Source organism: Glossina fuscipes, unplaced genomic scaffold, assembly GCF_014805625.2.
Source record: "Glossina fuscipes isolate IAEA_lab_2018 unplaced genomic scaffold, Yale_Gfus_2 150, whole genome shotgun sequence".
Classification (NCBI taxonomy): Eukaryota; Metazoa; Arthropoda; class Insecta; order Diptera; family Glossinidae; genus Glossina; species Glossina fuscipes.
This window is the reverse complement of record NW_023998493.1, coordinates 1525015-1597103: the sequence shown is the minus strand read 5'-3', so window position 1 is coordinate 1597103 and position 72089 is coordinate 1525015. Positions and strand designations below refer to the sequence as shown.

General features: G+C 33.8%; 4 protein-coding genes across 4 annotated transcripts; 2 read left to right on the top strand and 2 right to left on the bottom strand.

Annotated features, from left to right (window-relative positions):
• Positions 1–24867: 24867 nt before the first annotated feature.
• LOC119641448 (probable malate dehydrogenase, mitochondrial) lies at positions 24868–29068 on the bottom strand. The gene is made up of 2 exons (XM_038040138.1): positions 27997–29068; positions 24868–24899 (listed from the first exon to the last, which is right to left on the bottom strand). The coding sequence occupies exons 1-2, from the start codon at positions 29066–29068 to the stop codon at positions 24868–24870; spliced, it is 1104 nt and encodes a 367-aa protein (XP_037896066.1).
• Positions 29069–34775: 5707 nt separating this feature from the next.
• Positions 34776–41334, top strand: LOC119641447 (insulin-like receptor). The gene is made up of 10 exons (XM_038040137.1): positions 34776–35383; positions 35444–35602; positions 36830–37073; positions 37147–37294; positions 37354–37562; positions 37680–37866; positions 37930–38146; positions 38207–38300; positions 40673–40847; positions 40911–41334. Exons 1-10 carry the CDS (start codon positions 34874–34876, stop codon positions 41332–41334), a joined length of 2367 nt encoding a protein of 788 aa, XP_037896065.1. The 5' UTR covers positions 34776–34873.
• A 3971-nt stretch (positions 41335–45305) lies between these two features.
• On the top strand, positions 45306–63116 carry LOC119641446 (transmembrane protein 165). The gene is made up of 6 exons (XM_038040136.1): positions 45306–45854; positions 56006–56407; positions 56482–56925; positions 60066–60743; positions 62420–62602; positions 62760–63116. Exons 2-6 carry the CDS (start codon positions 56219–56221, stop codon positions 62937–62939), a joined length of 1674 nt encoding a protein of 557 aa, XP_037896064.1. The 5' UTR covers positions 45306–45854; positions 56006–56218; the 3' UTR covers positions 62940–63116.
• Positions 63117–63362: 246 nt separating this feature from the next.
• Positions 63363–70042, bottom strand: LOC119641458 (serine protease inhibitor 88Ea). The gene is made up of 3 exons (XM_038040153.1): positions 69843–70042; positions 63920–64884; positions 63363–63861 (listed from the first exon to the last, which is right to left on the bottom strand). Coding segments are annotated over exons 1-3 (1266 nt in total). The 5' UTR covers positions 69844–70042; the 3' UTR covers positions 63363–63561.
• Between the last annotated feature and the right edge of the window lie 2047 nt (positions 70043–72089).

The window sequence follows — 72089 nt, the reverse complement described above, 5'->3', positions numbered from 1 at the left end:
CTTTACTTTATAATTTTTGTATATTGGCTTTATTCGTTTCTTGTGGATTCTTGTGCAAGCACTGACTACCGTAATGCAATAAACGATGTTGACGTTAACGTCAACGTCAACGTCAACGCTAACACTGATGTCAACGCTGACGCAGACGTTAACTTCGATGCAAAGTTATTTCACCTTGAGAGCATCTATCAATAAATAGAAATTGCTTAAAGGAAAGTTTTGTTTTCATTTTCCCCCAAAAATTTGTGGACACAACAGACCACAATTAATTTTGTTTGAGTTCTTTCCTGTTTAGTTTTTATCCAGGTGCCTATTTATTTCAAAAACGAAATATATGACATTACTGGAAAAGCGAACTTTTTGCGGGAAATTTCCATTTATCTCTACTATAGAAACAAATTCTACGATGACATGATAAAGAGAAACTAAGAGTAACAGAGTTCAGAGTAACACTGAAAATAAAGCTTATTTTTTAAAGGTAAACATAAGAGAATGCATATTGAATTTAGTTTAAAACGAATTTTTCATAACCGCTCCGAGCACGTTATGCAAAAAATGTTTGCTTCTAATTCGGAAGAAACGTGGCGAGAAAATTTCTTAAGACGTAACATATTACCATGAAAACCAAACGGCAACACTTTTACTTCATTTCTCTATTAAAATCGCGAATACGAACGTACATGAATGAATTGCTAAAGTTATATGTGTTTCCAGTCATAAACCATACGTCATATTAAAATTGCGGTCCATGTAATGTGTCCGTGGTTCAATATGGACATCAATAAACGAGCATCGGGTATTATGTAAAAAATTACTGTACGAAAGGAGTAAATTAAGTTTTGCTTTCAAATTTTCTTGGGCGATGTAGACATTTGCAAAACAACTCCATATCAAGTATATATGTATTTCTAATGACGACTAATGCGTGAAGTGACACTATTTTTGATCCGATTGTGATAGTCTAATTAAGCGTTCAGTCTTTTATCAACCGCCCTATGTACTCAAATAAGATGTGTAAGACTAGAAATTCCAAGTAATTTACATTTCGACAGATGCTGTAGGGCGACCAATTAGTCTTCGCAATAATTAAAAGCTAAGCAAATTCGTCATTAGTAGACTATAAAATCCCTTGAGGCCTAGTCGGGATGCCGGCTCGATTTGCGTTGGACCTTAAAGAGGTTGACTCAAGCCAAATATAACTCTTCCGTTAACTTCACTTTAAGGTACGACAAAGCTTATTAAAACCATAGCAGTTTTAGAATCTATTCTCGTGGACTTTATATTATTTTCTGTTTCATGAATAACTAACGGAACACCTAATATAATGTAACCATAATTCAATGAAGACCTCATTAATTTCATTAGTCTTCACGAGCTTTGCATAGAAGTAGGTTTTGCGATAATCGTTAGCTTTCCCTTAAATGTGGTAGCGCGAAAAATCGCCAAACTAACATATTCTTCTATTAGTACTACGTGGTACGTAAATTGTTCTCTTAACGAATATTAATTGTCGTACTCTTTGCTCGCAGATGTATATCAGCTCTCAGGCCTTTAAGAAAAAAGCTTCAAAACTCTCATAAATGAAAGATTTTCATTTTCAAACACAACGACTAACCAGGGTAGCAACCAAACAACCAAACGTATACACAACAAGAACAGCAAAGAACACATAGGCACAAACACATAGACACAGAGACACATACCTATATGTACGCATATATATAGGTATTCAGAAAACCACTGAAATTTAAAGAAACTCGAGTAAGTTTGTCTTTTTTTCGGAGAATTTCTCTAACATTTATCTCGCAAGCAATAACTCATGATGCTGAAAGTCTAAGTCAATAATCCAAAGACCAAATTGTGTACATATTCAATAATGTTCATTGCGTGTATACGTCGAATACAACGTAGAGTATAACGTTAATATCTTCCTTTCAGCGTTTCAGTGAGTTTTGAAACGCAATATGAGATTTGATAAATAAAGCTTAAGAAGCACTTGGCATACAATGTTTACTTAGTATTCTGTATTTGTTAAATCCTAACCGATAACAATGACAATTGTAAGTAGCACTTGCAGCTAAAGTCATATAAAGCGAGTAATGTCATCAACAATTTCCGAGTTATCCTTAAAATCAATAAAATTCTACCCAAAGATAATGGTATTGATACAGACAAATATGCTTTCATCGACAGTTGCAAGAACATAACATTGTTAAAATACTATCCGAGTATGGCCCAGAAAAAGATACAAAAACAAGAGTTTTAAGAATCTTACATACGCCAAGTATACGTACGCAAAGTACACTTAACTAATTGTAAAAGTCCTCGTATTGGATGAATTGAAGAAAAGTTTTAGAAAAGTTGAAAAATTCGAATTTTCTATTGTAACCACTGACCAATACACACATAGTATACTAGTATACTAAATTGCTTATGACGACGTAAGCAATAACAGTAAGATGGTAAATAGTATCAAATCGTATAATGAATTCAAAGTATATGATTACTTTATATATAGTTGTTGAAAAAGAAAATGAAAACAAAAACTCTTGCCAAACGACTTGGAATTCTATGGTAACATTGTTTCATTGAAAGTCCGAAATGTTTGCATTTTTATGAAAAAGTATTTACAAAAGTTTCGAAAACAACAGTCAATTTAAGTTATTCACCCCCATCGACCCTCTTCATAACTTGATCCGTACTTTTTACTCACTTGAAAAATGAACAATTGTGCCATAAAATGAAAGATTAAACCGCACACCGAGTGTACACGAAAGTACGAAAAGTTTACGGATTAACAAATTGTGTTCATTGGGTTTATAAAACGGATCATTGTTTGCAATTTTTGTAGGAAAAGACATTTATGAAAAATGAAACAAAATAAAAAATGAAATGAAAAACTAAAAAAAAAAAACAAAAATTAAACATTATTACATTGTCAGATATACTTATTAGGTACAGTTTTAGCTCCGTTTTGCTTACTTAGATATGCTTTTTATGCCAGAGATCAATATATTTCCAAAGTATATTAGTTTTGACGTCACCTTTGTTATAGCGATCGATTTTTGAAAGTTTGTCATCTCAAACAGGCGGCAGCTCAAATGTCGGTGACCCGTTTTATCATAAGATATTGTTGGTGGCTCAAGGTATACGAGCGTGTCCGATATTTGAGGCCACTTATATGTACGGCTCTAATTGTCGGCAAACAATTATTTACTGTATTTTTCTTTTCTTTAGACCATCGGTAGATTGTAGTCAAGGTAAGGGAGATAATGAAAGGCATCTGTGCAATGAATTTGAAACCTTACATTTCTTTAGTTGGCCGAAAAATCGCTCGGAATGGTCGAACACCATCCCGAAAAATACACAATTTGTTCAAAACTGTAAAGAGTTACCGGCAAAGGTTTCTCGAAGTCGTTGGGGCACCCATTGCTAAAGAGTTTTATGCCTTTAAGGGACTAACGCAACGACCTCGTCCACAAGGTCTACGTATTTTGCGCAGAGGAACTTTTATATCCACAAACTCTCGGGAAAAGTCCTTCGCTAATGGAAAAAACTTTGATCAAAACCGAAAAAGCAGTCGGATGCGCTCTAGACGTTTATGTTAACAACTTGTGGGGGCATCGTGGTGCGCGCAGTCAACTTTCCAAATGATATAGTGGCGTTAAGAGCTCTTTTAGCAAGGGCTCCGAGTGAGTGTTCCAATATTTTGAACAGGAATTTTTTTTATTTTCCAACCGCGAAAAGGCTTCTAAAGGACAATTATTTTGCAGCTATAGATCATCTCATTTAAAAAGCTAAGAAATAAATAAAGCCTCAGCGTGTTTGAAAATTTCAACAATAAACGAAAGATGTAGGATTAGACGGACAGATAGACAATAAGCTCACAGTATTTAGCAAATATCAAATATATTTGTAAGCACTTTATGGCGACTAAAATAAAAAGATTAGTATATTTCCAACCCTGTTTGGTGCGGAAGCATTTCACTTCTTACATTTTAAAAAGTTATTAAGAAAAATAAGCAGATTTATAGGAAAGTTTACTGAAGATGGGCAGAAAAGTTCTTTTTGGTTGATATTCATCCGATATACAAATGTATTTTTAAGGGTTAAGAGAATAAGAAAGGAAATACGGTTTTTAAACCTTCCTTGAAAATTGTCTCACAAGAAGAATTTTCATTTAGCCGGTTATACATTATCGATGCCGATTGGCAAATGGTTTTCGTTAGATCCTCACGAAATAATATAGAGTTGGAAAACAAGAAAATGTTAAAGAAAAATGGACTTTTGCTTTCCTCTTAACCGAATGAGAGGACAACCGAAGAGAGGAGGAGAGGTTTGGTTTCTCGAAAGGTAAGCTTACCGAATACATTGCGTTGATTTATTTCGGATTCTTATGTAGTTTTATGAGAAAATATAAGCAAACAACACTTCAAAATTGTGATGCAAATCCATTGTACTTAGCATATTGCGTACGTTATAGATCTTTTTTAACAAATTCACTCTTGCATGCTATTGTGTTTTGAAAAGGACAGGAGGAAAGAAAAATCGAACAACTGACCGAATTACTGTTTGCTTTTTTGAAAACGTAAATTTGCATACTTTCAATAGAAAGTAAAGTAAAAGCATTCAATAGATGTCATTGAAATCATCGAAAGTGTTTTTCAAAAGGATGATTTGACTGCTTTTTTACGGATACGATTTTGTGTACTTTAAAAGGAAAAGTAAAATAAAACTATTCCACAAAGGAACTTTTATTCGATCGATTAAGTCCGAAAAGCGGTATTAAGAAATGTTCTCTAAGCATGCTTTCAATGCTTAAAGTACTGCTCTTGCTTAACGGTACTAAATGCTATGCATACTATGCTCAATACTCGCTTTAATGATTTTATTAAGCAATTCTTTGATTGCGATTTTTTTGATTGATCGCTCATAACATAACATAACATTGTTCGCTTAACTGAGCATTGTATTATTATTTGAAAGAACATGCCGATCTCGCATTTTCTTTTTATCTCTCTGATCTGAACTTTCCCTTTTAAGAAAAGTCCCTTCGTCGTCATAATCAATTCTTTTATCGAGAATACTAAACTCCCGCCAAAGGTCTCTTCTAATGTAAAAAGGCTGTTCAATAGATATCCTACATTTCGAAATTGGTTGAAATTTTCCTAAAATTGATGGTTTAAAACCAGAAGCGTCAAAAACTGCTTGAAATTATATATAAATTTTAATCAAAGTCGATATTGGTTCCGCATCGAAATGCAGACAAAAAAAAAAACTTGTTTAAAAGATTTGAACATACAGCGCCATTGAGTACAGCAAATGAATATAAAAAAAAAATGAGAGTCGTCACCATTGAGTCAGGCACGAGCGAGTACAATAGATGCTTTAGGTCACGGTACGCATTGCCCACACAATTAATAATATAAAAATAGTTTTAAAGTAAAAGTCTCTAATCAAAATAATTCTAACAGTCGACTTTTGGACTAAAAGTTTGATAACTTTGATATGTTAACGACGACTCTGGAGTGCTATTAAAAAGTAATACACAAATGAACGCATTACGTACAAGTAATAAAATTATGTTTACAACATTTAATAGTAAGCAGTAATCCGGCTATTAAATACACTTAAGTTTAAGTAGAATTCTCCTTCCTGTCATGCAATAAATTAGTATTAAATTTTATTCATTTTTTTTTTTTTTTTTTTTTTTGTTTTATCATCATCAGTCATCTACTGCAGTTATACTAACGTGTTTGCTGAGTTGGTGGCATTCCGGAAATGTTAATGAAGATTTCGCACGTACTAGCAGTTTATTCCGCTTCTATAATCTCGAAAGCTATGAGTCATACCAATTTTAACCAAAAATAAGTGAGTCGCTTAGATTAATAATAGACTTAGAAGAATTGCTTATGGCTACGAATGTCTTATATGGAATCTTTCTTCAGCGGTTCAATAATTGGGATCTCTTTGAAGAGAATTTTTACAGGTCTATTTTCAAAAATTCACGTGGAATGTAACTCCAATACGGGTTACAATCAACGACATCTTTATGCCTGTTTTGAAAAATTCTGAAAAAGTATTATCTTTTTAATGGCACACCAAAGTCTACAAGAAATTTTAAATTGTTAAATGGGGAATATTTCAACGATATGCGGAGTTATTAGACGAATTATAATGCATTTCATCTCATTTTTGTTCTTCCATTTCATTTCGAATTATTCAACAGTTATGATCAACATTTATAAACATTTAAATGTGAGCCGATCGATTTATAGTTTATTTTAATTTAATTTTCATTTGCGCATCAAGATAGGTATAACATACTCAACTCTTATTTTACAAAAATGGTGTAAAAGAATACAAGAGACATATGATAAACTTGAGGATATGTTCCACAACTTTAAAAATTCAAGTAAAAAAGTGTATTTGCTCTCATTAGGGAACCGCGTTATTTTGAAATCACCGTATAAAAAAGACCGTATAAAAAAAGACCGTACAAAAAAGACCGTATGAAAAAGACCGTATAAAAAAGTGGGATGTACATAGGTATAGTTGAATTTTGGATAATAGAAAAGATGACAAAAATGGCTAACCTACGTGTTTTCGATGCTATGTTGAAATAATATTTTATTGTTAGTATCAAAGTGCAGTTGTGCTTACAACTTAAAAATTCATATTGGTCATACATTGCATTTTTTACTGTACTGTATCGTCTATAAAGCAGTATTTTTTTTATAAGAAATCATGTAATAAATTGAGTAGAATGTACAAATTTGTTTTTTTTTTTTGTTTTGCTTAACTCAAATGTTGGGTATCAATGATTCGCCCTAGGGCGATTATAGCATTATTTACTCGTTTTGACGTAATATCACAATAATTGATATTTTATATTATTCTATGAACAGAAACGAAAGAAAGAAAAAAGAATCGAGGCCATAAAAATGAAGAAAAATAATAAAAACTTTTCCTTCTTTTGTTTTCTGTTTTGTAAACATGCGATTATTAACTATTTTTCTGTATTGTTATCGTAATTTGCATTAAGTTTCTTTCTTAATTTATGTGAATAAAGTGTATCGACCCAATCCTTGTATGTATTTTGAAGCAAAATATAAGGTTGCATATTGTGCATGAAGTTTTGTGGAGTATACAACTGCCATACATAACGGCCTGCTGCATAAGAACATAAGAAAATTGCCTTTAAGAGACTTATGACGTGTATTCCCATTGGTATTGAAACAATCATCACAATATATCCAGACAACCTTGCAATCGTATACAAACATTTCACATAACTCGTACACACATATATGTACACTCGAACTTAGCATAACTCGTGGAAATCTCTAATGTGTTTTTGACAAATGCCGTTAATACACAACTTTTGACTACTATTGCCGTGTGCCTTTACTTTTCAAATGTACGTATTTACCTACAAAATAGAATACGTTTCTCTTGATAAGTAAAACTACCAACTCGTACTTATATGTGTGTTCATACATATGTTTTATGCATTATAGTTGATTAAAGGTGGTTAGAATTTTTTGTATTTTTCCCTTTTTCTCTCTTCCTATATATATATATATATATTTTTTTTTTTTCTTTTATCAACCGAAGTGTATGTAAATATCGGAATGGAAAAAGTGCTCGCATGTTTATAAGCGCCCATATTTTATGCAATATTTCTTTCGTATGTGTGTGCATGAGTATATGCATAAATGTATGGGCATGTGTTTGTGTGTAGTAAACACGACACATATTTTTTCGCTATTGAGAGAACAAGCGCCAATAAATTTCATAAAATTCAGCCGAAAAAGTCACGTTCAGATTAGAACGAATTATTGATACCCATCAGGTAGTTGACGTGACGCTACATTCTTCTTACAATCTGCGTTTATAATATAAAGAGACTTTGTACGAACTATCATCATTTATCATTACAGATCCACATTATTTTATTGGTGACTACAGTGACGATTGGAACAGATGGTCAGGTTTAATTGGGAGGAAAGTTGGAAAGAGACATGAATTTAGGTGAGGTATTTGTTAAGGAATACGTTTGAAGTTTGGTCTACGGTGGTGGAAAACAAAAAAAATTTATGTGTTTGAGCATCGATGGAGTCCATGAAAGTGGCGCCAAAGGCTAGCTCTTGAAAGATTGTATTTGCATCTCATAGGCATCAAGCAACTTCTGTACATCTGGCAGAAAAAGACAAAACTTCCAGCCAATTTAAAGAACCTCTTGTCGTCTGCTTATGGCTCCATTGTGTCTTTACATTAATCGAATTAAGTGCTGGTTGGTTGTGACAGACGGTTTTGCTGACAACTTAAGGAGAGTGCGAGGAGATGGCGACCGTAACATAACAATGAGTACATTCCAGCGAAATATATATGTACAGTAATGAGTTAACTGTCCTTAGAGAATTAAATTCTTATGATCCTTCATTTGGAACGGCAATTCTCGACTCTATATAACTCTTCTGTTACTTTTCTCGTCGAGGGCTTGCATTATGATGTAAATGTACAAAATGTAAACAGAGTTTGTATGTGTTTTTTGTTGTCCTAAGCTGCTTTATTGCTCAAGCTCATCATCTAGCTAGCAGCTAATGTAGACCTACGCAAATACTCCTTCAATAATTCCAGAGCTAAGTAGTTAACTCTTTTCAATATCTATCCTCTTCACAACTTTTCCCGGAACTACTCGAATCTTATACTAAGTGTTATGCGACGCTTAAAACATTCCTTATATGCTCGATAGCTCGATTTCCATATCAATATCACATGTATGTGAAGTACAATTCTTGAATAGAATTCAAATACAGATCGGCTTGCTCCTGATTGCGCAGTGATGCTTTTTGTTGCAACATACATATAATGGAAGGGCAGCGTCGGTATGTATTTCAGGTAAAGTTGCGGATAGTAAGGCTTAATTAAAATTCGGCAACTTTGCTTAATAGAGAATTAAACGAAAATATTGATATCAACGTTCCCTAACATCACGATTTAATCTCAAAAAAGAACAAAGAATAATTAGATGTCGTCCTGTCCTTACGCAAGACAGCTTAATTAATTTTCTTATTATGTTCCTATACATCAAAGTATTATTGAAAAAAATTTTCTTGCATTTACATTGCATTGCATTTCTTTACTTTGACTTGTTATTACCTGAACTTGTTACAAATTTACCTTTGCACAGTTTTGTATAAACGGTTTGACAATGCTTCTTGAACTTGTCATTGTTGTACAGCTACTTTGTGTCTAGTTATAGCTTTCAGTTGTTAAATAGCATTCCTTATTATCGTTGCATGCTTTCGTGAGCTACCGCAGAAATGTTGAAATTTTAAACAGAACAAAGAAAGAACACCAACATTGCCATTTGACAAGAGTAACAATGACAAGTTGATTCAAATTCAAATGGATAATATTAGGAAGTAAGCTATATAAATAAGATTAAAAGATTTTCTGAAAATTGATTGGATCGCCACAAGACATTGCTTATATATAAATCCCATAGATTAAAACTAAGAAAAACTCGATAGAGAAACTTTAAATTTTAAAGGACTAGGAAGGTATAGTTTTTCAATGTTAAAAGGAGAGCATATGAACCCTAAGCACGACCATTTAACGAGCAGTTAACCTATTTACCTTTTTAGTACGAATTATAGCTATTCTTTCATAGGGCGCATTATATGTAGAGTTGAAAAGGACTCGCTACCAAGAACGGCTCTTTACAGCTGAAATGAGCATCAGCCACGTGACACGATAATTACATATTATTTCCAACGTAAGACAATATCTTGAAATCTATGATTTCGTGCATTTCTTATGCAAGCATACAGCAGTCTTTTGTTGTGCTCAAAACTACGATCAACTTATCGTGACCGAAAGCAAATTTTCACAGTCGTTTTTGAAGGTTTCTCTAGCGAACATCGTTTCATCGAAACATCAAAATGAACTTCACAACTAAACGTCATGGCAGACAAGCTTAAACGGCGCGATTTTTTAAATGAAAATCGTTGCATTAAAGACGGCGGTAAAAAAATATATCCAAAAATATCAGTAAGGACATAGTACTTACCGATTGTGCGCACCACTATTTGGGCTGCTGTCGCTTTCCTATCTTTTCCTCCGAATAGATGTCATACCCTGAATGGTTGGTAAATTATTTCAAAGATACAAAAAATCTGGAAATCATTAAACAATTCAATAAACACATTACAAGGAACGCGAGTACCAGTGTGTGAAAAGGTCGCGGATTTTCAACATGGCTGTAATGATTTTCGGTAAAGGATTTTTTTTTTTTTTTAAATAAAAGTTGGAAAAATGTAATTCTCAATCCTTATAAATTATATATTATTTAATACATATAATATGTTAAGCAAAACTAAGCCATAGCAGACTTTGCTTTTAGTAAACTTCATGATAAGAAAAAGTTTTGGAAACAATTTTTACGACCATCTCTGTACTTACGATAGGCAAGCAGACAGGCATTACTAAGCCGTAGCAGAAGATTAAGCTGATTTCGTATATAAACTTATTTCGAAACATTTTTACCTCACCTACAAACACTGCAACAAACTTATTATACCTTTACGTCTTCGGCGGGATATCTAAAGGAAATAAGGATAAAAAAAAAAAAAGAAAAAATTAATCTAAACCATTCATACTTTGCATTGCCTTATATGCATTTTTGAACAGTATGACTTGTACGTGAGCCCGAGCATAATACACACAGTTTGCATAAAGATATGTGTGTTCAGGCATATGTGTGCATGGTATGCAAAATAGTTGTGTAAAGAAATACTTTAAGGCACTTTTGTAGTTTGTAGCTTGATAAATTTCTTTTTTTCTTCTTAAATCTGAGCTCAGCAAGCAAGCAGTGCACAGTTTGTAATTTACTCTTGTAAATTGTATTTGTTATAAATAGTAAAGGTATATATATATATATATATATGTATATATGTTATATTGCAAAATAACACACACGTTGCCCTAATTTTTGTTTAAATTTTCCTAGAGAAAGAACAAGAAGAAGAAGAAGCGACCATTCAGCTACTAATATTTATATATACACGTAGATATATAAACATTATACAAAATCTTTCATATCTTGGATGCTTGATGAAAGTATGTATTACATAGTAATAGTAGGCGATTGAAATTTTGGGTTATTTGAAGTCAATCAATCAAAGATGTTTGTTCAGCAACAACAACAATCACTAACCGTATATTGAAAAATCAATTATATTTATTTAATTTTTTTTTTTTTTTTTAAATAAATTTTAATATCGTTGGTGGTCACCCATGATGATGAGGTTCGTTTAAAAAGAAATGAAATATAGCTTATACACATAAGTATGTATGGTAATGCCATGTGTGAGTACATACTCATACATGTCTCTATCTCAGTGCTCATGTATAATTTTCATTGTGCTTTACACTTGATTTTATTGCACACGCAAACGTTGGAAAAGCGTGCATACACTTGAGTTACTCTCAAAGTAACCATTGGCATGGAATTCACAAATAAAATATTTGGGAAATTTCATGTATACATGTGTGCGTGTGTGCACGCGTATGAACGTTCAACGTCGTTCAGCGACGATTACTTCTACTGCTTCTACTTAGAGAATGGGTAACAATTTCCCTTTTAGACTTATCCATGCGCTTACATATAAAAGCAACCAGCATGTGGCTGAGTAACACCACTTGTGCGATAGGTCAGTAGGTGACAGTAAACCCCATTTGCACAGTCACACACACCTGCTCTAAACTTATAGTCAATTTTTTTATGTTAACTTGTTAAATTTCTGCGTACTGCTTGGCACAATTTGTTCAAATCACCAAATACTTGATGAAGAACAACAATTAAATGCGCATACATACAGTACTTTATAAGTAAATGCTTTATGTTTAAGAAAAATTTGCATTTATTTGATACAAAGTAAAATATACGTAAATTAAAGGAGAACGATTTTTTCTCATACTATAATGTCAAAAATTCACACCTACACAGAAATTTAAATTTTCCGTAAGAAACCGAAAGATTTTGCGTAATCAGTTTCTCACGACATCGCGTGTTCAAGCTTCAGTAAATAGAAACCTGCATGGGCCTTCCTTTTTAGTCGAAGAAGATGAAGTGTATGCCATATAACTATATGTTGCGTCTTCCGACAACTCATTTCCGAATCAATATATAAAAAAAATTAAATTAAATTGGAAAGGTAAACTCTTGAAATTTACGTAGGAAAAATAACATAACTGAACTCCCATTCTGTTACAAGTCCACATTAGGCTGAGACTGGGCTTGTTCATATGCTACAATCATTTACCAAACGAATCGTTTCAGAATTGCTATAAAATCTTGAAAATTTCTAGTTAAGCCAAATAATTACTTGATTTCAGCAGGTAAAGACATAGCGCCTATCGATTGGGCGTGCAGATCCATTAGGCTACGGGCAGCTCCCTAAATCTTTCCTTTCTTTTCTTTTTTCTTCTTTCTGGCCGTCGACGAATGGAGGACATTCTTTGGATAATAGATCATCAAAAAAAAAAAAAAACAACAACTAAGAAAGTTACATTCGGCGGCGACGGAATCTCGCATACACACCACAATTATAATCATTGTCGTATTCTACACTGCAACTCCTTTCATGTGCTACTCGTATCGGAGGTTCCTTTAAGAAACGTTTATCCACTAGGTCGTGACACTTAGCTTGCCGCATTTCACTCTCCAACTCCTTTTATGTGATACACATGTCACTGCAATTATTAAGAAACAATTAATCCACCACGGTGTCCAGATGTTTACTTCAGAATTAACCCATTTCTAGGCAGATTTTTGTTTGCGGAATATAGTGAAAAGAAGAAAATTTAATCCCTTGTAACCTTGTCGGGGCATAGACGATTTTTCCATTTTTGCACACAAAGGTCAGAGTGTTTCGCAAAATAACTTTTGATAATTTCAGCCTTGTATATCTTATAAGTAGTGAACAAACCCGCAAATTTTTATTCTGAGAAACGGAGATATTCCGCTGCACGCTACTGCTCTGACCAATTTGGACCATTTTTAATACCAACCTGTGTGCAAAAACTTTCAATGTTTCTATCAAATTTGAAGTCGATATCTTCGCCACACAGACGAGCAGACACGGCTTTAAAGAGTCTCTAAAGCTTCCTTTTGGGTGTGACATACATTATAAAAAAAACAAAATGAGTGTACCCCTATCAGACAGTGGTGGATATAAAAACTAAAGTTTTGTCAGTTCGTTCAAAAATGTAAATCGATTATATTAAAATTATTGAAACGAAAATTATCTTTCATATGTGTCTACACTAAAAAAATATTTGTGGAATTTCGTTGTAATTTTAAATGAAATGTGTCAAGAAGACAGATCCACAGACCCATCGTTGAACTTTTTAAGTTCAAATGCTTTTTATGTGTACTCTACGTCAGGTATCGACGCTTATATTCCGAAAAGTTTAGAATTTATGGAGAAACTATGCTGGCAAAGGTATTTTTCTAACTTCTAAAAGGATTATTTTACAAACGCGCATTGTTTAGAACTTTAGAAAAAAAAGTTTCTTATCGCTTGCTGATTAAACGGCAAGAGATTTTCTTTAAGAAGCAGACACTTCATCTTAAAATCAAAGAAAAAAGAAGACATCTATGGGATTGGTTACAGTCTGAGAGATCAACTTTTCCTAGAAGCCAATCTTTCGAACGTACAATCAATGCAATCTAATTTAATCTTTCGCTCTTTCACAATTATCGATGTTAGAAAGACTTTGATAGAGGCTTACGTTCCATAACAACATATATATAACAGTTGCGGAAAGTTTCCATACTAGATGAGATGTAAATTCATCATCAGCAGAAACCTCAGAACCTATATATACTTGACCATTGTAAGTCCATTATATGTAGCCATGTTCGCCTTGTTGATATTAGTCAAAAATTCCAGACGACTTTATTTTTAATAAATAAGAAATTTATGTTCACCTTAAACTAAATTATTTATGACCTCCGCCACAAGCCAATAAAGGCTGTAAAGTGTTTCTTTAGTCCTAGACGTGTCAATTCGATTGAAATTTTTTTTTACACTGAAACAATTTTGACTATAAATTAATGTTATTTTGACTGGAATAGTCTCCTATGGGGCAAAATGCAGGAATGTCTATGTTTTGTTTACTCTTCTTTTGAACAATGTAAGTTAAATAGGTCAACTAAGCGAAAACGTATTGATGACTGACTCAGTTAAATGAGTTGTACTGTAGTTAAATTTGCCTGATTACTCTTCATCGGTAATTGTAAGTTAGAAATTTGCAATTATCGCACTCTCTCTCTTCACTCCTTCCCGTTCTCTTGCCATCTCTTTCTACGTTGTTTTCATTCAATCCAATTAGAAAATCGATTTACTCAACTAGAGTATAAAATATCTTCATTTCCCTGTAGTGCATTGAAAGCTTTCTACGTACATTAAGTGCAACTGTTAAGGTTTTTATCTTTTTGTTTTTGCTCCCGTTTATTCTTTTTTTTTTTTTATATTAATATTTAATATATTGTTGTGTTGAAACGACTTCTCATTTAAGTATTTATGCATGGAGAGAATTGTATGTTGTGTGTGTGCACGTTTGTATGTGTGTGTGTGTGTGTGTGTGTGTGCGTATGTGTGTATACGCCTCCGTAAACGTACACACATTTATAAACAATTATGTTTCATACTTAAATCATTTGCAGATGTCTTGGCATAAAACCCAATTTCCTCTTTTTACGGAATATCTCAGTTAGAGGAGGACAGAGGAAACCGTAGAGAATAGGGCAGAGTACAAAATGAACATAAAAATGAATATTGCACACAAATTTGCACACAAAGTAGACAGGCGTATATATATACATATATATATACATATATATGTACATAAAGAAGAAGAGGAAGCCATGGGGAAATTCACGTACCCGTAAATGTTATTATTGTAACATTAAAATTTAGTTTTCATAACACAATATTTGTTGAAATTTCTACATCACCTCATTTAAAAGCGTATATATATGTGCAATCCCATCTACCTATTTACCTAACAACCCGTAGCTAACCTATTCTATCCACCAATCTAAGACGTATTCAATTAAAATTCAGACGTTTTTGCATAACCATCTAAAAAGCAATTTGGTATGTTTATGCCATTGGGGGGAGGTGCCGCATATGGTGCAGATAATGATGATGCCTACATAAGCAATTTTATAGAAAATCTTGGAGTATATGCATGTGCATCACCACAACAAGTACAAGACCTTGTTGTTTTATTGAATATGGTTGCAGATGTTTTGCAAGCACGCATGCACTTGTTTCACACTTTTCTTTTGTGTGCTCTTTGTCTATAGTTTTGTTTTTCCTATTTTTTTTTAGTCTTACTAAGCAAAGTTGTGGAAATTTTTGCAAATTTGTTGAGAACTTAAATTGTGTGAATAAATGTACTTAATAAGTTTTTTTTTTTTTTCAGTGTGTTTTCAATTAACAGGAAATTTAATGATAAATCCAGGTAAGTGATACAATATCTTACGGAGTTAAAAATTGAGTAAATAATAAGTTTAAAAAAAAATATTAAGTTACGTCATGATGGCCGCTTATACTATAGCTCAATTCACTCATAGTTTTCAAGTTCGCTTTGATGGCGGGTCACTGGGTCCAATCAAGCAAATTCTATTTACAATGTGAAAATTAGATTATAATTCTGCATTACATAGCATCACATGACCTGTAGTTAAGTGCTATAGTATATCACTGACAGCACCTGCCACTGCTCATTACTTATGGGGTTTTTATCCCGCCATCAACTGTCTTTCATCGTCAACATGCACTCAACTTGAAGTCTTTGATTAAAGTGACGTATGCGTAGTAACGGCAAACAGTGCGTAATTGATAAATTTTCCTGATTTTCTGTGGTTTACGTCGACGAAAAATTTTTCAGTTCTTGGCCTATTGCCGATAAGTCAACTGGGAGTCTCCAGCACTTATCAAGTCATAGTCAAGTTATCGAGTTACCACATATTAGGTTGTGTCACGATAGTAGGTAATATTACTTTGGTTTCTTTAAAAGGAGCCTCACCTGGTCTTTCCTTCCTTTGTTCAGATTTACTACAAAGATAAAAATGACACGTGGCCGTTTTCGAAACTTAATTTTCATTCCGGTGCTGTACTTGTAATAGCTGCTTATATGTATTCTGATCGCTTTTTTACTTAAAAAAGCATTTACTGAGAAATATTGGTAAAATATATATATATTCATGAATCTGTTTTCCATCATATTTTATAACTTTTTCGGATATTTCTGGCAGGATGGCGATACCTGTCGAAAGAATCACGTTACTTTGGCAGCGATTCAATCACCAGCCCATTATCGCCCGTCTTCAACATTTCGAAATCGCGCGCCAGCCAATCCATGCCGCATCGACCTGAACAAGTGGTAAGCAAAGGACGTTATGTCTGGTGAGTACGATGGGCACGGCAGAGCTTGCCATTCAAGCTGCAAAAATCCTGCAAGTATCCTTTACTACTATTCAACTATTTCAACGTGTGCATTGTCAGGCATGAGCATGTCTTTTTTGCAACAATACATCGTTCAGTTTGCTCAATTGACGGCAGTAGACATCTGCAGTAACAGTTTCATAGCAATTCGTAATACATCACACGGTGCTGATCTCACCATATGCCCGCCAAAACGTTGGCTTTCCTGGGCTAACTTATCCCAACCGTTGGATCGCATGTAAACGTTGAAACAGTTGATTCATTAACTGCTAAGCTGTTCGATGGCTTCACTATTACGACCAGAAGACAGACGAACAAAGGGACAGCTTAAATCGATTTAGAATTTTATGCTGCTGACGAATATATATACTTTGTAGGGTTTCTGATGGTACTTTCTTTGCGTTGCAAACGTTTTGACAAATGAATATACTCCTCATCTATCGGTGATGGGTATAAAAAAAAATCGTTGAAGTTAGGTTGCTTGGAGCTTTAAAACATCGCGTTTTAAAAAAACGCACCTATAGTGTCAAATATGCGTAAAATTACTTTATTCGGAAAATTAAATTACATATATATATATAAATAAATAAAGAGATCATTTAATCCAATAGAATCCGATCGATCGTTTGAAAAATTTTAATACCTACACATTTTAAGATAATAAAGGTGCAACTGAAAGAATAGTTTTTTTTTCCACATTTAGCAAATATAACGGAGAACCCTCGCAAAAAGCAAACGACGAAATTTTGCCCAGTAGAAACTAGGCCAAATGCGTGAGTATTACTTTATCCAGGATGCAGATCCTAGAAATAGTAATATACAGTTTTTAATAACGTTTAAAGAATTGAATGAACGAAACTAAAGGAACTGTTGAAGCTTCAACAATATTTGCCGCACTTGGTTCTTTTGAAGTCAATTCATACTGAAAGGGTTAAGAAAAGTATTACTATTTTTAAACAAATGTAAATTTTAAATAAATGTATTAACTATCGATGACTATTTTGTGGAGCTTCCAAAATGTCATTTTAGTGATGATTTAAATCAACTTGAAGAACGCTGAAAAATTGCATTGCATTTAAGATTGTAAGCGAACGTAATAAGGACTTAATTATCATCGACATCTTAGATCAATTTTCACTTCATTTTCATGCTAAGCATAAGAATAGTTATGTAAATTAGTTCTCATTAATCCGGGAAAATGATTAAGAGTTCTATTCGTTCAATTGCTTAAAGATAGTTAATGAAATGAAATTAACATTTGAGGTAATTTAATGAAGATTTGCGCAAATACGACTTCAGATGTAGCGCAATTACACCACAAGTAGACCAGAACGAAGCATTTCTTTAAAAATTTTTAACTCCTCTGATTATATCCGCTACCGAAAGATGGAGGTACATTCATTTTATCAAAGCGTTTGCAAGACCAAACAGAACGTTCCTATGGAGTATAGGTATGCACATTCTTGATTATTCTTTGTGTCCATCTGCCCAACTGGGTAATGTATGTAATAAGCAACGTCCTTGCTGCAAAATTAACATATCATGCTCAAACTTGGTGAAAAGTCTTGCAAATTGGTGTTGAAAATGCTTCAAATCGGTCGCGTACACTGAGATCGTTTCTGCTTTCACAAAAAACAATAACATACGCGATAAAAATTTCCACCTGATTCTGCAGAACGTAAGTTTTTAAAGTTTTTTTTTTTTTAAATGAATATTGGGGTGTAAGAGTTTCGATCATAGCTGATTATAATTTTCTTACTTGTTTTAACTTAATTTCGTTTAATATTCAAAAAGTGTTATATTATGCTCATATACGTACGTATACATATGCAAATACGTTTAATAAAATGGGAAGAAGAAAGTGTACGAAAGAGATTGTTTATTACCACTAAATTGAAATCTGCGGTAAACATGAAATGAAGTAAAACTAAAAGCGATTTGTTCCAATTTCCTTTTGTGCATGCAAATGAACAACAAACATCAACAACTGCAACAGAAAACAGCTCGATATTGCAGCAGCAGATAAAGCTACGTTAAAGATTTTCTCAGTTTTATACGCTTACGTACACACTTATACTAGTAAACTTTTTCCGCAAACAAATTATACTTGGCAATAAGCACAAATGGAAAATGTTTTTCATTTTAGAGCGAAGGAAGGTAGAAAGAAAAAAGGAAAGAAATATTGAGACGAAGAAGTAGATAGAAATAGAAAAAATAAAAGTACTTAAGATAAGTTTCTTGAGCAAAATATTAAATATTCATTAAGTTAATCTATATTCGGCAAACACGTTTCCAACAGTACAACACAGACGCACCATATGCTGGGGTTAAGCAAACACACACATCTGAACAATTAATAGAATAGAAAGCATTAGCAACGAATGTCTTCGAAAATGATGGTAAAAGGTAAGCAGGACGAAGTGAAAGGACATTTTTCAATATTAAATATTGAAAACGATATAAAATAATTGCAAACTAAAGCGCTTAACTCAACTCAAAAATCAAAAAAACTAGAAAATAAAAAAAAATGTTAGACATGTATATTTGGCTGTGTTCGAATCTTCTATACCCGCCACCTTTATCTTATGCACCTTATCTATGCAAATTTTTATTGTTGTAATTTATTTGTGGTGGCCAAGAATCCACATTTTTTTTGCTTCTGTTTCAAATTTACACCTTTTATGGGTGTGTCTTTTGATCGACTTGTTCCGTTTTCAATGTTAATCTGCTTACAAGAACTTCCGATGTCTTCAATTTCATAACTTTACCAAAGATATTACGCATGCGGACTTCCTTAAATCGATTCAAAATGTTATGCTAATCAAGAGCGGGTACACTACATCTTACTTGCTGGGTGTTACAAACGTTTTGACGAAAAGAATATACTCCCATCCTTAGGGGGTGAATATAGAAAAATATGTAAGAAAATTACGAAAAGAATGTTTTTCTATGACGGACGTACTTCTTGGCGGAGTGTGTTCATTTATTTACAACTGTTTTAGGTGGACTTTTTAGATGTATTTTAGGCTAACACCTAGTAAGCATTGTCAGCTTTAGGATTTTCAACAACCTGAAAAAAAAGTTAAACTTGGTTTTCTAAGAGAAGTGGAAAAATATCTTATTCACTGTGTTGCCTATCGGTAAGTATATGATTTTTCCGTCATTGTCGTCCGTAGTTTTCGAAAGAATCGATGTCTATCGAGAATAAAAAGTAATTGGCGGATTTAAAGCACCGCGAAAACTATACAAAGTCTTCCGGTTAAAGTCGCGATATTGATATTAATGTAACCTTTGTCAGGGAAACCACCAATGAATTTCCCTATGTTTCGAAAATTATTCAAAATTCAATTTTTATCTTGGAGAGGTTTTAAAGTTTTCCTAAAATATTTTTTTATTAACACTGGAACTACCGGGCATATCATTTTGATCGACGTTAATATTCGATCTATAAAAAAATTTTTACAGGGCATGTAACACTTCAACAATTTTGAACGAGTTTTATTTGTGTGAGACGACATTCGTACGTCTAGACTCAGCTTTTTTTACTCTTACGCTAATTTCATTCAAGAGGATCATCTTGATCTCCCTTTTAGATAGAAAGGTGAAATTCGGCACAAACAATGATAAATGGCTTGACTCGCGAGGGCCTGCCAAAAAGGATGTCTTACCACCATCCGTAGGGATCTATTTGAAATTATATAATCCTGTAAAGTGATCGCGCGTTTATTTTTTATTAGTTAACGTTATAAATAACGTTATAAATAATAAATTTACTTATGCTATTTAGCACTTCGCTTGATTCGTGGCAACTAATTTCATTAATCCAGCTGCATAATGCTCACAATACATCACTCTGGATATAATTCATCAGATAATAGTATATTAATATCAATTCAATTTAAGGTTATACAATCGGACTTAATCTTTATTACCAACTGGATTGGAATATATGTATAATCATGGACTCCATATTACATCTTCTGCCTCGACTTAAGCACTTTTAGCTGGTTTGATAAATCATTATTAGAAGAATGAAACAGAAGGCTGAACTTGTCTTTTTTTTCTTCACAAAGGCCAGACATTTCAATTTAGGTGAACTCCCGTATCTCTGTTTGAGGTCAGCTAGTGCTGACATCGAAGAGTATTACTACTGTACGTTCCCCAAAGTAATTGGGGACTCTGAGATTATTGCAATGTGTCACATAATGGACTTATACCCACGAAACTATGTAAAATACTAACACTAGTTTACACTAGCGCACATGCACGCCCACAATAAAGAAGACACTGAAACAAACTCGAAGAAACAAAGGAAATTTTTTATATGTTTTCCTTTGTAACTGTCAATTCCGTGGCGTTCGTTAGGACCACCTTCACGTTCGCCCCGAAAATGGTTCCGCTCGGTTTACTAACACATTCAGAATTAATGATAAAACTGTTCTTTGAATTTGTTTCCAATTTAATTAAACACATATAGGTTTACAATAAATTGGGATCAAATTGAAATTAAACTTTCTTCGTTAATTGTGGACGTGTAAATAAAACTGAGCTGGATCATTTGTGAACCGAATGCCAATGTGCTTTTGACAATCACTTGAGTAGCAAGTTTTCTAAAACATCTTCAAACAAGCAAAAGTTGCGACGAAAATATGGAAAACTTGTCGGCCTTTTTTCAAAATTCTCTGGGTTTCTAATCTTTTGTGGGCGAGTATGTGTGCAGATCGGAACTTTCAATTCTTAATCGAGCACGGAGCCCTTGTAGTAAATGTTTCATCTTTTTACGACTCTGTCCATCAAAACCAAATGATTTTCACAGGATTTTTTTTGAGGCGGGTTTAGAATGTTAAGAGTAACTTGTACAGAAAGCGAAAATAGTCACGATCAAGCGGATAAAAAGTTCCGAGACAAACCTTCTTAAATTTTGTGCAGTCGTTAGTTACAGCTTTGCCTGATCTGGCTTCAACGTTATATACGACGACGCCTTCCTTATTGATCAATTTTGGGCACTTCACTTTGATTCCACCCTTAATCACCTTAGGTATTAGACACTGGTATGTATTTTAAAGGCTTTTGTTGAGAAAACTTGGCACAATATGTATTCATCAATCTATTTTTCATAATTTTCTATGAAGTTTTCCGACCTTTTTGACGGCATAGCAATACATATAGTGTCGAAAGAACGATATTCGTTTGGTAGCGATCCAATTATCGCACTTCTTCAACATTTCGAAACTGCGTGTTAGCTAAGCCATTCCTGACCTGAACAAGTGGTAATCGGAAAGCGCTATGTCTGGTGAGTACAATGGGTCCGACAGAGCTTGCCATTCGAGCTAGAACAGTGTATCCTTGACAACTCTTGCAACATGTGTCCGAGCGTTGTCATTCAAGAGGATGGCTTTGCATCTGTTAATCACCATTACTGGTCTTTTTGCAACCAACTATCGTTCCATTTAATCATCGTTTAACCAAAATCATCGATTTTAAGTATTGTGTGCATTGATATTTTACGCTACTGTATCATTTTCACCATTAGATACAGCTGATCAAAATACGTGCAAGGAGCTATTATTAACTGCAGAGAAACAATCGTATAGCCAGACTGCAGCAGTATATGATAAACAATTCTCTTTCAATCTCAGCGAAGACAAAGCATCACCTTACATGAAGCAACATGGGACTTTACTATCAGAGGATAATTTTTTAACCACATTGTAATGACTTGTGTAAAGAAAATATCATCGAATCGTAGTGGAGGCAAATGTAAAGTTCTCGAAGGTTGGTGGAAAGGCGAATGTCCTACCAAGGAGAAAATCAGTAAGAAAAGCCCCGCAGCAAAATCATATTGGACTTACTGAGAGAGCGTTTTCCATGGCGTACAGTACAAAGAAAACAATTCACGCACCGGAACTACGAGCCAAGTTCGAAGAAATAAAAAAAAAACACCGCAAAGAGACGAACGGAGCGTACTTTAGTGTCATAGAAACTATTAAAGAAATTAACCGAAAATTCTACTGGGTAGGATGCCGAAAATGAATAGCAGCAGATTCATAGCTGTAAGCAATGACTGACAGACTTATAACTTATGAAAATGACGCGCTCAATTTAGGTACTGGTGACTTGCTTGTAAAGTCGAGTCAAGCGAGTTGAACCGTAATGTTGAAATGGTGAAGACGAGAAGAAGAATTGCACATAAAACCTATACTACTCTAAAAAGTACAATTCAGTGATATGAATGTAATGCTAAAAGTAGTCGGATGAAAAAGTAGAAGCATAAGGAGCATCTTACCTTACAGCACATATATATATATATACATATATATACATATATATATATAACACGTATTTGTGTAAATGGTCTCGCTTTGTAACCATTTGGTACAGTGTGACTTCATAGCGAGAAATCTTTGATAGAGTACTTACGCAAACAAATACTGAGAATGAAAGTTCACACAGTCAAATGGTTGCTAAGGTAGCAACACTACACTTGTTACGTTAGCACAAACATCAAATGACGCTCGTTTGCCATCTAAGTCTCTCAGGTAGAGTATCATCCAATAGCAACATATTTATCATCTCAACAATGAAAGAGTATGGAATGTGTGTATTCCGTGATTTCATTGAGCGATATTATTCTATAGACGGTCAGAATGAGATTAAAAACTGTAGGAAGTTACGATTCTATTGTTAATCAATGGAAAAATACTCGTAGGGTTTTTGAAACAATCTCATTTTTTTAATCGATCAACATTATGATCGATGGACATTTTAATTCGTTTGTCGAATAAAGCAACCCGACCCCATATGGATATATCGCTCGCCAAATAAGCTTATGAAACGGCATATAGATGCGGCCGCTTTTGACGTACTCGTATGGCTTTTTAGGTAATACTAACTTTCAAGCGGCCTGTGTCAAAACTTCATGACAGTCCAACCATTGCTTTACAAGTTACAGTTGTTTTAGTAACATTCCCTTTGGAATTTTCAGAACAATTTTTAAAAAAGGCATTGCAATCAATGTTGTGGTCTTAAAAGAGATTATGTTAACGAATAAAGTCGAAAGTTTTGTCTAAAGCTTGTTGTTTTATTAGTGATCCCCCGAACTGACTTAGTGAATTGTTATAAATGTGCCGCAGGAATTGAAAATTGCATTTATAGAGAAGCAGGCGCCGAGATGAAAGCCTGTTGAATAATCATGTGGATACACAAGAATAATATATTGTTACGGAAGTCCCAAATCCAGTTCCTGCCAATTAATTGATTTTTCCACATAATAAATTCCCTAGAGGGGGAGAACTCAAGTGCATATTCGTGGCACGTCATGCAGCTGCCGGTCAAGGAAAACGATTAGTGGAAAAGCAGTTTAGCAGGTTAAAGATAAAGCTATGAACTTAGCTAATAGTAATATGCTTGTAAAAATGTATGTAAATACACTTGCAAAAGGCAGAGTCAGTCGGACAAGAACGTTTGAGTCGAAAAAGAATATTAGTGTTGAGAAGTCGAGAGTATTGCCAAAGTAAAATGTTAACAGTCCTACCCTTAAACAAATTGACTATAAATAAAGCAGTCTTGTAGTGAAAACGTACAAGTGTATTATTCTCTTAAAAAGTATATCCACGATCTAGTGACACGAACTGTATCCGAGAAAAGCGAATTTCGCAACAATACTATATGAATAATGGAAAACGTGTCATTAATCATTGAACACGAAATTTACATGTTTGGCGTCACTGAATAAGCATGTTCGATTGCCGAATGTTGTTAGATTTATGAAACGGATGCTTCAATGCATTCTTTGCTCTAATCCATCACCTAAGTAACTGATTTAGGAAAGCCCCAGTTCTCTTTATAGCAAAAAGTTTGCGAGTGCGACAGAAAATAAATAAAATGTATTTCTACTATAGTAGAGTCTTTTAGATTTAACTTCTTGCCTTGAGTGTTTAATCCATGCGGCAGAGACTTTCAAGCATCAATTTTCACAACAAAAAATAATTGTTTCTGTTTAAGAGAAGCTTGTTCTACGCTTTTCTTTCGCGTAGCATCCCACTATTGTAATTACTATTAACAAAATTTGTGACGGCATAGCTGGCGTCTACTGCGAACAGCATTTACATTTCCCAAGAAGTCTAGACGTATTTTTGGTACAATTATTGGCGAAATTGGAACACATTAATTTGCTCCATAACGCGTTACCAATATTTGGTTGATCCAATCTGCTTGCCGTGATTGGCAAAAAAAAAAAAACGCTGCTCCAGGTGAAAAAACACATACAGTGAGTCACATTAATATTGGATTTTTTCCATCGACAAAAAGTAAACGCTTGCTAAACTTAGTCCATTGTTTAACCATAAAAACGTTGTTTACTATTTTGTACTGGAATCCATATTAAAATATAAAAGAAACAAAAACAAAACATTATTTCAACAGATAAGAAAATTCAATAACGCGAACGACTCAAAAAACATAACGTTACTAATATTGGCTTTGTTTTATTTAAGGAAGGATACGAAAATAAAAAACGGCATATTATTGAATTAACATTCATTGGGATACCATTTTTGCTTATTAAAGTCATTTAAAAGTTTTAACATATTTTGTATAATTTTTCTTGTGTAGGAAACAGGGATCTTGCTCCATTTTTCTTGTACGGAAGTTTCACAGCTTGCACGGAAGAGATTGAGTGGTTTCGCAAACTATAACATAACAATTGCCATGCTCACTAGCCATGTAGCCATGTCCTTTTACGGATTTGGTCAAGTTTTAATACCAACCTACGTGCAAGGACTTCCTATGTTTGTGCCAAATTTAAAGTAGTATCTTTACAAGAGACCGGCAGACGGAGAGACGGACACTCTGAAGCTCTCTCCTGGGCGTTGCAAACGTTTCAATAAAATTAATATACTCCCTATTCTTCGGTGATTGGTATAAAGAAGATATTTTTTTACTTTTTTTCAAAAGTAGAGCTTCCTATGCAACGCTTGGTGTTCTAATGTTGTTTACCAGAAAATATTAGTGATATTCCTCATTGAAAGAGAGAGGAGGGTGAAAGATAAGTTAATTCGATCGCACCCCTATTTATTTATTTTTTTTTTATTTTATAAACAGTCTCTGGTTTTGTAAAGAAAATACATATTATGCGGACAGAAGATAACTTTCGTAAAGCATTGATCGCACACGTGATTTTGTGGTGTGGGAAACATCAATATAAGAAGACGTATGAAACTAAAAAATGCGTGATAAATATCTGCATTTGCACTTATTTCGCATATTAACTGCACACGACCAACGTCAAAATCAGTTCTCAATACCCCTGTTGAGGTAGGCTGTTAGAGTTTATCGTATCTTAGAAATAGAAACATATGTTAAAGTACTCACCGTGCATAAACTGTTAAGAAAAGAAACGAAAACAATTATGCCTTTTAATGTTCTATCCAGTACATGTTGTCAAATTTTTGCAATGTTCGATTTAATAGAATTTTTCAAAAATCATGCTGTCATGAGCTAACATCTGCTTTTCTTTCGATGGTTTGAAGGGACTTACCAGCAGTAATTGATTTTTTTCGCTGAACAGCTAACAAATATGAAATGAGTTATCGGATGATGTTGCAAACTTACTTCCATTTGAAATTTCATCAGGTTTCGAGAGAAAATTTCTCTTTTCTCTTACAATAAGTTATTTATTAAGATAAACAAACGCTCATTAAAAAAAGAGAACAAATCGAGAAATTCATTAAAGTATTTGAAAACAACTAATGGAATATCTATACGTGTTATTCTCAATAACTTTAGAAGAGTAAAAAAGAGATTCGATGATCAATTTTTCCTCAACCCTTTGAGTTATTAAATGAGTCGGAGACGGACTGCACTCAATTGACGCTTGGGACAATCATTGTTTATTCGTATATTGCCGTAATTACATGTAAGAAATAAGTCGATTTAAAACGGGTAAGGACAAACGATATATGTGCTACACTACTTCTCCGCGTAAAATTCTTCAACTTCTTCTTGGTTATTTATAATAAAATGGAAAATTGTACTTTGTCGTCATAGGCTTATCTTTCATGAGTAAATCTTGTAAATGAAGACGTCCAGAAATAAGCGCATGATGTGCACCCTTATCGTAGTGAAGTTATTTACAGATCATTATCTCGTATTAATTTTCATGTTAAGAGTTCAAAAATTTAATCTGGTCCAATCCCTTTCGTTGCTATAGTCTCCAGGCAGGTTTATTGCACCAAAGCGGACGGAAAATGAAAAATGGAACTTATTTTCATTATTCCGACTTTTTCAAAACAAGTCTTTGCATGGGGTTGTCTTAAAAAAAATACAATCACGTGTTCAATAGAATTCGTCCTTAGTCCAAAACTCATCGCCCTATTAAACTTAATTAAAATATATCGACAATTGCGTTCTATGAGTTGAGGACATAAATAGGCGGGCGGACATCAGACGAAGAGATGCATTTAAATCGATTCCAAAATAGATTTCATATCGATCGGTATAAATTTAAATGAATCTCAAGTTCTCGTGGGATACAACTATATTCCCTTTGGAATCATAATCACATTTTCGTCTTCTTGTTTTTATGCCCTAAATAAGCATGAGTACGTATGTATTCATATTAACAAAACATTTTCAAAACGCCAATGAAATAAATATATAATTATGGCCACTGTCAAGCTCTGAACATACCTAAGCAAGCCCATCTGCTCGCCTGTCCATCAGCCAATCTCTATGATACCTGTGATAAACATTCCCCGGAAATTCTTGCAAACAGGCTAGTATTGGAAATGGCCCAAATCGATCAAGACATTCCTTTCTGAGTTTTTATTCATTGTTCATTAGCTTTAAGATATACATGGTAAAAATATCCAGCCAACAATATTATAGAATATGGAAATTTAGTTTTTGTTTCCTTTATTTAATTTCTTTTTACATGGGGAATTTTTATACATAATTTAAGGCTGTAATTTAAGAGTAAACACAGCCCATTAAATACAAAAAAAAAGTGTTGTTCCCTGCAATCAAGAAAAAGAGGAAGTTGATATTTCTTCCGTAATGGTCGGCCCATTCTTTCGTTATGATTATGACGACTTTCAAAGAGCGTTAAAAAAACGTCATCGACTCTTTTTCTAAATAAAGTTTTGAGATGATACGTCCTATTTTAACAGTGCGACTTAAGGAATCAACTTATATTTTTGTATCTTTTCTCAAAAGTCGTTCATACCGATACTCGTCTTACATTGGGATTTACACATGATGCTTGAGAAATAAAACACCAAGATTTTATAAGAGAAATATCTGTTCATGTTTAATTAGTTGTGATATGTTTTTCAAAATATATACATTTCAATAATAAACCGACGAGCGATACCGAAATATTATTTCTTCTTTCCTGTTTTTTTTTCCTTTTTCTGTTCTTTCTTCTCTTCTTTTCCGGTTTTTTTCTCTTCTTTCCCAGCTTTCTTACTATCCTTTTCTTCCTGACAATCTTCCTTTTTGACTTCACCTTTTCCATGCTTTGCATAGTAATCCTTAGCCATTTTACAAGCCGCTTCAATCTCCTTAATGGCTATTTCAAGTAACGCTTCCTCCTCCCCATCAATATTAGGCAACGGATATATTTCTTGAACCCCGTTTTCTTCCAACAGAAATCTTGTAGAAAAATAATCGACATCTTCACGTATTTCTTTACATGGTATAAACGCCACATCCTTGACACTTTTCCTGCGGATGGCCTCGACAACAGAATAGCAGAATCTTGATGCGGCAACAGCCACCGACAATTGAGCGGAAGCCTCACCACATTTCGCATTCATAACATCCATGTCAGCCGTCCGTAAACGTTTCAAAAATTTGTCACGTTCTTCTTTCGTCATATTTTCCGAGGGTTGACGTACGCTTAACAAAGGTATAATAGTTTTTTCAGAGCGACCACCTATAACGGGCAATTGCACTTTGTATGGGTCCACATGCAAAAACTCGGCGTACATCAAGCGAGCCCGCATTAAATCTATGGACGTGCTGCCAGATAATTTGCGTTCATCGTATTGTTCATATTTTTGCAAAGCCAATGCGGCCAAAGGAACTAAAGTATTTACCGGTTCCGTAATAATGTGAATGAAAGGCTGTTTCTGATTAGTTTCCATAATGGCCTCCATAATTTTCATAACAATAGGAGCGTTAGCTTCAAATAATTTGTGATCGTCCACGTCTTCTTGTTTACGACAACCACATACCACAATCACAAATTCGCTGCAACTTACAGCATTATGCAATTCTTTATCACCGCTGTGAGCGAATACCCAGGGATTGTAATCTATATGCGATATGTCTTCACGTATACCTTCGATCTCTTCAGTATCATAAAGGGTCAAATTTACAACTCCTGAGTTCATTTTCATATACGTAGCCAAATGACGTCCGATTACCCCATTTGCACCAACAACGCAGACTTTGCATGGTAGACGAGCTGTATGCCGATATCGTTTCGCAAAGTGCACCAAACTAATCGGTTTTAAAAATTTTAACACGTTCTTCATTTCTTCTAGTATCTGCCTAGTATCGCTCGAGAATTTTTCAATAGAAGTTTTCTGTCAAAAAATTCGATGAAAATATTATTGATATACAGACTTTTTTCTTTTTGTATTATTCTGGTTTCCTTTTAAAATCTTCTTTTTATTCTATTTTATAATAAAAAACGAATGACATAAAAAAGTTAGAGTGCATTACATTCCATAGCCATTATCGAAGAGCGTTAAGACATTTGCATCACTCAGAAGGCAGAAATCACATATAAAATATAAATTTTTTTATAAGTATCAAATTCTAATTCAATCAATGTACATCTGTCTGTCCATCCCTATAAGGTCTGCGGCAAATAATCTTCTGATCAAAAGATTGAACAATCGCTTTAAAATTTGACAGAAACGTAAAATCACTTCTGCTTTCGAAAACATAGTGGGCTTTATTCGTTCCTTATAAACTACACAGATACAGCGACAAAAAAATGGCCGAACCTGCAGCAATACATATAAATTGCACAAGCAAAAGGAAGCTCCACTGATGCTTCAAAGTATATTTATTACTAGCCAAATACGGAGCCCACTCATTTGTCAGTGGCTTGGTGGTTTTGTGAGTTAAATTTGGCAAAAACATTGAAACTTATTGCGAGCGATTTGATATTGAAAATGTTCGAAATCGGTCAAAAGACCTGCTCAAAATACAATGTAAACTGAGTACGCCTACTTTTTCAAAAGATAAAAAATGTATTTAAACAGGTGACGGTAAACATTTCCATCTATTTTATTCTGTAGGTCGTCCCACAGTGTTTGTGAAAAATTTTACAAAACTGGCCACACCCACGCAATGTTAGAGAGTATCGAAATTTTATTTTCTGTGTGTATGTTTTTCTTAATAGAAAGCTGGTGGATATGAACGATTCGCCTACGTCTAATGTGATTGCCTTACCTTTTATTAATTGCTCCCATAAATCGAAAATATTAATATGGAAAAAAATTCCAGTTTACCTATATGTTAAGCTTTACGGCAGATCGATTTCTTTATGTAATTTCAAAATTCGATTTTTCAACTTAAATCACTCCTTAAATTTCTTTAAAAGTTAACTACTGGAAACTAATATATTCATTATCCTGAATGCTATAGCATTCAAATTTTAAAGCCAATTACAATTTATTTAACATTATATAACATTAACACAATAGTAATTATTTGAAAAATGTTATCTGTGTTGTCCTGAATGTTACAGCGTTTATTGTATGTATACATTTTATATTCTGAGCGCGCTTGCAAAGATTTCGGGTAGATCAGCCAATTTTAAAAAGAACGGCCTATTGTTGCAGCTCACTGAAATTTTTGGAATCCGTGAACGCGTTAATCGCGTGGTCGTTCCAATGACATTCTCTAGCTAAGCGCATAGTATTTTTTTGATTTGCTTAATTTAACATTTTTTTAAATTTTTAATTCAAATCGACTCCATTTGAGTGTACGGCCTAAAAAGCGTTATAAAAGAAATAATTGTTTTTAAAAAATTATTTAAAAAAATAATTTTATGACTCACAGTTATCAAATATTTAAGAAAAATAGGAGAAAAGTTAAAAAACCGGGAAATTGTTTATTATTTTTAGCTCCTTCCAACAAATGCTTCTTGAGAGGAGAGAGGAAACAAATTCGGATTCCCTTATTTTTAATAGGAACCCCTTTAACCTCCCTTATATGTCCTCTGTTAGATCTTTTACATATATTCAACAAAAAATATGAAAACTTACACCTTTTATCATCCGAAGGCTTATTTTCGTTACATGAGAGAAAGTTCCAAAATTGCTCCATCTGATGCAAATTTTTTACAATAATTTAGTCCGTGAAAATGCTATTACTGAACGATCTTCAGAAATTTTGAAAATTCCAAGTGTTTTTCATATAAATGTGTTCTTTAAAACAAGGTAACGCCCGTATTCACATCCAAGGAGCAAATAGATGTGCAAGCAATAAAAGGTCGATTTATCCATAATTCTATCGGCTGATATAAACATTCGCGCAAACTTAATGTACATTATATCGTAGATATATAAAAAATGTATAAAAAAAATATACTTCAATTAGTTTTACCTATATTCAGGAAACAATTATATGTGATTTCCTTTTACTTATACGCGTACGCGTAGACTAATCAATTAATTCACAGCATACTTTTCATTTCAGTGTATACATTTTTTCACCTGAATGTCCATTAGAAACAAGTAAGAAACCTACATGCGGTTGCGGTTATATCTTTTATATCCATCACTGTTATCATGAAAAAGAGCCAAAAAAGAAAAAAGAAAGGCACTTATATACTCTATGTCATTGGCTGTGCAAGATTAACTTTCTTTTTTTTTTTGTAGAATACAAGTGAAAAGTAAATTTGTTCTCACTTTTTGCTACATTGTAGCCGTGCCATTTGGCCGATCTGGCCCATTCTCCGACTCTCCTGCACATGCAAAGATGATGTCTTCATTTTTGCGAAGGCAATAATATTTGCCAAACATATACTACACAGCAGAACAGACGGACGTGTTTAAGTACATTTCAAATTTGATGGTGGTCAAGAATGTTTGCTTTTCTGAGGGTTGGTTCTGCCCATTAAAAATGTTTTCACAAAAAAACTGAAATTTTGTTATTCTCTAATATTAACTTTTTCAATTTTTGCACAAGAACTATAGTATCTCTCAAATTTTTATAAGTTTGTGGGTAATGAGCAAAAGACAAATGTCTTCCTTTTAGGAAATAGTCGAGTTCTCAGTGTACATGGTGTTTTTAGCCTATTGGTTTTACCAGCTGCAAGCGAGAACTTGAAATGTTTCTGCGTATTTGAAGCCGGTAGCTTCATTTTTGCAACTACAAGAATGTTCATAACAGACAAATGGACAGACGTCCATACACAGGCGATCCTGTAAAAAAATGTGAAACAAGGTAGTACCCATATAATAAACAAATTTTTATCAAATTCGAAATGCACGTAAACGTGTCTGTCTGTTCGTGTATCCATCTGCCCGCCTGCTTATCTACGTAGTGTTTATGATATGTATTCGCCAGCTAGAGGAAACGAAGATATTGCTTACAAATTTGTAAAAGAATTTGGAAGTACCTTAAACTTCATGGCGATCTTATAACGCCCACAGGGCTTTGCGATAACCACTTTTATTTTGAAAGTAATAAAATCAGCTTCGCCTATTCCATATTATAGACCATTAAATCCTAGTACTTGCACTAGTTTTGCCTTTTCAGGATAATGGTGAATGGCTATAAAGGATGCGGTCACGCCTGAAAAAAATTATACCTTACACCACTTGTGGTACAGGGTATATTAAGCTCGTGCGGACGTATATAACACCCAAAAGGTCTTCAGACAGTCCCACCGTTTATTACATTATATACGATCGGTTATAAATCATTTTCTTAATCGATCTAAGCTGTCTGTCCGTCTGTCCATCTGATATCCGTTCCTGCATTTTTGTGTTCAAGCTATAGGCCGCAACTTTTGAGATATTTTGATGAAATTTGGTACACAGACATACCAAGGCCCTAGGAGGAACGCTGTTGAAAATGGTTCAGACCGGTCCATTTTTTCGACTACTCCCCACATACCGCCCTATTCTGAAAATTGACCCATAATAGTAAATCGACAAAGAAATGTGTTTTAGTGAATAGGGACCACATAGGTCTATTTTTTGAATGCCACTGCATACAAGCATTCTCATGAAACGTAAATTCCAAAAAAGCCTAATTGTTAATTTTGTTGTTGTTCATGATAGCAATTAAATAGCACAATTAAGTGAACCTAATTTGAACCACGCGGGCCTATTTTTTGTACACACTCCATATAAGATGTTTAATGAAAAAAGTTTTTATTATTTTATGATGAAAATTAATTCATAGTAGCGTTTCAACAAAAAAATTAACGATAGGGAATCTGGATCACATAGGTCTATTTTTTTGGACCCCAACGACGCTATCACAAAACGCAAGCCTTCATATAGAAAAACAACGTAGTCTTCCAATATGCGGGGTTTCATGAAAAACGTGGCTTTGCATGAAAATAATCTGTACTTTTTGGTTTACTATTACTAAGACGAGCGAACTGTACTAACTTCACTTTTCAATTCGATTTTGCAATTTAACTACATGACTACCACCACATACATAAAACACTTCCATGTGTCCTAGTGAAGGATTAAAATATTCTATGGAAATAGCATTTTGCAAAGAAGTCCATCTTTGCTAAACCCATCTGAAAGAAGACTAGTTGGTTGCTTAAGTATACACGAATAATTACACTTTAATTTTTCTTTAATACTGTGCTTCTGTCTATGGACGGCAATTTCGCCCATTATTTTCGAACTATTGCAGCCGTAAAATTCTCTAAGTGACGTAAAATCCAAAAAACCAAAAAATCGTTGTTATGTGCGCTGCTTAGAAAACGATTTAGTATTACGACCTAGGAACACTGTGTTCAATTTCTCTTTGTTATATGAACGTTACTAAGATTTTAAAAACTTTGAAAAACCATTAGCTTTGCTTTAGTTATTTCTCCTTCATGCCACATATCGATGGGTTCATTAAATTGTAAACTTCGAGAAATCTAAAGTCTTTGGTTTCTTTTGGCTGACCAACTACACATCTGATGATACGTGCTGCTTTAAAAAGATGAAGCGTTCTCAATCATATTGACGCGTCCAATACATACAACTATACTTTGGCTAACATAACACTATCGATTAGATATTACATAAAAGTCCCGCTGTTGTCTGTTCGATTTCTGCAATTTACGTTAACCGAAGGATCAGCTTTCGTTGACGGTTCGCATCGCGCCACTATCTGTGATAAAAATTGTTATCACTTATACAGTCATGGTATGGCTACGTATTCAGCATTATTCTCTTACAATAAAAGCTCAATAACTATTTCAACGAGACCACTATAACCCAAAAAATAAAATTTTAATGTTTCGTGTGGCTTATCGTGACGGTTAAAAGGCAAGCGGATATCATTGGAGCAAAAGATAGAAAAAAAACAAATTATTTTTTTCTTCTTTGAAAACTAAAAATTAAATTATCTTAAGACGTGCGTCGTAATAAAAGAACGATTTCCTTTTACATATCAATGAGCACAAAACATCAAAGACAATATCCAAAAAGAATGCAATAAATAATTAAATCGTTATTTATTATAAATAAATGAATTGACACAGTAAGTCCTGGAAATCAACTAACTTACTTTTAATCGCAACCGTGACCGTAACTGCTTTTTTGCTTTTTCCTTTTTTGAACGTTATTAGATAGCATGATTGCAGAGCGGCTGGAAAATGTATGAAACATGAATGATGCAACGGAATAAAATAAATCCTTCCGATTGTCATAACCCAAGTTTATAGTGAAAGGTGAATCGGTAAATTTGTGGGTTAGCTTAACGGGAAGATATGCACGTACACACAAACAACGCTCAGAGGGATACAAGCATGACATTCAATTCGCTTTATATAAGCAATATTCTCATGAGTCGCCTCAACATATATGATGAGTACATGCTTGCAACTTGAAATTAGTTCTCAGTCGAATGTATGGGTTTGAGTGACTATACGAACATTTCACCGGTGGTCAGTGCGTAACAAACTTTGCCAGAGTGAATAACAATACGCTTTTCACCAGAATACCGGACAATAGTGAATTTAGAAAATAAAGCGCAAAAGTCTAAAAAGGCAAACAGCAAACTCATCGATGCCATTGAATTTCGCTTATTGATGAAAGCTTAAGATCAACGGGTCAAAAGTTAATTGATATTGTCTTTAAATGAAAAAAATGAATTCATTGCTTCGCTGGCTTCTAATGCTAGCCATACACTTTTTCATGATTACGGTTACTGCTAACATGGCAACAGAAAACATCTGCAAAGCAATAACCATAAGATCGATAGAGGATTTTAACAGAATGCAAAATTGCACGATAGTAGTGGGTCATGTAAGCATAGTCGAATTGTATTTCACAAAGGATATGTTAAAAACGTTGACGGCAGCGAATGTGGAAGAAATCACTGATTATCTGTTAATCTATCGAGTAAATGGTTTGGATACTTTGGAAAGACTATTACCAAAATTAGAAATAATACGAGGAGCCGATTTATTATTTGACCGCTACGCTTTGGTTTTATATGAAAATCGAGAATTACAAAATATTGGTCTAATATCCTTAAAACAAGTTCTGGATGGATCAGTACGTATAGCATCAAATCCGAATCTTTGCTTCACAGATACGATAGATTGGATATCAATAACTGGGAGCGCTACCTCATTTGTGTTGAAGGTAACTTTTTAGAATAACTTCAATCTATTTATAATATATAATTTTGTAAAAATTTTATAGAACAATAAATCGCCAAATTATTGTCCCACTTGTTCGAAAATTAAGCATTGTTGGTCCATTGGAAAACCCCAGCAGCAGCTCCTTCCATCAGCTCAGAAGAAATGCCGAAACCTTCTTGGAGACCGAAACTGTAAGGATACCTGTATTTTTAACGTCAAGGTAAGTTGAGATTTTTTGCTTTTAGAAAATGTTTAGCACGTTGAGTCTCAACAATTGCTTGGTATTTCATCTTTCGAGTCAGCGTTGTCATCTGTGGTTCGTTACGTTACCGCCATCAATTGAGTCAGTGAAGAAAAAGAGAACCCTTACCATATTCGGTTTAAGTGTTATATTTATGATTTGGGACGTTGGGGAAAATGAATTTCTGTAATCCTTTGAGCGATCTCTTCGATCCTTTCGACTGGCTTCGATAGCATGGCCATTTTAAGATAGTTTTGCTATTTTATTAGACTTCAGATGATAGTGGCTGCGCGCATCTCATATCCTTATCTAGGGTTTAGGCCAAGGTTTAAATACAAATTTTAAGAGAAATCTGATAAACATTGTAAAAAAACTTCTCGTCACCTAAAGGGGAAAAGAAAAAACCCAGTCTTTCGGCCTATAAAAACCCTTTTACAAACTATCAAGATTCGGATGAGTGTTGCTTTACCTTCGCCCTCTCCATAGTTCATGTTAAAAATTGAGAATAAAAAAAATTTTAGAACAGAATACGAAAGCATTTGCAAGTTACAATCTTACCATGTATTTTCACCTTACAAATCAAATTATCTGGCAGGAACAGCCAAGACTTCTCAAGTGTGCGAACAGTAACATAATGGTCCAAGATTGCAATTAATGCAAATGTTTATTCTCTCATATACCGTTATGCGTCAAAAAATCAATATTCGCGGGAAGAGTTTTTTTTTCTTATTTAATAGCAAGAAGTGTGTTTCTGAATCGTAATGAGTGATAAAAAAAACTAATAATATACGGCAATCATAGTTGCGACCATTTTCGTGCAAAGCGGGCGAGCCGTTTACATCGACGCAGAAGCGAACACTTGTGGCGCTAAATTCATGCTTTTTCTCCCTTCAATCATCCAACTCTCACTTACTGTCACATCGCTAAAAAAAATCACCGGCATGGCAGCACTGCTGACAAACCCCTATGAATATTTTGTAGCGCCAACCTTCAAAAATTTCACGGCAAGCTGCGATTGCTTTAGTGACCCTGCAATTTTGGTCGCTTTAGACGGTTTTCGCCTGACCGCCGATTTGACACCAAAGTTTAGTGACGAATCCATGTTTCAATTATAGTCAAAAATTGAATAAATCTAAGTTTGCAGTTCCCGATATTGAAAGTGTTCGTTAATATTAAACCAGTCACCTTATTGAACATGTACTTTAGCTAAATAAACGTGAATGTATCACTCCTCGGAGATGCCATGAACTGGGTCTAATACCATTTGAAGGAGTGTGTAGAGAGACTTGTCCCCCTAATCATCAAGAAGAGAACGATTCACAAGGTTTCCGAACGTGCAAAATAAATTGTACTGGAAATTTCATAGTTAATAATGAAAGCGATTTAAAAAGCTTAACTGATTGCGAAATAATTAACGGCTCACTAACCCTTGAACTGTTTGATAAAAAAAGTAAGTCTAACTGCTATAACCAATGCAAGTGTCGTTAATAGTAGTGTTCTTAATATCAATAAATCGTTTCTAGCAAAATTGATAACGCAATTGGAAAAGTTTTTAGGCAACATAAAAGAAATATCCGGATATTTGAAAATTCTTCGTTCACCTCAAGTGTTGTCGTTAAATTTTCTGAAGAAATTACACATCATAGGCGGCCAACAATTAATTGACAAGAAGTGCGTAATTCTTAAGTACAAATTGAACATTCATCATAAATGGCTAATTTTTTATCTAGATATTCTCTTTATGTGGTGGATAATTATCACTTGGAAGACTTATGGCAACAGAAGGTTGCCATTTTAAAGGGCCGTGTGTTCTTTCATCTGAATTCACGATTGTGTTATGAAAAGATATTGCAACTGCAACCTCAACTAAAAGATACATCCGTTGGTAATATAACAATAAGCGACGCGTCCCGCCATTCAAACGGTGAACGTGTTATCTGTAAGCAGTAATCCCTGTGGCTAATTTGCTAGATACTCAAATTGATTTTCCGTTTTTTTTTTTTTCCTTCTCATTTCTTTTTCTCCTTTCTGCTTCCTTTTCATAACTATGCCCAAGGCGGTAATAATGTTCATGAACTGAATGCTACGGTAGAAGATTACAATTCCAATTCAGTGCGCATCAAAGTAAATCCTATGCCAGCTGAGGACAAGGATGTACTGATTGGTTATATTTATTATTACAAGATTGCACCGGTACGCAACGTAACCATGTACGACGGTCGGCATGGCTGTGGCTACGATAAGTAATATCATAAAATTACCTACTTACTTAAAACAATTAAATAAATATTTGAAAACACTTTAAGCTGGCATATGGACTTTTCGGCCGGTAAGAATGTAAGACACATTTTAACTGATTTACGTCCATACACGCAATATGCTTACTTTGTAAAAACTCTTACTATTACGGATTATCATAATCAAGTGGACGCATATTCTAAAGTTCAATATTTTTCTACGTTGCCAACCAAACCTAGCCCGCCTGCCAAAATTTTTCATCGTCCTTTAAACGCTCAAGAAATTGTAAGTTATTAGAGAAATTAAATAAATGATATAATAAAAATACTATTATATTTACTGCAGGAAGTATATTGGTGGCCTCCCCGTTATCCCAATGGAGCCATAAAACATTATATACTAACGTTCGAAGCAGTGAACGAAAACGGCTATGGTTCAAGTAATTAACAATAGCTATAACATTCGAAACCTACTTTTTACAAACACATTTACTTATTTAAAAAATTTAAGAAAACTATCAAAAAATTTAGTGTGTGCGTGAGCTTTCCCTGCTTTCTGACAGGTAAATCAAGACAGTGGGTTACTGTCTGTCGACTTGACAAGATCCATAGACTTGTTTTTCTATGGTGTTTCAAACAATTTATGAAAATCAAGTTTTTCCACCGTCGTATAATTCCGTTAGATAGTAATAACAACTGACGACTGCTACGATTTATCAAACGATTAATGATCACAGCACCGTGAAATTCTTTGTTACTTTCCAGCTTCAGATCATTAAAATAACTTTCGTTAGTTTACCCTTAAACGCTTACAGCTTTTCAAGCAGTGGACTGATAAACAGGTTGATAGATAGGGAGGATGACGAGGGAGAAGAAATATAAACATATTGCTACATATTTTCCGCTGTTACGAATGCAATGGTTAACTTAGTATCTTTGAAATACAGTCCGTTGATCAGTACTAAAATTAATTTTGCTCTTCTTGAGCATCCGTCAAATCCCTGAAACGGGCCGAGTTTCACTAATCCAGTTTCTGTGTAATATTTTTGTACCTATCACCGAAGGATGGGGGGTATGTTCATTTTGCCAACACGCTTGCAATGCCCAAAGGGGTACTTGAGAGACCACATAAGGTATACATATTCTTGGTCAACATCAAATTGCGGATCAACTTAAGCATGTATGTTTGTCCATCTTTGTGATGTCTGTTGCAAACGTTCTCCCGGCCACAAACATGAAGCTGTCGACTTCAAATCTGGCAGAAACAATGGAAGCTCTTGCGCGCAGCTTGAAAATGGGCGAAATTGCTCAAAATCGACGCCTACAGCACCATATAAACAATGAACGCCTTCAGCTTTTATAAGGCAAAAATTGGTTTTGTGCTTATTACCCACAAACCATAGCAGATGGACTTATAAAAATGTGAACTTATATTCTACGGTCGATGCTGTAGTAGCTGTAAAAAATTGGAAAAGTTGACCACGCATACCAAACATTTTCAGAAACCGCGAAAGTGTATAAATTTTTGCCTAATTGCAGATTGGGAATATACCTGAGCATGTTAGTCTGCTTATCTGTCCGTCTGCCCGTCTGCAAACCATTTTCAAAAGAAATTGCAAATGATCCAAATCGGTCAAAGGATATATCTACAGCGCTCACGCTGTTAAGCAACAAAAAGTGTGAACATCTTTACTTTCCGTCCTTTTTGCTTGCTACGCAAAAGGAAAACACGTATAAATATTATTTTTATTTTGAAAGTGGAAAAAGCAACCGCCTCCTCCAATATCATAGAACACAAAAATTTATATTTTTGCCTTTGTTCATCTTTTTTAGGATAACGATGATATGAAGAACGGTAATCGGTATAAAAGATTCGGTTACAATCGAATATATGTATAATTTTCCTAATTGCTAATTCTTAAGTCTGTTTATCGAGTCCATTGAACCAAGAATACGACTAGATTTTTCCCTTCATTGCTGCTTGCCGCGCTCGCTTGTCAGATCTCGTATTTTCAACTTAATAAGATCTTGCGCATTTTTTCTAAGCAATGATCTTAAGTAAAAGATCCATACTAATGAAGTATAAAACACTTTACGAGCTATATGTACATCAGCTCACCCGACTGTAAAGATTACACTTTCGTTATTCGAACTTCTTTGTGTTCTTAAAATCAATTTTTTTTATTTTTCGAATAAGATCAACTGTAACTGGAAGCTTTTCAAAAGAATGTTGATGTCTAAAATAAGTAACAGATAAATAGTTTTATCTAATTTGCATTAAAGTTTCTTATAACCGAAGGTAGATCTATCCTGCAATCTACAAACCGTGCTAGCAAAATTAAACTTAAAACGATTATTATCAGAGATTGTCTGTCGGTAGTAAAAGATTTCCGAAGCGTCGTCATTTCATTTGGAACACATTTAATTAAATAAAGAAAACCATTTCAACTTACGGAGATGAGATAAAAATTTTGTGGATACCGATATACGTTGCTCTCTTGGGAGCACTTGAACGAGCACTATATCTATTTAAGGTCGAAAGAATCAAGATCAAAACATTTGCAAGAATTCGCCTTGGTCATGCTATTGCAACACACCAACAGTTACTTAAGAAATCTACAATTAAATAGTATCTTACAAATAAGCATACATAATACATTCGGAATGCCAAAACCCTAAAGAATTGTCAAACGTTTTTAAAAAAAGAGCCGATAGACTTAGTTGCTAGTGCTTATCATACCTTTAGGACTGGAATTTCTCTCTTCAATTTAAATAAACTATGATAATAATAATAATTATAAAATTTTCTCAGATTTCACATTGAAAAATTTCATTCCAACTGTACAGAAGGAGGACAGTGCTTCGGAAGTCTGTCAATGTTCAAATGTGCTTCCCGAAGAAAGCGGGCCCACTCCCACCGACGAAGGTTACTATAATAAAGAGCAGTTAATTTATGACGAAGCTCTATCAAATTTCATTTATGTACCGTAAGTTTGAATTTAATGGCTCAATTCATATTTGTTTGACATCACTTCACAAGATCACTTCAGGGCACCAGTTGAGGAACTCGAGAGTCGAGCAAAAGAACGCAACTCGACCGAACTAGTTAAAGAAAAAGAAAATTTTCAAAAATACCAACATCGAAAAGAAGAAGAGTCTCTACGAGAACAAGATACCGGCTCAGATCAGTTTCTCATACCAAAGCCGAAACCGATATGTCAGAACCCTAAAGCCACAGTACAATTTCAAAAGGAAAATCAATGTCAGGCTCGCGAATACTACGAGGGCAAAAAAATAGCTGGCAATAAACATTCGTACAAAATTACTGGCTTACAAGAGGAAGTACTTTATCGGATCACTTTAAGAGCTTGCGTTGATGGTCTCGAAAATAACTGTGGACCTACCATATCAATATTGGCGAAAACGTTTACTAAAGGAGTTGAACGATTTTTGCAAAGTATTAAGCAGTATTGATTATATTGCTTTTTACTTTTACCCACCGCGAAGCGGCATCAATATTTTGCAAAACATATTTAAATTGAAATAAAATATTTAATGGCAAAACATATTTAAATTGAAATAAAATATTTAATGGCAAAACAATTGAAAAAGCTACACTTACGAGGCGATTCTTTCAAGTGCCTTTCTTTTAATGCAATTAAATCAGTGGATAAATTGTGATATGGTTTGCATCTTCTGACATGTCAAACAAATATCTAAACAACATGTCAAACCGTTATCTGTGACGTTGATAGAGTTTTAAAGAAAGAATAAAGCTTGAATGAAAATTCAGAAGATAGGATGAGCCGATTGGAATTTTTGGAATTCTTTTTTGACAGAATGGTTTCACTTGTTAAAAATTACATTAGTCAGTTGCGTCTTCAATATATCAATAGGCACGATCTCATCTTTGTGCCAGAGCACAGTAATCTTGTCCTCATTCATTTCGGCTCGCTCGACTTCTGGCTTCGCTTGACCAAGCAACCGTCGTTCGGACTCTGAAGCTCGGATCTGTGATGATCCAAGTCGCATTGGTAGTTGGTAACTTGTTCATTCCACATTGGAAACTATTCTCCTTCCATTTTCTGCCAAATAACAATCCAGACATCCATTGTACCAAAAGCTTTTTGAATTTAAGGACTAATGCCATTGTAGCAATCTAAAAGTGTGTTTTTTTGACAACTTTTTTGGGAGGGAAAGAAAAGCAACGCGATAATAAGATGGCCATTACCCATATTTGTGTTATTTATATTGAAAAATGAAGATATCCGATTTTTGCTTGCGAGGCATCTTTTACTTAAGGCTTTCTGCTGAACGTAAGGTAGCTAGTCCAAATTTGACTTCGAAAAAGGAAAAATCACCTAATTTACTGTTTCTAGCTATAGATGTACATGGGGGATCTTGAAAGCATTGATTTTTGTGTAATTGGAGAGTATTCGAATTTAAATTTTTGACCAAGGATGAGGTAATCATTTGTTAAAAACAAATTGATTTATCGAAAGTCCTCTACATATATCACCATTTTAAAAATAGTGGAAAAAATTCAAACTTGTGTTTAAAGAAAAAATCGTAAAGCGTTTCGAGTATCCACTTACTTCTACACAAACATATTTAAGGCACCGTTATTGAATTTCAAAAAATGTTTTTTAGAAAAATTCGTGATAAAGTCACACCTTAGCCCGCCTATTGACGTTGTAAATAGCTTTTTAAACAGTCGAGTTCAGCAGAAATTAGTGAAAGTGATCTTTCTCTAGGATGAAGAAGTGAGGTTTCCCTGGGAAGACGGAAATAGGATTAACTAGATTTACGTTTATACTGCAGATGCGATACTATCTTGTTCGAAATAATGATAAGGTGTGAGGACAATGTTAATATGGATCCTTTCACCGTCTTGCGTGTCGTTTGGGTTGGTTTTTTAATTAGTCTAATGCAGAACCGAACTTTAGCACAAATTTTTTAAGAGTTATCCTATTTCGAAACAATTTTTGAATTGAGTACAGATATTTTGTTGCAAACTTTCATAAAAGGCAGCAAGAAAATAAATACCGCTCTATTCGGTAAAATCATGTTTAATTCAAATTTATTCCGCTGCAGGCACTGCATTTTGCAGATCATTGAAATTTTTATTTAAATTTTAGTTGTTTTCCTCAAAATTGCTTTTCAAAAAGCCCTATTGCACCGATCATCTCTGGATCTGTGAAGTTGAATCAAAAGCAAATATGGTTAATTATTTGTTTCCATTTAAATAGTTAAAGTAATTCGCTTCTATACTTATAAGAGCTGATTGATTTGATTCGTTTATTTGCGCGTGTTGAGCAAGAATGTTAATCGATTAACATAAGCCAGCTATGTAGCGGCCCTGTCAATGTGAAGTTAATATCCATTAAAGTACTAGATGGAGACAATTACGTGAACGCTATTCTTCTTGTGCCTACCCTATTATCGGTCCTACTGCTTAGCATTTTTACGCAACATAAATTTTCAAGACAAACGACGGGGGTCGCAAAACAGTAAGTCCAGGATCTATAATTGCAATGGTTTATACTACAAGAATTTTGGCGACGTTCTTTCCTGAAAATATATATGAAAATATATATATAAATATATGTATATATATATGGCGTAAGAGAGCGCCATTTAGATTCCCTCTTTTTAATATTTTGTATTTTTTCTAACTTGTCACATAACTTCACATAAATTTCGGCTCATCGGAGAAATTCTCTTTCTACTGCTAATGATAATTAATGAAGTTTATATTCATCTAATCGAGATACACACTCGATAATATTCCCACGCGAATAAAATGAGCCTACATTGATTTGGTGATAACTTGAACTGATTAACTGCAGATCTCAAAAGCTTTGCACCTGGCAAAGAAACGGTGACGTTTGTTAGGAAAACATTTCAATTTTAATACGTTTGCTTTGTTTGAAGAAGCGAAGCCGCACAATCACCTTGCGTGATGTAAACCTTGTCTGATTGGGTTATGATTTTGTTCGAAAACTCATTCGTAGTGAAAGAACCCACCACTATTCACTTTGTGGATAATTCGAATTTTGTAGCATAACATGAAAAGCGGACGTAGCTATTGCTCGTTTGATTTGTAGGATATGTTGCAGGCGATACTTTCACGAACAAAAATTCGCCTGAGACAGTAGCTGTCATGTCACCGTTGCCACGCTTTGCTGAACGTTTATCTATGCGGTAAAAAAACCTGAATGTCATTCTAATTTCAAGACGGCGAAACAATATGCGGAAACGGCATATATGCAGAGAAAGAATTGAATTATTGAATTGAATGAATTTTCTATGTACGTTCTCGACGTATGAAAACGTAGCTAAGACTTTCTAATGAATAGTAACGTCAATGTAATGCAATGAAAGACAACTGTGCAAATAACCTTGATGTGCGTCGATACGGACTTTTTTATGAAGATTTCATTCCAATAATTCTTAGACTACAACGTTCAGTAGTCTGTTTAAGACCACAATTCACAAGCAAAGTTATAACATTAGTTTTCTGTTTCTGTTTCTTTTTTATTTTTAATACAGAAAAGATAAAATCATGAACTTCGTATTAGACATGGTATTTTAAGTTTTATTATTAAATTGTAAAAACTACATGTAGATATATATAATAAATACATTCCCCTATGATTGCTCAGAGAGACGAAGCGTTCAATATACTTTTGAACTCCTTCTTTCACTTTTTTTTTTTTTTTAATATTATCACGTATTAAAGTGCAAAGCTTGCCAGCGAGCAAAGATCAGTGTATCTCAGCTTATGGTTATGACAGCGCTTACGATTTGAAGCAATTATATAAAAAACTGTGTTTTCAATATTTCATAAAAACATTTCGTATTCCCTCGCAATATGTTGAGTTACATTTAATTGTTGTCGTCTGCTCTTGTACTCAATTACCTATTCCCAATTTCGGAGTCCCAGCATTGTTCTCGCTTGCACTTAACTGAATTTGCGGCGATGAATTATTCATATCGTATTCACATCACGTCAATGTCATATTTGCCTCAACAATCACCTTCGACCTACTGACATGACCGCAAATAATAGAAAAATAGAATTAAGTTAAGGTTATGCGTATCTGAAATTCGCTTCAAGCCAAAAATAACTTTCTTGTTAGTTTAGTTTTTCTACTTCAAATGACGTTTTTCATATTTACTCTTATGAATTTCAAGCATTGTTCAAAAAGCACAAGGGGCATGTGCTTGTTTGCGAAGCTACTCTATTTGGCCGTGGGTTGCGTAGAAAAACAAAAGCGAAAAATGTAAAGAATATGTTTTGCTGTATAATTCCATGTTTCTCCAGAAGGTCTGTCAATTTAAATTATTATTATTATATATATATATAAATATGTAGATATATATGTACATATTTATTGATTGAATCATTTGTACCGAATAAGCAACTAACGGTGTATATCCAATACAGTTAAGTGGTTCTGTAATGTCGACAAAAAATTCAAAGAACTAACTGTGTACAAAAATATCACGGATAATTCCTTCTAAAAAATTTTCCAAGTTCCCTAAAATAAAAATATATAAAAATTGAATAGCTTATTTTCCCAATGGTCGCTCAGTGATACAATGCCGGCTAAGATGAAAATTTATCTGGAGCTTAATTGAAACTTAATTGAATTTAAAGCAAATAACGTATTAATCATAACTAGTAAAGGCGAGAATGGTGCTAAAAAGAACTTGTACGGGAAGAGTCGTTTAATTGTTGATATACATTCATATTGAGTGTTTGTTCGCTATGAGGGCTTAGAACTAAAGAGAAAAAGTAGATCTTCTCATCAAGCGTGCGCCTTGTAGCATAGTTCTTCGTTTATGAAAAATATTGAAATAAAAACCGAGAAAAGGAAGCAAATAGTGAAATTTTTTACATACGAAGATAAAACAATAACACAATGCCTTATTAATATGACGCTAAACCAGATCTCGATCACTACCACAAAATTTGCTAAATGTTTCTGGTAAGTATGTGGCAACATTTTTTTAACGTTGGCCATTGGATATCATATATTAGTGAAAAAGTTTCAGGTTTTGAGCTATTGGCTCATGTGTATCCATTACGTGCATATTTGAACATTAAAATTAGAGGAGGTGCTGGTTAAATTCCGACTTCATTTTTACCATTTTTGAAATACTAACAACGACTAATTAAAAGTTAAAGCAATAAAATTCATTTACGCACAAAATGACGGTCAACGGCTTAAAACGGCGAAAAAGATACTTCCTTAACTTTTCGTATATTTAAGCGACCTCTGTCAAGCAAAGTAGCCACATGCCCGTAGAGAGGAATGTTGAATCAACAACAACATGTTGTTGCGATATTGCAATTCTGCAACTTGCTCTTTACTGTTTGTGTTTGTGCGTTTAATCCACAGAAAATACATTTACATCTAAATTCAAACTTTTTCAGAAAACACTTATTTCTCCGCTTGTCAGAACGACTTATAATGATAGCCCACTGACACCACTTTCAGTTAGTGGAAATAAACTGTAGTTACAAATTTGAACAATTCCCACTCCCATGACGGTTTCGAAAAGGCAACCTCAAAACGTTGCATATACAGTCTTGAATCGATTAAGGCTAATAACGCCTTTGTCCAATTTATCTCAAAAATGTATTTCTCCTTCAGATAAAGTAACAAACAAATTAAATTATATCCTATTATAACATAATAGGAACCTTTAAAGTTATACCTTCTTTTGAGAACTTACGTAATAAGACAAGTAAAATCATTATAGTGCGCCGTGCCCTACCTTTAAAAGCCTTACACTACTTTCCTGAATACAGTTATACTTATAGCGACCTTTGCAAATAAGGCGTTGTATCGCAAGTGATCTCAAAATTGATTCGATCCGTAGGATTTTCAACAGCGTTCGCCCTTGGGCCAAAATATCTAAGCGTACCATCAGCATCAAATAGAATACAACACCGATAAACGGACAATCAAGCTTTGATCGATTTAAAATCACTTTGTATAAAAAAGAGATGAATCTACCTCAAGTAAGCCTTCTTAGTGTTCCTTACATCCGCAAAAATTTAATGTACTTGGTACCACTAGTGAAAGCTTCGCGTAAAATTATAGATGACATTACGGAAATAATAGGAACATTTTTATTTAATGAATCAATGATTTTTAAAATTTAGAATTAACTAAGAATCAATCAGATACCCTCGTGTTGAAGCTGAGTTGTGTCAAGTGTTGTGTTTCCATGGCCTACTGCTCTAATAATATCAGAGAATTACTTTGTCCCCGGGTCAGTTACGATGATCTTAACGGTACAAATATAGTATTTAAATCTAGCAATAATAAAACCTTATCATCTACATTATATGGACTTGCCATTGTAGGGATGGCCTGGTTGTGGTATATTACGAGTTTCTCGTGGGTACAAATATACAACAGAAAAGCTTCACAATTTGAGAAAACACACAGTAAGAATAAGAGAATTTTCGGACGTGAAGTACATATATGTGCTCTCCTAAGCCGCTTCCAAGTTCTATCTTACTGGCTCCACCACACTCTCCCTACACTTTAATCACAACAGCATACTTTGGTTGAAATTCGCAAATTTTTCTACCGAGATGCCGCTTCAACACTTCGTAAGAAAGGACACAGAAGTGTTTGTTTTGCTTATTATACGATATATCAAGTGAATGAATCTTCACTCTATCTTAATACCAAATATCTATTGCATAAACCAATGAATTGATGAGAACGATATTAAATTGGTTAAATAAAAAAACAATTGGGAAACTGCGTCGAAAGTTGGTATGAAGAAGAATGAAGATAAAGTTGCCAAGTTGATGGAAGATCGCGATTTCGACCGCATTGATAAGAAGAGGAAGATCATATTAGGTATTTGGAAATTTTTTGAACGAACTGTGAAAGCGATTTAGGGAGAGCATCAAAGATCTTAAATATTTTAATGGCGTTAATGATTCACTCAGTAAGTTGCTCCCTCGAAATAATCAAATAAATAACACTTGAAAACTGGTATTCAGCTGAGCTGATCACTGGGTAGCAAGCCAAACAATATAATTAAGAAAGCTAATGGAAATGTACAGCCAAAGCTAACTATATTCATGGATGTTATTAAGATTCCAGTGATCAAAATCGAAACTCCTTTAAAAACGAAGCCAAGAAATTAGCGGGAAAGTGACAAAAGAAAGCCTGACCTAAATGAAACGTTTAATCCCAAGCTTTGAAAATTTCTAAAGCTCACTGTGGGAATAATGGTTGCCATGATCATGATGGGAGGAGAAAGGATAACGAAATTATTGAAGGAAAACGAACTTAGCCCTTAGCTTAGTTGATTGGGAGATTAACCCAATATACAACGGTGCGGAGGTTGTTGTGTGCTACAGGTATAGAGGATGTAACCATTATGTTAAGGACTGCAAAAATCAAGATATATGTTTCAAGTGTCATAGTAACTACAAGCTAAGAGGATGCGATGAAGAACTCGTTGCTAAGTGTATTAATTGTGTTACGTCAAGTGATCAGTTTATTCTACATATTGATATTAATCACCCTACAATGAGCAAACGATGGTCAAATTTTTTTGACAATTTAAATCTGGTTAAACAGGCGGTTGAATGTGATGGATGATCGAAACGAATATACATGTAGTGTTAACATAAAGATAGTCTTGAAGACTTTTAGTGGAACGCGTAAAGAATTTCAACTATGTCATATTAATGTGCGTAGCTTAAATAAGACCAGATTTGATTATTCTAATTATCTATTGCATGCTTTACTAATTGGCGTTGTTTGTATAACTGCTACCCGCTTCAAGTTGCACAGCGAGAGAAAGTTTTCTCAAATTAGTTTCAATATTTTCCGAACGAGTTTCAGAACTTATAAAGACAAAGGCGGGGGTATCGCTTTTTATATTACATAATGTTTAAACTATAAGGCTATATTACAGTCCGGGAACGAAAGGATAGTTCAATAGCAATTTCGTAGAAACACGTAATGCTTTGTGATGTTTTCAATATTGACTTGTAACTTTGCGTGCCATGCAGTTGCGTGACTCGATATCAACTACTGATTCGAAATGGGTAGACACCTGGCCTACAAGTTACGCCCCACACTTTTAGATCTGATTTGTGTTCCCGACAGTTCCCTAGCCATACGTTATAACTAATTATGACTAATTTTTAAAAATTTGAAGCAAATTAACATATCAACGATTAACAAATTTATAGTTACGTTCACTTCACGTTTTACTGCGGGCGTGTGCCTTCACCAATTTGGCCCATTGTCAATACCAATATGCGTGCAGATACTTCCACGGTTTTACGAAAATTATATTCATTTTAGCGACGAGAAGAGTCAACAACACACACCACACCCTCGCAAAGGCGGACGACATGGCTTAAACCGTTCAGAATTTCACGCTGATCAAAAATATGTACACTGAAGTGTCTTTCAAGCTTTTTTTCGGTGTTGCAAATATTGTGACAAAATGACTATACCGCCTTCGTGATGGGTATAAAATTGAAAATCTGTCCTATTAATACCGGAAGAATACGCTATTGTCTTGGATTATAACATGCCGTATATATATATAAGACAAAATTAGAATAAAAATCAATACGTCCTATGCCGGTATCCATAGACGGATTCGGCACAAGTTTAATCTGACTTCGTTTTTGATTTAATTTGTTGTTGGATGAAAAGAAAGTAACTGCGTAGAAAAAAAACTGCATCATTCAATACTTTGCTTTCTATTTTTAATAGTATCAATGTGTATCATATAAATCATCCCTTGAATGCATTTTTAGTTTTTCTTTTTTCAACTGCACATTGAATCTTACGCTGATCAAAAATATGCTTTCCCCAGAGAGTGCCAAGTCGTATCTGACTCCTTAACCACATGCGCCAGTAACCCTCGTCCTGGATTTTAAAATAAATGTTTGTTTACATAAGGAGAAGGTTGTGTTATTGAGATTAGCAAAAGGAATCTTGAGATACCATCGTCTGATTGTCACTTAAAATATAACTCTTAAGTATATCTATATAAATCCAAAAGAAACGCGAATTGCCGCTGATACACATCTCTTTAATTGTGATAATTTTATGCTTCCTTTTAACCCTAATTGCGGAGTTCCGTTACTTCAGTATTTTTATATACTCAATAAAGTTGGCGGTAATGGCATATTTAGTGATTTCCTTGACATTAGCAGAAGAGTATTGACAGGTTTGGATACCACCATGGTTTGGATACCACCATGGTGGAGGCGACCTTGCTCCGGCGTTGCTTATCGCTTTTAAGGTAAACATCTCAGAATTCTTAAGGTAATAAGAGAATAAAAGGTCTGAAGATATGTTTATATGTTTGCCTTCAGCGTTTTCTCAAGTTTCGACAAGACTAAAATCGCACAACATTCAGGATTTGAAATACCTTTAGCAACTAAGTCAGAAACGTTCTTACCAAGCTAGCTATTGAGCTAACTCCGCACCAATCCCGGCGACCCTCTACCGCCTACTGTTTTCGGTAATATTTAAAAAATAATTTTTAAATCATTTTCATCAACGATAATTGGATCAGATCCAGTCCCTATTGAGAGACAGACTAAATTTTGTGACAAAAATCCAAAAATAAAAAAATTAAAAATTTTTTTGTTAAAATAAAAATATTCCCCCAAATTCGGATATCTCCATATATAAGAAAAAGGTCTCCCTGTTGGATAATTTGCGTCAACTCACTTGGTGTTACAGTGATACCACTGGCTGTTTGATTCATACTTCAACATCTGATAGAGCTGTTATGTTCTTTAACGAATTATCTGATCATAATGTAGTTCAATACAACCGTACTTCTAATTGTAATGGTAGACTTCTTGATCTTTGCCAATTTCTCCGAGATTAGTGTAAATCGTTGTCCACCTTTTAGTTTACCTGAGGATTATTATCCTATTTCCTTTGATCATAAGCATTATAGTTCGGTGAACTGCTCTAACGTTCCAAATCCAACTCTTTCAAATAAATATTATCGTTTTCATAAAATCAATATTTTACTGCTAAAATCTCATCTGTCACTTGATGCTTGACTTCTCAGCTGGAAGTATTGAAAGCTTACTGGCATCTTTCCACAATATTTTAAATCTGGCTATTTTTGCACCCCTTCCGATTAAGCAGTCCCGACCTCGCAGATGTCCCCTGTGAGTTAATAAGACAATTAAGTATTACAAGAGTAGAAAAAACCAACTTTTCAAAAAATTGTCGAAAAGTGGCTCTAGTAGCGACTATTTCGTTTATTCAGCTGCAAGGCATAGATTTAATTTTCTCCACCATTAATATTATTGCATTTACTTTCAGTTTATAAAATCCTCTCTGCTTGCTAATCGTAAATACATTTTTAAGTTTGTAACTCCAAAAGAAAAATCTCCATATATCCCTCGCATGTTTCTTTCAATGCCTCTGAGTCCTCGGATGATATTGAAACTTCAAATCTCTTTGCTGAATACATCCGACGAAATTTTGCGACTGCTAATTCCGATCTACCTACATCCGATAACTAATTCGGTTTCAATTCCTAATTTGGTCGTTTTAGAAAATGACGTTTTAGAGGGGCGAACTCTCTAAAGTATAGTCGTGCGCCTCGACCTGATGGAATTCCACCATGCTTTGTCGAGCTATGTCGTGTTATTTCAGAGATTTACAGTCCATAAATATAGGTTGTTTCTTTTGTGTTGGAAGACTCGTCTCCTTATTCCTATTCACAAAAGTGAAAGTAGACAACTCGTTGAGAACTACAGAGGTATTGCCAAATTGAATGTTTTATCTAAACTGCTCGAGCGAATTATTACTCAGCATTTGGCCTTCACCATCAAATCGTATATTTTTCCATTTCGGCATGCTTTCGAAAAGAAAGTTCTACGGTCACCAATCTGTTGGAGTTTACTTGTCATGTTTCCAAGGCCTTTTCTAGTAGATGTCGTATACACTGATGTCATATACACTGATTTTAGTAAAACGTTTGATTTGGTTAACCATAACTTACTGATCTTCAAACTCGAAGCCTCTGGCTTCCCTTTCCATTTAGTGAAATGGATAAGCTCTTATCTGGACAATAGATCATTCAGGGTTTTGTTTAACTCCATCACCTCGGATGAATTCCCCGCGACGTCTGGCGTACCTCAAGGCAGCCACTTAGGACCCATTTTATTTAATTTGTACATTAATGACCTGCCTCATCAGCCTGCCAGTTTCACATGACCAGCTCGGTGATTAAATCCAGCCAGATCTTAATGTATGCCGATGATGTGAAACAGTTTTCTTCCTTCTCCTTGGAATGGCAATTGTTTCAGCTTCAAATTGGCTTAAATTATTTGGTTGCATGGTGCTCGTTGAAATTAAATCTAGGTAAATGTAAGAAGCTTTCTTTCTCAAAAAGAAAGTCATTCATGACTCAGTATTTCATCGACTCGCACAAATTTGATGACGTCGATTCGTTCACAGATTTAGGCGTTCTATTTGACCAAACGTTACGTTTTAACTTGCATGTTGAGCTCTCGTTACGCAAAGCTACGTCCGCGCCTGGTTTTATAATGAGGTGGTCTAAAGAGCTTGATGATCCCTACATTACGAAAAGGCTGTATATGTGTTTGGTTAAACCAATACTTGAGTAAAGCTCTATTGTGTCCTTCCTATAAATGCTATGTAGATTGAATCTGTTGAAAAGCAATTTCTGCTGTTTGCCCGAAGGAATTTGGGTTGGGACCCGATTGCCTGTCTTCCCTCCTATGAAAATGGGGCTTGCTTCTGTTATCCTTACCGTCACTTGAGAAACGTAGATGTATCCTTGACGTTTCCTTCTTAATCAAAGTAATAAATGGTAGTATAAACTCCCTCGCATTACTTGGTGAGATAAGCTTTAATGTCCCTAACTCGTTCTCTAGGCACTTTATCCTTATTAAGCTTAATCAATGTAAGCACACTTACGAGCTGTTTAGCCTGCTTAGAGTTGTTTGCAGGAGCCTAAATGATGTCTATCACTTGTTCTCAATATCGGATTCTTTAGTCTATTGAAGCAACTTTGCTTAATACGCGCGATATACCTATGTCGTACTTAAACTAACTCGCTTTCTTAAATTCTAATTTTTTTTATTTCGAAAACTAAATGGTGTTGTAACGTTGTCGCCTGCCAAGCTTATGCATGTTTGCAAAGGTTTAGGGATTCACTTCCAACCTTGATCTGTTCCTTTTGTGGGTGTGCTTCTGTACTAGCGGTGTACATGCCTTTTTTTTTTTTTTATTTATTTATACGTGAATTATTATTTTAAGTTACTGTGTTTTTATTATTCTTTTTTCACATCTTCCTATATATTATATATTAGAGTTTAAAATAAATATAATAAAAAAAAAGTGAATTTGATTGTTAATTTAGCTTAGTTGAATTTCATGTATAATAAAATAAATTAAATAAAGAAAATTAGCAAGACTAATAATTCAATATATACTCAATCTATTTTTCACCTAAAATTGTAGTCACTAAAGATTTTGTACTTTTTTTTTTAATACCTTTAATTTAAAACAAGTGAAATTTTTTTTTAAACAACTTAACTAATACAGAAAAGACACGTCACAAAAAAAAGAAATTTTCAGCTGTTCTTTGCTCTAAAATGTTGTGCCAGCGTGGAGTGTTGGTTTGCAATTTATTAAAGTTGTTCCCATCCCTAGAGCAGGTTAAGGCTTTTAAGCAACTTTAGACCTATTTCGTTAATTTCCGTGCTCATTAAAATAATTAATGTCATGGTTAAGGCGAGGCTGATACATTTCTTGTACTCTGAGATCATTATTCCAACTTCTTCTTATGCCTTTCAAAAACGCAACTCTGTAAAGACTTACGTCAATGAATCGTCTTTTCCCATAGCGTGTTTGAAAAATGCTGACAATATGCTTGAACGCCTATGAATGTGTTAACTTGACAGAGCTTGATAGAAATCATTTAAACTCTTTCTTTCTTTCTTTTAAGCTCGTATCTGAAAGGACTACTGAGGAACTAATAAAGGTTAAAGAAATAAATCTGTCCTTCTCTTTTAGAAAGTTATATCTCTCAGCGACACCAAAGTTTTTTTAAATGAAAATTTAAGCTCGTCTCTGAAAGGACTGCTGAGGAACTAATAAAGGTTAAAGAAATAAATCCGTCCTTCTCTTTTAGAAAGTTATATCTCTCAGCGACACCAAAGTTTTTTTAAACGAAAACTCCAACTCTCATCCAAAGAAAACTTAATTTGATGGTACAAATTCGTCCAAAGAGTAGACTCTGAATGAACCAATACGGGTATTTCGAAAACACTACTTTCACCAACTACTTTCAGCAACTGTTGATGACAACTAATCGGCTTTTTTATATTTATATTTGTATAAATCCCCCCTTTAACATTAAGCCCACATCGAAGGCGTCGTTTTAATTCCTGGGAGATCGAAATACTTTACAGACTCATGAGTGGCCACACTTATGACAAAGTATATTTAAAAATTATAAGCCTTTTCAATTTGTGATGGCCCACTTGATCTTTTTACAGCAAAAACTACATTCTTCTTGGAGAACTAACTTGTCTTTTTACAAAAGCGAATTTGTCTGTTTAACTTACGATAACTTTTCACTAGTCCTAATGTTCACTTTAAATCGAAATTATCTTGTCTTCGACGTTTACCTGTTTAAGGATCATAAAATCTAAAAATATTTCAAACTAATTGGCTGATAGTTTTCTTTGCCTTTTTGCCCATTTTGTAATATTTTGAAGAAAAGAAATAAAGAAACTCACTTCAATTGATAAATTATTATTAAAATTTACGAAAACAAGAGAACATGCAAGAACCATTAACCAAATATGCTTTCTTTTCGAACATTCTAGCGGTGTGTTTCGTTTTTATGGAATGAAAGTACATTTTTTGCTTTTAAGTTTTTTAGTATCGTAGGTTTTTGTTTCTTAAGGGATATATTTTGTGAGCCTTAGCCCATATTTGCAGTTTTTAATAAAAGAAATCTTAATTTTCGGTACTATATCGATCATCACATTCTATTATCTAGATATATAAGACCGAAAAAAAGAAGGACGAGGAGGATTAGTAAAAAAAGAGAAAAAACCAAAGGAAATTAATTCAAATTATAATTAAATCAAAACAATTTCATAGAAGTAAAAAAGAAATTATTTTCAAATATCTATATAAGCGTATTCCTAATCTTATCCCGAATATCTTTTTTTTATTATCGTAACAAATGCAACCACTTGTTGCTTATAATAGCAATGTAAACTCTGTGTTTCAATTCACAATAGTAATATGCAATAACAATGTAACAAACAACCATTGTGAATATAAAACTGTTAAGAAGAAGCGTCGCAACTAATTTTAAGCAAAAAAGAATTATTTATAAAAACACCGAAAAAATGTAAGATGCATAATTCTTTTCTATATTAAATATTCTTACGGTGTTCGTATAGGCGTAACTAAAACAAAAGAGAAGAAAAGCGAATCAACAAAAGAAATTGTATGTAAATAATACAACAAAATTGTGTGTTTGTCCTTCAATTTTTGTATACGTTGTAATCTATTAGAAACAAGTGTTTAGCGTTAAGGCTTTCTTTTATTGATTTAGAGAATTTTGTTAAATGTGCTTTTTCAAGAGTAGCCATAATAATAAAGTTTTTCTATTAATACAGTTGCCTCTTTGTTCCTATGTCAAATTTCCTTGCGACTAGAGTTAGTTTATGCAATATAAGTAAATAACAGCAATGTTATGCATGTATGCGGCCATTTACCAACTTGGACAGAAAAGAAATTGTTTTTCGTTAGAAAAACTCAAAAACCGGTATATTTACTATACGCCACTCACTGTTGAGCGTCTTCAGTTAGAAAAATTGTTTGATAAGATTAAATGAACAAATGTAGAAATGTTTTCGTAAACCACGATTTTTGTAATAACAAATAATATTGTAGAGAATGTACAAAGGCTTGATTGAAAGCTAATAACAGTTTGCCTCAGCAACATTTCTATAATCGAAAAATTAAAAATAAGTGCTTACTAATTATACATTTAAGTGTGTTGAAATTATTGTCGTTTCCCATTTTTCCTCTATTACATATTTAATCCAAAGAAATTCAATGCAGTGACAGTAGCGCAGAGTACCTTCTATTGATAATTGTAAGAATAAAGATTCATCTGATCTTGTAAATGCAAAGAATATATGTGTTGTTGAGACGGACGACGAGCAGTTAATTTTGGCCGTGCTGTGATATACCTTTACTATACAACGTCACAAACAGATTATTTATTCATTTTACCTAAGTGAAAACCTGCATTCAGAAATATGCCTCTAAGCCAATGGTTTGGACGGACAAGCAAGTCGCTAAAGGCTCATAGAAGGCATTCAGCAAAACTTTATACAATACTCTACGCGGTGTTAAGTTGTATATTTTTAATTATTCCCGCTGGCTTCACAGCGGAAGTTGAATCCAACATAAATTTGAACTCTCAAGCCTCTGTAAGACCACCCACAGTAAGTCGAATAGTGTGTAAAACATATCTATTTTAATAGAAGACTTAACTTAAAACAAGAAAATTTTTTTACAGAAAGCGTCCATGAATATTAAAGTTGAACCTCGCAATGAAAATGAAAACTTCGTATTGCCTGATCATTTGCTTGAAAATGACGAAAGCAAAGAACAGAAAGGCAAGACAGGGTTTATTGATGCCTTCACAGCCTCGGTTTGTGTTATATTATTTACAGAACTGGGTGATAAAACATTTTTTATAGCGGCAATAATGGCTATGCGGCACCCTCGTTTAATTATTTTCGCTGGAGCGATATCAGCGTTAGCCTTGATGACGATACTTTCCGTGGTATTTGGAATGGCTGCCACTATTATCCCGAAGATCTACACTTATTATATTTCGACAGCACTGTTCGCTATTTTTGGCTTAAAGATGATATACGAAGGTTATTTTATGAAGAATACTGATACCCAAGATGAATTAGAAGAAGTCCAGTCAGATTTGCGAAAACGTGAAGATGAGGTAAGTCCTTTAAGGTTTTTGAGTTAACAATAGTTTATATTATAATATTGCATTATCTGCAAATTATTAATTTCGAACTACGCACGTTGGTTTTACGAATATATGAAACGAATATATTTTTTCTACTTATTTCATATTTTTAACATTTTATAGCGAATGCATTCTTGTAATTTAGCAGCAGTTTCCGTAATACATTATAATTTTAATTTCCATGCTATACATGTCTACCTACATAGGTTACTTGATTGTTTTATTTCCATTTCCACCTTTTTTTGTTATTCGTCTGTTTTTCTTCAAAGTATTGAATTCTTTTTGTAGTCATTATTCATAAATTTTGTCAACATTTTTCGTTTTTATTGTAAATTCAAAATCATTGCAATTTCTTTAGGTAGTTCGTCGCCCTACTTACTCTTATCTTATAAATTACGTAACTTACAAAAATACGAGGGCCACATGATAAGCGTGCCCATAGCCATACATATCGCTCTAGCCATCTTTACGAAAAACGTGAAGACATTGCAATAAATTTGATTGCTGTAAATAAATACTATCGGCCGTTGATATATGTCACCTCGTTTTTTCTTGAATACCCCCGCTTTGCTTTTTCTAGACGTGGTATACCTATTTTTATTGAAATCCGTCAACTTTTATCAATCGCCATTCTCGCAAAAATGAAGATAGATAACTGAAATGAATGAAGGCACACGTCTTCCTTGGTCGATTAGAAATGTCAGTTTAAAAAGTAGACATGATTTGTTCGCACATACGCCCGCAATGTGGAAAAACGCAAAACAACTTCGAAAAACAGCGACATTTTTTTCATATTATTCTCTATAACTTTCGATCTCGTGAATCCATTTCCGAAAAAGACAATTATTCGCCGGAGCCACCTGCATATTCGGTACAAAAATGGTCTCGATCGGTTCAGTAAAGCGTCCACGATTAACGTTTAAATAGGTGCGTTACCATTTATATACCATTTTTTGCTCATTGGGTTCTTTGCGGTACTATATGGTACTATTTGCTTTTACTAGATTTGCTTTGATTTTTGCAATAAGGACCAGATTTATTCAAAATAGTCAGCTTGTTAAAAGACTGGCGCGAGTCTTACAAACAATTATTACCAAGGGAAAAGTTGTTTTACATAGTGTAGATCAAATAAGTCAGGTAAACTCAGCACAAAGTGTAGTCTGCAAACAAATACATGCCCGACCTTATTTAGGGAAAGACGAACACCGATCATTAGGTACTATTGGGCAAATACGTCGTGCCCAAGCTTGCAAGACCGTATTTATTATGTGGCCAACATATATCCACTGTTAACTTCACAAATATTCCCCATCCAGAAAAGTTGCTTGGCAAAAGAAGAACTGTCTTGGGAACTTTACGAATAAAAAGGATAATGATCCGTTATTTTACAAAACTGTTTAAATCAGATGGGAACGTTCTCACGATTTTCAAGTAAAACCAAATAAAAGATGTTGGCTTCCGTTTATTGTCCCATGTACCAAATATAAATAGTAAACAAGCAGTTTGTATGCGGAAAAAGCAGATGCTGTATGCAAAACATGTATTGAAGAAGACTCTTAATAAAAATGTATAAATAGTTTATATAAAAATTCCTTCGTAATATTTTCGTCAAAAAGATGAATTCCAGTAAAAAAAATACATATATTGTCAATGACCGCTAATCCAGTCATATCAAATAGAAGCAGATGGTACCAAATAGAACTCAATGACCACAAAATGGTTCCTAAAGCTTACCCATCAAATTGACGGGTTTTAGTGAAAATTATGATAAACAGAACGTCCATAAATTTGTGGTTGTATAACGTAACATAATAACAAAGTAAATTAAGGGAACAACTGTACGCAAGTAAGGTTTATTAGGAAATTAGCAAAATCAAAATGAATTGCTGAATACAAAGTGTCTAACTGAGGATATACTTTATCGATCCTTATTCGCAATAATTGCTTGCTACCATTTCTGCTATTGAGACCATATGCCGAAAAAATCCAATTTGTCTCAAAGATTGGTCGCAGAGGTTCCCATTTTCTAAGGTATAAAATGTGAATTTTCACCAACATCCTCATAAAAAGACACATAACCTTATCTCCATTATTTACATATCCATATTTTATTGGCGTAGAAATTTTAACAAGTGGTTATTACAATTTTTTTATTAAGCCATACAATTGCTCGCTTATCGAAAATAATGTAATAATGGTAGTAATTTGACGCGAGAATACATAAATAATCGAAACACCTCCCATTTTTCCATCATTAACAAATGCTATACGCAATGTAATGTGTCTGTATTTCAGTACTATCTCAAAAATGAAAATAGAAAAAATTTCTTGAATATACATAATATGATCGAAACGTAATAATAAAACTTTTTCAGACTTTAATCATGGGTAACTTAATTGACACCTATGTCTAATTTCATGTCAATGTCTTGTGCAATTAATGATAATGATCTGAAAATGAGAATATTACGCGTCGTCGCGCCGTCTACGACGAGAAGATGGATTATCGTGATACGAGAACAAAGAGTTATTAGTAAAGAGTCAATAGTATCCCTTGCGAATAGTTTGGTCGGACGCAGACCATTCATAATGGAACACACCACGAGGTTTTAATGGTAAAAACATTAATATAATCAAATTACAAAACACAGAGCGTTATCTAGCGCTGGAACTTTATTCCTCTTTCATAAGCTTGCCATAAAAGATCTGGTCTTTAAAAACAGTATCGATTCAAATAAGCTTCCTTTCAAAAATATTGAAAACTAAGTGTACTGGATATTTGGAGCTTTGACTAAAGTCGATTTATATACAGCTTTCTCACTTATCACTGCACCTAAAGTAAGAGTTCTTGTGAAATCTAGCCATCTATATATACATATATATATATGTATAATAAATATATATTATAAAAAATATAATAAATTTATTTTTTGACACTGAATCGTTTATTAGCGATCTCATTGTGTTTTGTGTATTTTTCTCTACTTTCCGAATATTGAATGTGCTCTAAAAACTATTTCTACTTCGACTTCTCTATGACTAAATTCTATTCTATATGTTTGTCTCAAACAAAAACAATTGGCTATAATGTTTATCCGGCCGGGAGAAAGCTTTTTCGCCGTGCCCGTCAACGGGAAGAAATAAGTAAACGTAAAAATAGCAACAAATCATATAAGAAAAAGACTGAAGTCACAGAACTATCAGTATATCCCAGCTATGTCACTGCCACATGTTGCCAACATTATCAACAACGCGATTTATTGACGACTAGTAGTAATATATCCGAACTTAAAATGAACAACGATACTGCCAACAACCAAGGTAAAAGCATTGAAAGTGCCTTTACCCTTAACGTAATTACCGGTGATCATCATTATAATAATCATCATTGTCATCTTCAAAAAGCCACATTTTATAGTAGCCCAACGTTATCAACTCCTGACGATCAAGCTAGCGTTTATGAAGATCAAAAAAGTCGTTCTAAACAGCAAAAATTATATGCCAGTAGTGACAATAATCACAAATTTGTTACGTTAGTGCACCTGACAAGGGCAGGTGCTGGCAATCCATATCGAACAAACGGTAAGATGGCCATAAGTATTAGCAGCATAAGTAGCATGGCTATCAATTCTGCTGCAACTGCCTGTACGTGCCAAGATGATTTAAAAGAAACTGGTGGTGGTGGCAGCAATGAACGGGTTAGAAACAAACAACGAAAACTGATTATAATTAATTCTAAAAAAAATTTATGTCGCTTTACTAATTGTACTTACAATTCTTCTTACTCTTCATTTCACTAACATTTAGTTTTTAAGTGTGAGTGAGTCAAACTCAGAAGAAAGTGAGAAAGCTATTTTCGGTTAAGATCGAATCTTGAATATCCACCACCTAGATTGCTAAATGCTAGTTAGCTTTACAAGTCATTCAAGTCATCTGTATCTGGCGACAAAGCTTGAAGTCATTTCAACTTCAATTTAAAAATGTTTTAAAATTAGTACAATATTATTGACTGTACATTACGACTTCGGGTGGTGGTTATATAAAGGTCTTTAAAAAAGCATTTAGGCATTATTTTGTAGTCACATTGCTTAGACCTAACAATTAACGGGTGGATATGCCGTAACAATACTTCCACGCATATATATAGAGGGCTCTGCATAATTCGGTAGTCTTCAATCAAAACAAGTCTTCTAATCTCTCAAATTTTTGATTCTATAAAGGTAACAATCCTGATGCAATTATTTGCGTAAGTAGTTGCAAGTAACAAGAAAGAAAGATTTGAAAATCTTTCTGTCGATGTCGCATAACTTCAGACTTGCGCTCGAAGGTTGTTTATTTGTATCTTACGAAAACTTCCAAAAAATTTGTACAGTCATTTTATTATTTGAAGGATTATTTGTACTCCTTTCTTTACTATTGGGAGAAACAGAATTCATGTTTTTTTATTAATCAAACTTATAGGGGTCTTCTAAACAGAAAAATTAGCAAAAATCAAAATGGAAGATAGTCATTGCTTGGTCAAGCAAAAACAAGAAGAAACTAATCACGATAGTTCATTGTTTGACATATTTAACAAGTCTACGACACATCCTATTGAGATTTGAGTTGATTGAAAAGAAGTTGTAGAATATTCTGCTTTCTTTGTTATCTATGAAGGTAATGAAAATCGAAAGTTTCAGCTTCTAGGAAGTATAACAAAGAACATTTCGAAGATTTTCAATTGTGTATTTTTCTAGTAATGAAGTAATCGAGAGATGATCAATAAAGGAACGATCAATAGAAGATTTGTTGATAACAGAAATTTTTGTATTTTTATTTAATAAGTTAATGCGTTCGGCCCGGAGTTACTTTCAAACCGTCACTAAGAAATGGAATTATACTAATTTTTTCATCCCGCTTTTAACATTCATTAACTATGGGCATCACTGAACCATATTAATATGTATATATTCTTGATCTTATTATTTCACCGAATTTTAGTTTCAAATGTAAATGACAGCATTCCGAAAATTTTAGCAATGAACGGACAGACAGACATAGATAAATTTGCTTAAAAATTCGTGCTAATTAAAAGTACGAATAAAGTATACCTTAAATAATGCCTAAACTATACTTGGGTGATAGAATTAGAGTCGACAAATCTTGCGATGACCGAATTAAAATAATTTACCAAATTTGTTTGTTAATATCTAGACTTTAATGATAACCATTTTGTGTTCATTACGTGTATACGTTTTTATGCCAAATAATTAATTATCTTAACACATGCCCTTAAGGTTTTGGACAAAAAAAACATTTTTTACCCATCCATTATGTGAATTGTTCCTCTTTTTTTTTAAGCCATTGTGTTGTTATTCATTAAATTTTATTCAAACATATATTTAATAAATTATTATTCATATATGTATGTGTATGTATGTATCATCATGCATTCAATGCTTGCATTTTATCGGTATATTTATAGTTGGAACGTGACGTTACTGCCGTCTTGGTGCAAGATCCTGAAAGCGGTGTTGTACGAAAAAATGTGAAAAAGGGAGCCGCTTATTTAACGACGCGTGTTTTAGTCCAAGCCTTTACAATGACTTTTTTGGCCGAGTGGGGCGATCGCTCACAACTGGCGACCATTATATTAGCGGCCAGTAAAGTAAGTCAAAATAAGTAAGAAAATCATATCTAACTTCCCAAACATTTGGATATTAAAGTCGAAAGAGCAAATTTAATGTACACCTTTCGCTTGGCGTATAATAACGGCAAAAATTTAAAAAAAAAAAATTTTAATGCGTTAAATGTTTTGATTATAGGATGTGTATGGAGTGATAACAGGCGGTGTAGTGGGCCATTCGATTTGCACGGGTCTGGCAGTGGTGGGTGGACGCATGGTAGCGGCTAAAATCTCTTTACGTACCGTCACAATTGTGGGAGGTGTAGTGTTCCTGGGATTTGCTCTGTACGCTCTCATAGCGAGGCCCGATGACATTTAAAACCGTCGCCAGCATTTTAAATACTTCTTAAATTTCTTATTACTATTATTATTATCTTTAATTCTTCATTTCTTCACGTGAGAGCGAATCCTGTCGTTTGGTAAAATGTAAAAAAAAAACAAATTTATTTTTAAACCAAATCTAATGCAATCATTGTATAATTTTATTATATAGAATAATATATTTTTTCGTTTATTTTAATTGAAGATGTTTTTCATCTTTTACATAAGTATCACAAATTTTAATGAAAGTGGTTTTTCTCCACGGCAAACGTATTATTAATGTGTTACTTGTGATAAACTTAATAATGAATCGATGTCCCATGCAATTTAAATTATTTGAAAAGAAAATAAGAAATTTGTTAAAAAGTTTTGATGAGAGACGAAAGTTTTTAGTTTTACTGTTACAATAAATGCAAGAAAGTGTTTTCATATATACGAATTGCTGAAAATTTTAACAAATGCATGCAACATATGGCATAGTGTAATATAGTGTAATGTACCAATTGAAGAAATAAAAAAAAGAAAACAAAACTGTACGCGGGTTAAACCGAATCTTATGTGCCGGTCAGAGAACACATGCAGCCTCGGCCTTCTTTAACGGTATATAATATACCGTTTAATTACTGTAGATTTTGTGTTTGAGGATCACGATAAATACCCGTAAACAGAATGGCCTTGGACTTGTGATCATAAATAAGAAACAAGAATGGATGATTGCATTCGAACTTTGTAGGCTCTAATGGTCGAGCTGAACGAAAGCTAAAGAGTACTGTGGCAGCGGCAGCAGTACTACCTTCTTCATCTACTTTAATTTTTGCTACATGTTTGGCATCGCCAAAGTTCAAGTTGCTTTCAACAGAAAAGCCACTTAACTCAGCATTCTGACTGAAGATTAAATTAATGCCCATCCGATTGAGTATCTGAAAAAGACTTTAGTGAGCTAAAAAAAAACCAAGGTATCTATTATGATCGACTCACCGGCATCAATTCTATATTTTGTTCAAATTCAAATTTAGGAAGTGTTATATCTATTTCCCGAGGCATGCTCTCTTTCAAAGCCGTTTCCAAAGTTTCAGCGTTTAATTTCTCTAACACATTTTCTAATCCATTTTCAACAAAAGGTGGCAACACAATCATCATGGATATGTCAGAATCTTTGTTCTCGTCATCCGAAGTTAAATAAGGCATTTGCAGTATGTATGCGCCGATCTGTTCATCAATTGCCAAATTATAAGTTCCACGTCGATGCATCATAGGCACGAAGGTTTGACTTTTGGTAGTATAAAATATTTGGGGTTTTGTGTCTTTGGCATCAAATTTGTTAGCCCATTGACCCTTAAAATAAGCAGCATTAGCTAAAATCATTTGAGTGTCACTGCTCACGTCATCAGCGCTAAGGACCTCCGGGATTTCATTTCTTGTAATATTTGCAATCCACGCATTTATGTCCTGACGACATTTCTCGGGTTCGTCTCTAAAATTTAAAGACTCCAATTCGTCTTTAAAGTTATCAACTACACAAAGTGTCAAGTTAATACTTTTATCAAAGTAAATTTTATCCGCTGAAGCAAACTCTATGGGCATCTTTTTAGAACGTGTAAAACGCAAAGTTTTTTCCAAACGATAACCAAGATTGACGTGTTTCTTATTCTTTGCCCATGATAACCGTAAGACTTTGACTAATTCTTCTTCGGTTTTACCAACGGCCCCGAAATAGGCCAGCAACAAGGCATGATAAGTACTGTAGGGTGAAAAAAATATGTTTTCATTAGGCGTAGCTTTCTGAATCTCATCCAGCATAGCAAATGTAAACTCTTGTTGGCCGCGGTATAAATCCGCTCGTACAGCTGTTGGCATTTGTTCGACATTAGGCTCCGTGAAGCATATTTCCTGATTGAAGCAAACAGCAATTGTGGCGAGCAGTATTATCCAGAAGAAAAACACTTCGTATCAGAAATAAAAATAAAACTTATATTAATTATAACGCATTGGATCTTCATTTTTCATGACAAACAAGAAAAAGCCTTCAACGATAAAAAAAAAAAAACAAACCGAGCAGAACGTGGCTTCATAATGCCGGTCAGGAAAGGAAAATGTTACACAGGAAAAGTGAAGCCTTCTAATGTTGAAACTTTTAATGGAAAAATTAAATTTATAATATTTTTCGAAAAAATAAAATATATTTTTAAGATCGAAGTAGTTGCTTCTCAACGAACTTTTTATACGATTCTCCCCATGTCGGATTCGATTGGACATTGGCACATTTTATTAAGCCAAAACTATAGTACCGGAATTCCAACCAATATTATTTTGAATATTTATCTCTTCAGCTTTCATTTGCCCTCTTGCTATGGTACGCAAATAAGTGTATAAATGTGTGGATAATAATAGTTATAGATGTTAACTGACCGTTAAATTTCTATGAAATTTGAGCCAGCTTAATTTTTAACAAACAAGGTAATAAACTATTATTACGTCATAGCGAAAAACGTTTATAATTAGTTACTGTTAAAAAATTTTCGTAAGAGCATTTACTTTATGTTTACTTTGTGGCATCTTATAATGTTACCGAACACTTGGTTCCTCCAAAAACGAAGAGATAATTATACCATGAAATTTGACTTTCATCAAAATAGATGTTGCTATCCACCTTGTCATACATGTTCGTCTGTTGATCGCATGTTAAAATAGTAAAGACGCTTCCCAAATTCTGCCTTAAAAGCAAACTTCAACTGAAAGATCAAAGATTAGGTGCCCACCTTAAAACTGCAGTTAGAATCGGACTTAGACGTAAATATGTTCATATTAAAATTTGCATATCGTCAATTATGACGATGCCTTCTTAGATGTGGACAATGACAGTAAATATACATTAATAGGAGACGGTACATGCTCATAATTTCTTCTTTGGACAATTCATTACGAGATTAAGGCAATTCACAAATGAATATGATCATAAATTGATCCATATTCGCCTAACTTGAAATCTATCTGATATTATGTTCTCCATATATGTTATCTGTTTTATCTTGCATGTGTATATTAATTTCATCAAAACGTTTGCAACAACCGGAAGTAAACTTCATCAGATCTGAATCAATCTAACCATGTCCACCTGTCCACTTGTATAATATATGCGGTGAACATACCATCGTTCACAAAAATTAAGCTTGGCAAGAACATTCAATGCTCATTAAATATTCTTGCACCAACACATTGAAAATGGGCCACATAACCCAAAGGTTACACCTACAGTGCAACTTAAACTGAGAACACTAATGTTTCCAAAAGCCGAAACAATTAATTTCGCGCTTATTATAATGTTCATATACTACAAGAGATAAATGGCAAAAATATCAACGTATGCGGGTGATCCTACAATACCTGTATAAAAGTGCGAAAATAATCGGTCATTGTGTCTAGTACAATAGAGCACTTTTTCATGTGTTTTCTTTCTTGAGAGAAGATGGTTAGTAGAAAAGATTCAGCTTTGCCGCTTTTTTATGTTATATACGGTGTGTTTGATCTTTATTTATCCGTATTTTCTATCGTATATACATACAACTCTTTGATGCGTTCCTTGAAAATTTGGTGCAAAAAGAAACCGTGTAAAAAAGTATATGGAAAATGGTGATAGGTTCCACTGTCTTAAAAATTGTGTAAGATTAAAAAATCTCATTCATCTCATTTTTTAAAGAAATCTAATGATATCCATATTTCGTTCCTATAAGACAAACGTACGGCGTAAAGTCAATCCATAAGTATTTACAACATATAAAAATTGAATTGAATATTAAATTGAATAGGAATAAAAATTTCCCAACTATTCATCGCTACTAGATAACAAGCGCACACATTCATTACGGATTGGACCAAAAATCCTTCCATCAATAGATATGTCGGTTATGTTTAGCACAACTGCCGGATTTGAATCAAATGACGAACTGTATTCATTATCAACGGCCAAATAAGTGTAAAGCAAGTCGCTAACTTTTGTGTGGGCATAAACTGATTGACTTGTGATCGCAGTATTCCTCTAATTGTATTTTGTTGCTGTATACATAACTTTCTGTGAGATACTGTCAAAATTACAATTGAAAGGAAAAAAAAAATGTTTGTGGATTAGTGCCAGAACAAAAAACTCGTCTAAAAATTTTCTGCTAATTGGTGGACACTGCTAATTCAAAATCGTGTAAAAAAAGCAATGAATATTTGTCAAAATTGTAGAAAGCACTATGCCTACTTTTTATATATGATTTTTGGATAACTGTAAGCGCATACTTCGTCCGATTTAATTGACTTCCGAAAAATATTTTAAATAAACTCAATATTCAATCTGGAATTGAGAAAAATGGGCGGATTCATTGACTGCTTTCTCTGACTTTTCACGCAATAAGATTGATAAGAAAAAATATAAAACTAAGTTTGTTTCTACACAGAGATTAAAAAAATTGTAATCGGAACAGGATGGCTAAAGCGATTCCGGCAATATACATCCGGTTTGCTATTTACCAACTACAATATAAAAAAAGCACTTAAATTATTCTTTAATAATGTAAGAGTTTGAGAGACGATAAAATTGGTAAACACTACCTAAATATGCACTACAACTATTATCAAAAGACAACCACGACAACAAATTTTGATAATGTTCGAAAACAAATACAGCGAAGAACAAAGCAAAAGGTTCGGGAAAAGTTAGTTTTGGAACTATTTTAGTTTACAAAATATTCTCAGAGATTTTAGTAAGAGCGAGCTAAGTTGCAATAACTAATGACAAAAACTCATTGGGAATGTTAAAGCGAACAATTACAAAAACTAAAGTTTCCTTAAATTAGAACAAGCAGAACGTATTAATCCGCGACCCCCTACAATGGTTAAATCGTAGACGTTTCTAATGTAACTAATCTAGCTGAAAAGTGACAGATGGCGACTATTGCCTGCGATAAATTTTAACCTTAATTAAATGTATGAATAATAGTAATGACCTTGCACGTAACTTTAAAGGTATATTAATCGGAAATCACTCATAACCGAAATCGTGACTAAATGTTTTGTGTTAGTATTTTAAATGCATAATTTATTGGAAGTAAAATTTTTTTAAATTATAAAAAATTGTTTAATATATACATTTTTTTTTTTAATTAAATATTTTCTTTTATAACCTTTCTTATTTGAATCAGTTCATTCAGTTTAACTACCGAGTAAACGTAATAATTGCAAATAAAATGTAACCGAAATAAAAGTGAAAGCGTTGATAAGCTTTGTTTTATGCATTTATACGTTATTGTTTGCGTTTAGCCGGGCCGATCTTCTCAAGCGACTGTTAAACGAGTTGAAAATGTAATGTAAATTTGCGAAAGCTGGAAAAACAGCTAAAGTTATTTTTGCATTAAAGTTGCATTTTTACTTAATTGAATTAATTTCTTTCGGTTTATCTTTTCTTTTATTAATTTCGAATTTTTTGATAGCACGCAAGATATCTACAGAATCTACGTACGTGAAAGTGCAGATAGCGTAAGCTTTTATCAGATGAGCCTTACAGCCATTTTCAATATACATAGTTTCAAGGCAATAAAGGATTAATTTGTTCGAATAAAGGACGACAAGGTTTCGAGGACCTTTCTTCGAGTGTACATCCAGCACAAACAGTAATTTAGCATTTAAGGAGCAATGACAACTCATGGCAGTCGAAAGAGGTGGAAGATGAAGAGGTAGGAAATAAACACTGTGTGAAACAAAACCCTGATGAACGAGGATCTTTATCTGCATCTGTTTAAAGATGATTTAAGGATTGAGATGCATATATGTTATACTAATTGAAGGCAAGACGTGTCGAAACTTTTTTTTTGAACATTATAGAGACGGTTTATTGCTTTATAATGCAGCTAATAATCGATGTTAGTTAAGTTACGGTAACAACAAGAACGCAACAAGATCTGATCTAAAGTGCACAAAAACGCTCAAACGTAACGCTCGCAAATACGAGTTGATTCCGACATACAATCCGTATAAACAGTGACTGCGATGGCGATCAGAGATTTAAAATTGAAACATTTATAGACTTGTCGTTATAGTGAGCTAGCTGACGAACGCTCCAATTCTTTCTAATTTCGGAAGCTTAATAAACAGTTCCATCTCGGAATTGATACGGTTAATGATTCGTTTTTTTGCCAGCATCACCTAAACAATGGGGAAAACACAGCTTCAATTTTTGTGTTGTTATCAACTTAGTCATCTCTTCAATTAGTTAGAAAGTACCACATAAGGGAGAAATTCATTCAACGTACGATCAACTTTAACAGCAAAATAAAATAAATAACTTTAAACGCGTTTAAACTCTAAAATGTTCACTTCCGAGCTCTTAAGTTGCATCGATAAACAAATACGCACAGATACATAGCAAAGTATTTGCGTAATAGTGTTGACCTGAATGTTGATTTGTGATTCATGCCCGTAATTTCCGAAACAGCAACAATTGTGTACAAGCGATGGAATTTCCAAAAATGTGGTGTAAAACCGACTCTGAACGTGAAATAAATAACACAAAGAAAGCAATAAAATCGAAATAACAAAGTTCATTGTATAGTAATAATTTTGTCTATGTAGTATATTTACTACAAAACATCTTCAGCAATCATAAAGGCAACAACGCTCATCCTAAATGCAGTCACATTATTATTACACTATAGTCGAAATACCGTTAATTGATAATTTTAGTAACTGAAAATACTAAACACGCATTTATGTAAGCGTTTACATTTTTAAAAAAAGCAACAACAACAGCGACTACGCCAAAAATCGAAGTCTTTTTTTGCATAGCCTTGGATAATTATGTGCTTATGTGTGCATATGTATATATTTTTTTTGAACACATATTTTCATTTATTACGAAATATACTTTTTGAATTTTATTGACAGCAACAACAATCGATATGATTTTGATGATAGCGATGACGATGATCATATAAACACTAGCTTGTCGAGTTGAGCTGTAGGTTAAACTCTCTTCTAGTTTGTTTATTATAATTAATACACAAACTCGGCGATCCTCACTTATAAACTGCTTTTCAAACACTGATTTATTGCCGTAAACAATATGTTTCAACAACACAATTCTGCTCAAATCGAAATCAAAAGCTTTTCTTACGATAAATATTTCAACGATATTTGTTGAATCTCACCGATCGTTGCTTGTTTGATGATCGACTGTAACTTACAAACAGGCAGAGAACCCGTTAATGAATCTCTTTTATTTTTCCTTTACTTGCAAATACTTTAAAGAAATTGATGTTAAATCAGCAAAATCGACTGAGAATTATTTATGCTCTTTTCGCAGTATGAGTTCGTGTTACCTTATTTGGGGGCTAATCACTTATCAAAAATTTAGCTTCCGTTTTTGTATTCGGCAGTTTGTTGAAAACAGCTAAACACCAATGCGAAAGCCAACTTTCAACTACTGATAATCGCCATAAATTCGATAGTTTCTCAGTTTCGTGTCTATAACAAAAAGCTCTCCAAATTTCTAACTATCGATTTTAAAAGCAATTGATCGTTGGGATACATAATTTTGATCGACATCTCTGTCATTGTTGCAATGTTTGTCAATGTTTATTTGGCAATATAACTTGAACTCTACAAAAATAGGTTCAACTTTCGAATTTTTTTATTAAGATTCGGATTTTATGTATGAAATACGTGTAAACTTTTTTTTCAAGTTTTTTTAAAACAAACTGGCATCTTTTAAAACGAAAACTGCATTTTTCATACGTGACTACACGCCAGCTCATTCTTTTGTAACTAAAAATATATAAACAAATGAAAAAAAAAGTTATATGTGACTAGGGCTAAATATCACCATCGTGTCAATGTCAGTCTTACCTTTCCTTACCTGTGTTCATTTTTGGTATAAAGAATCTATATACAATGTACAATACTTTTTTCTGTCTTTGGGAAGAATGAGTAAAATAATATGAAAATGAAATGAAACTAAATTTTGGTGTTTTATAATAATGACTAAGCCTGTTCGACTTTTTCTAATTGAAGGCAGCATAAAGAAGTTTCAGTGTTGTATCTTATTTACGTTTCGATTAATAAGTGGAAAATGTCAAAGGGGAGTGAAAATGAAAGTTTGATCACTTATATAGATAAGTGGACGCTGACAATTTTTTTCACTTTTGATCATAAATAGTAAGGGCCAACCCCAAATTAAATTTAAAAAATTTCAGCTTTTAAAATATTTAAGAGAATGTATTTGCTTAGAGAAACAGAGATACTTTATCTTATGCGCTTGTCGCCTGAGAGACTCGGGCGATTTTCTATACCTACAGAATAGAAATTCCAACCTTTCTATAAAATTTGAAGATAATATCTTAATTTTTGCGACCAAAAGAAAATCAATAACACGCATCCAACCAGACACACAGCTAGACAAACATGGCTAAATCAATTTAGAATTTACATATATAGTAAACTCAATTTGCATGTCCGTTTGCCTCTTCTTTAATTCGCCTTCAACTGCAAGGAGCTGTTGTTGGTGTGACTGTCGAAATTGCTTCGAAGGGCCTATTTTTGGAGAAACTCAGAAACCAGGTAGAAGAGTCAAGAATTGCAAATGTATTCACCAAATGTTTCAATAAATATCAGTAAAAATTTTGATATCAAGATATATGAAGTAAAGCTCGTGTAATTTCACTGGTTTGTATTTTAAAGATTCTAACTGTGTGTCTCTATTTATTTAATTTTCTCTGTCAATACTTACATAAAACCAAGGTTCCATTAAAAATTTAAATTTAGAAGTGATTTATCTACTTTATTGTCACTTTTTTTTATTTATATTATTCGATTTGAAATTTTGGTTTGCACTTAATATTATTTTATATATGGTTTTCAAGTAAGCACGTCCGTTGCTTTATTTAACAGCACCGCCGCTGTTCACCTCTACGCCTTTCCTTTTAAAATCGTTTTTTTCATTCTTTACTTTAATAATTTCTCGTATCTTAATTTTTCACATATTTGTTGTTTACATTTATGTTAATTTAAAACTATGGGGATAATCACGTATAAAAAATTGAACTGCCGCTTTGGCTTGCAGCAGTATTTGCTAAACAACTGAATGTAACATTGAAAGAGCGTTACGTTATCGCTA

What these genes read in the sequence shown, in the direction of transcription:
- LOC119641446 (XM_038040136.1), top strand. Translation starts at nt 56,219, where the DNA reads ATGCCTCTAAGCCAATGGTTTGGACGGACAAGCAAGTCGCTAAAGGCT. An exon ending in TGCGAAAACGTGAAGATGAG is followed by an intron (nt 56,926 to 60,065) that starts GTAAGTCCTTTA and finishes GCCGGGAGAAAG; the next exon opens with CTTTTTCGCCGTGCCCGTCA. An exon ending in TTATATTAGCGGCCAGTAAA is followed by an intron (nt 62,603 to 62,759) that starts GTAAGTCAAAAT and finishes TTTTGATTATAG; the next exon opens with GATGTGTATGGAGTGATAAC.
- LOC119641458 (XM_038040153.1), bottom strand. An exon ending in AAAATATAGAATTGATGCCG is followed by an intron (nt 63,862 to 63,919) that starts GTGAGTCGATCA and finishes AGTCTTTTTCAG; the next exon opens with ATACTCAATCGGATGGGCAT.
- LOC119641448 (XM_038040138.1), bottom strand. Translation starts at nt 29,068, where the DNA reads ATGAAGAACGTGTTAAAATTTTTAAAACCGATTAGTTTGGTGCACTTT. An exon ending in TTGTCAGGAAGAAAAGGATA is followed by an intron (nt 24,900 to 27,996) that starts GTAAGAAAGCTG and finishes TATGGATTCCAG; the next exon opens with TACAAAATAGTAAACAACGT.
- LOC119641447 (XM_038040137.1), top strand. Translation starts at nt 34,874, where the DNA reads ATGAAAAAAATGAATTCATTGCTTCGCTGGCTTCTAATGCTAGCCATA. An exon ending in CCTGTATTTTTAACGTCAAG is followed by an intron (nt 35,603 to 36,829) that starts GTAAGTTGAGAT and finishes CATGTACTTTAG; the next exon opens with CTAAATAAACGTGAATGTAT. An exon ending in CGAAAACGGCTATGGTTCAA is followed by an intron (nt 38,301 to 40,672) that starts GTAATTAACAAT and finishes AAATTTTCTCAG; the next exon opens with ATTTCACATTGAAAAATTTC.